A 60948-nucleotide genomic window follows, 5' to 3' on the forward strand; every position below is an offset into this window, starting at 1 on the left:
CCTTAATAATGGTAAATATAAACCAAGAAGAAGCGATAGTCTGTTGAATATTTTATGAGTATGGCAAGTATGGTATACGTGTAAAAAATCTCTCGCAGGGGTAATATGACACGCCCGTCATGAAATTATAATGTTGACTGGAGTTAAATTTTTGTTTGCTGTGCTTCTGGCATCTTGAAAAAAAGGGCAAAACCAAACGGCAGCTCTCACAACATGAACAGCGACATAAATAAGACAATGTTTCAATGTATGCATACTTTTCAAAATAGCATTTTAGGACATTTACTGTAGATCAAAAGCAGTGATGTTTTGTTTATGGGGTGCTGGTCGATGTAATGTTGAACATATACGGAAAGCATTGTATAAATGTACTCTTCATAATCAGCCATGATTTATTTATTTTAAGCAGTGAAAGTGTCCAATAACAGTGGATTTTAAAGAAAACGTATGATGATTTGTAATGTTTAATGTTCATGCTACGAATATGATTGGTTATCAACTTTTGTGGGTAAACAGTCATTTTTAAATAGTATTTCTTAATGTGTAAAGGCTTTTATTGAGGAAATGATTGAGGGTACTTTAAAGGAATTTATAATAAGATTGTATTTGATAACATTTGTGATGAGTAACATGAACTGATAGTAAGCAATAAAGCTTTTATTAATCTTTGTTAATGTAAATGAATGGCAATATTTTTGTTAGTTTATTGTGCATTAACTAATGTTAACTTTCATTTTTTATTTTACAATGTGTTAGTAAATTCTAAAATTTGCATGGACTAGAAGTTTTGTTCATTGTTAGTATTCAACCTTAATTCAAACATTTCATTGCCCCAGTAGGCCAGGCATTGTAACTACTGAGTTAAACTCAATTCAGTAACTTATGTTAGATTTCAAAATTACAGTATGATCATGGTGATCTCACCACTGATGTCCGCATGATTTAGCAGATTTTATTTCTTGTGCAAAAGTATCTAAGGACTATATCGAACTGTACTGCAGTAAGAGAGAGTAAAAGAAGAAAAGTCTTGTTTTGAAAGAGGACTCCTGCGTGTTTCACGATGCCCGGCTATCACAGTGTCACCCAGTTAATCTTGTGTTCAACACAGCATGTCACAGATCACACGAAGCTTCAAGCGCGCACACACACGCACAAAACACACACACACACAGTGTATTAAATGTGACCGCCACTCCCATCGCAGTGAAACTGCTCAGGCAATCCACACCACTGCCGCAATGTAATTTATTACTGTCTGACCGCACAGTCGCATGGCATCTGAACAGCCTTACCTGAGACAAACTCAAGCTAAACTGAAAAAACTGCCATAATTATATGAAAGAACGCAGACAGCACCTGACATATTAAATTGTTCTGTATTTTATTAAATCTAAGACCATAATAAACCATACCACCCCCGCACAATATCAAAATGCTTCGGGGAAATTATGTGGCGAAGTCGAATGACATTTAAGCTCAAGGATAATTTCACAAGAGCATTTAGATCATAGTTTTAATTTTCCTTCCGCTGAACTATCCGAGGCCAGTGTCATTTCTCACAAGCATTAACAGCCCATTAGCGCGGGTCGCTCGGGGTGAACGGCCATGTAGGAACAACGCAGATCACAGCCATTGTGTGTTGTCATGGTGGTACGGCGAGAGTGGAAACCGAGTCCCAGAGCCCTCACCTGATCTGTGCTGGTCTGATCCGTCCCCTGCTTGCTGAGGCCGTGACTGCGCTATTGAGAGAGTGCTGAACGCTGACCTTAATTGCTTGACGGACAGCTCAGATAAACTCATATCAAACATGCCCGCTGAAACCGTAGACGCGGTGTAATTAGTGAACTCCAGGGAAACAGATAAGGCCGCAAATCAAAAGGGAAGGGGCCTGTGTGCACTACTTATTCATTTATAAGGGCGTTGAAAAGAATTACTCCAAAAAGGCCTGTGTGCCAGTCAGACCCGATGTGTGAATGCCTGACTCCACGGAACATTCAGAGTGTGTTTGTTTCCTTCTTTTCTTACGCGCACACACAAACACACATCTAGAGGCGCAGGGGACATGAGAACACGCATGTATGTCACAAGCGTTTCCTGTCCAGCTATTCCGACGGTGCAACAAACCGGGGAGCGGGCCAATCCTGTCATTTAGCAGTAAGTTTATCCCGCGGCGGAATAGAGAAACTGTGGGGATAAAGGCCGTAGACCTATCCCATGACTGGCCTGGTGGAGGGGGGTGGAAAGCCACACCACAGCTGGGACAGGCCAGGTAAGGATCATTTACAAGCTGCAGGGTTGGGAGCATCAATGTGGCACAAAACTGCCCAGAGTATTTACAGCCCCCCATACACACTTCAACAGTCTCAGGTTCAGCCTGCTGTGATGGAGGAGATAATATGCCTCCAGAGGAACCATCTGGAAAACCGAGCCGCCACTCTCCTGTTGCCGCCTCAACGTAAATTCTCATCCACCTGTCTGCGCGCCATACGCGTCTCTCTTTTGCTATTTTTCTTTTCAGTGTGGATTCTGCCCTACAAAAGCTGCATGCAGTTACTAAGCCAGCGCTAAAATGGACAAAATGGCTTTTATATCACATATACTCCTATATTACATACCAAATATTTTCATAGTTATATTGTAGCTTTTTTTGAATTTACTGCAATTTTCACACTTTTTTCTCACTTGCATATATAGTGGACAAATGTGATGTCCAATTTGGACAACTGTCATCTTTGCTATTTAAGTTTAAAAAAAATATTTGAATGAATATTGCATCGAGAAGAATTCAAGCAGGCCTGGCTAAAATGACACACAACACATGTGTTAACACAAGTTCCTAGAGACAGATAGGAAAAAATATTTTAAAATATTACCGTAAAAGAGCATCCATAAATATGAACAAGAGATAAAAGTATGCTTTAAATAATTTTTTATTGTTTCAATAAATATTTTAGATATCATATTTTATTTATTTCCTGAGAGCTTTTATAATAAAAAATGTGTAGTTCCGTGGTTCTCAAACTGGGGGCCCCAATATGGATCCTGGGGGTCACAGATGTCATGGCATTAAATTTAAATATTGAAATTTATCATCAATATTATGCAATCAAACATCAGAAAAATAAGAACTTGATGTCATAGCATTGTTTAACTTTCTGAATAATTCAAATTTTAAGTTTAGGATTATAAGTCTTACACAAAGGGGCCTTACCACACAAAAGTTTGAGAACCACTGGTGTAGTTTGTCTTTTTGACAATAGTTTATCCAATAATTACCTTAAAAGTTTAATGTATATTTTGTAACACACCTCATATGTGACGCAGTCTATGAGAACCCAGCTATGTCATTTTTTGTGATAAAGGCCTACTGTTTTCTACATAAAACCATCAAACATAATGTAAAAAACATTCTCTACTAATATATCCTTGATATCTTTAATATTAACTGAGTAAGACAATGCTTAAAGATCAAAATCATATTGAATTTAATGGTTGACATTAAACTTCGATGAACATTATCTCATACTTTGATTTTGATACTTTAGCCTGGATTACACAGACTGGGTCATAGTTGAAAATTGAAAGTGCATAAAAAAAAATTTATTGTACAAATATACCCAACCGTACCTCACTTTTGGCCACTACTGTACTGCCAATCTTAAAAGACCTTATTTCAATCCTAACTTACTGTTATTTATTGCATTTCATCTTTGCATTATTAACAATGAACATAGCAACACATTTTGTTATACAACAAAAACACCACTCTGTTTTCCCTCATATAGAACCACACGGGTGAATGGACAAACACATAGACACTACAGGTGATGTACACAAATACAACAAAATGTGTGAGATATTTGCGAAACGTTTTTTTAGCAGAATTGCTACTTGGTGCGAGTAGAAATGTCAGCCTCTTATCATCATGCTATACGGACACAGCAGGTCTCAGTGATGAAAGTTGTACAGTGACAGCTCTGACTAAAGGGTCCAGAGCTTAGACATCATAATTATACACATGGAGACACACAGAGAGTTGGCCTATACCTTTCAGACTAATGTCCCAATAGAGAAATTACCTAATTATCTCATTCCTATATTGATAATATTAATAAGACACAGTGCAGAAAAAATTATACAGGCCAACAGTGACTCTCCACTCTTGGTTCTGGATTCTAAAAAAAATCCCATTTATTTTCTTTATATTAATCTAAGATCAATTACTGCGTTACAGTATTTTATTATTATTTTATTATTAAATTATAAAACCACGTTTATCATCCGAAGAACATTTCTGTTTCAGAAAAGATTGTTCATAGTGGCAAAAGTATCTTAAGATTTAAAAAAAGGAAAAACATCTTATAACAACCTGTGAGTAAATGGTTCTTCTATGCCATGGGGAATTCAATAAAGTTCAAAGAGGTCCGGTCTTTATATTTTCTTCCAATGGGAGGTCCGGACAATAAACATTTAAAAATAAATAAATATTTAATCATCCCATATATATATATATATATATAGAAGATATGATCTTTTATCAGCCATTAATTTTATATTTTGACATCCACAGTATGTGTATATGTGTATGGATGTGCATTGATGGCTCTGGGGCCAGGGGAATGCACTCTTAATGGAGATCTGTTGTAAATAAAATAAAAACTTCCAACAAAATACAAACCAAAAATGTAATGTAACAATTAAAAAGCTCTCATCATTAACAGCAAACTAATGTATACTCACTAAATTATCCTTTCCATGCCATTCATACAAGAACTAATTTCCCCGTTAGAACGTTGTTTATTACAAAATGTGACAGTGCTTGTGAAAACCCAGCAAACGTCTTTTTACAGTTTTCTACATAAAATCATCCTACATGATTTGTGTCCATTTACCTGCTCTGCGTGTCTGCATCAGGTAAACCCTAGTAATAAGTGTGTGTATACCTTGCAAAACCTTTGTGGGTGTGGGCTGTTTGTAACATAACCTGTCACTCCTCCTCATCATAAGATGTCCATCAGACAGGCTTGGAAGTGCCTCTCTTTCTCATTCTCATCAGAGGCCTGCCACACACTTTGATCCCAGATCAGATCACCACAAAGGTTTATGGGGAGGATGGATGTGGTTATCCAGGTAAAGGACATGAATGTGTTGACACAAGTCTCGCCCTATGACAATGACTCCCTGTCCTGCTACAGATACAAGTGGATCATGAGTCATGACCCAAACTTTCTCTTCTCCGGGTTTAAACCCATGCATTGGTCATTTGGGTGTGCACCTGTCGCCTCTGGTAATGTTAGGTCAATGTGTGAATGATCGAGAGGGAACATCACTTACACAACCTCTCTTAAGTGTCACATGTCTTCCTCATCACCTGCTATCCGTTAGTGATTTCCAATAACACGTATACACGTATACACACACACACACACACAGTATTGCTTGTTAAAAATGTTTGATCCTTCTGACCTACTGTATTAAGCTGTGGTTCTAAGGGTAGTCAGGGTTTGAGTCTAGTTAAAATTTGTACGATCTCATTTGTATGTTTCGGTACAATTCTTCTTCATGCCCCTGATGTTAGGTTTGGAGTTAGGGGTGGGGCTTCAGTATGGCGTTTTTCTATGATTATGATTCAAATATTTTTACGAATTAATCACCTTCTAAAATTGTTACATTTTGTTGAGATCAGGCTGGCCTGTCTCTTTCTACTTTGACTATTTGGGACCATGGACGACAAACCCAGTCTTAAGGGTCAATTTTTAGAAATTAAGTTTTTTACATCCTCTTATAGCTAAAGAAATAAGCTTTGATAAGCTTTGATTGATTTATGGTTTGTTAGTAAAGGATACTTTCTGGCGGAACAACAACTGTTTACAAAGCTGGAATCTGAGGGTGCATATAAAGAGCAAAATAAATCGCCTTTGAAGTTGTTAATCTGAGGCACTGCAGCAGGCAATCCATTCACAGAGATAAAGTTTTTCATAGAATATATAAAAAATATATTCATAGAACATCATTTTTACTTAGTATACTAATGATATTTGCATAAAAGAAAAATCAGTCATTTTTACCCATACCTTATATTTTTGACAATTACTAAAAATGTCACTGTGCTACTTAAGACTTGTTTTGTTGTCCAGGGTCACGTTTCAATAAAATGTCCATTGTATGAAAATTAGCGGCGTCTAGTGGTAACATTGAGAATTGCAACCAACCCCCACTCCTAGGAATTCTGCTTACTCCACTCTTAACCCCTCACTTTTGCAGGACTATGATGGCTAACACGGGACAAAGATGTTATCACGTTTTTGCTTTATTGCCGAAGGAGATAACGAAACACACTCTGTAGAGCAGTTTGCCAGTTGAGGGCTACTGTAGAAACAACTTCACGAGTTTGCCTATGCAGATAATAGAGTAGTTTTGAGGGTACGCGTATTTGGCGGGCTCTCGGTGAGAGGGCTCCGAGCTCGTTCATTCTTCTGAGCTCAGAGCACTCCCCCTGTCCGGGGTGAGGGCTCCGAATCCGGCATTAGCCTGAACCCGGAACACTCGCCCCAAGAGATGCAACTGGTGCAGGAAAGCAGCCGCAATATGTACAACCCCCAAAAACGAGGCTGGTATAGGCTGCTGGTGACCCGGCCTTGCTTGGTATGAAAGCCAATGTTGCAGAGTCTGGAAGAGAATCCAGATGCTACTGAAGCAGGGAATTTTGAGGTTTCTGGAGGAAGGATGCCGTCTAGAAGGTGAATGAGGTACGGAATGGAGTAGTTGTTAGAGAGAATCCAACAGATTGCCTCTGACAACATGATGAAATTTTGGGCTGCTTCTGCAACCGAAAGTGAGGCAAATGGAAAAATAGAATTGATTGTGCCAGCGAATGCCGAACAGATGCCAAAAGTCTGGGTGAATGGGCATAACTTTAAATGCGGAGGTGATGTCGACTTTAGCGAGCCAGGTGCCGCGTCCAGCGACTTTGATGAGTTTAATTGCTTGGTCGATGTCGTGGTATAGAAGGGAAAACTCTTTGAGCGGAATGAGGCTGGTAATGATCGGGAACGGAGATTTATGGGGGGGGACAGGTTGAATATGAGTAGGCTGATACGGAAGGTTTTAAAGGGGGGAGGGGCGAAGGGGCCGATCATGAATTTTGATTCGATTTCATTTTTAATTAGAAGATCGACCATTTCAGGTTCGGCAAGCGCGGACTGAAGGTTGGGGCAGACCAGGCTGACGGAAGGTAGACTCTCGATACCGGGTTTGAAGCCGTTTGAGAGACCGGACAGAGCGTAATCAGTAAAGCGCGTGTCGGGGTGAAGTGACAATTCAACAGACAAACTTAAAACATTCACGGGAGTCGATAAATACTGTTTATGACTTTTATTTGAAGCTTTAGAGACTTGACAAACAATGTGGGCGTGCGCGCCACCGCAGAAGCTGCAAACGTGCAGGAAGCGGCTTGATGCCTGACGGCGATCAGAATCGGGCAGAGGCGGGATATGATGGGAAGCGTGAGATGTAGCCTGTGGATTTGATGTGAGGTGAGTCCGGGCGGGGGGGGGGAGGATGAGTGAACCAAGGGGCAAGAAGTGGTGCTGTGGGCGACGGATCTGCAGACCACGCATGAAATATTCCTGCAACCGAGGAAACTAAGGACACTGTAAGGACACTGGTTCCACTGAGCTACTCGGATGGCACATTTGGCAGAAAATAGTCTGATAGGTGTAGAAATGGGTTCCCCCGTAAGAGAGCGCGAGCTCCGCGACTATGGCATCGCTGTTGCCGATGACAGTGAGAAGGAGGGACGAGCCTGAGGGAGAGACATGAGAGCGGGAATAGCATCCGCTGGGGCTGTTTTTGGGGCCAGTCTCAAGCTACTGTCATTGCCTGGGCCAGAGACCAGAGGGAAGGCGGGGAAGTCGTGAGCCTGAGCCTGCTATGCCAGTGGAGGCAGCCACGCACTGGAGTTCGACGGCGGGGCAGTGGGCCATTGACATGGAAAGGGATTGGAGGAGGAGATCGCGAGGATGTGTGGGTGAGCTGGGGGAGCTTGCGGAGCCATGCTCGTGCTGCTGGGGGCGGCTCGATGTGTGGCGGGCTTGAATGGTGCCTGGGGATGCTGCCTGCTGGAGCTCTGCTGAGCGGGTAAGAGACTGCAGGTGGGCGGATCTGGCGTCTGGGGCGTGGCCCTAGCTTGCAGAGGGACTGCTGCGGCGATTTTCGGACCGGAGGCCCCTTATCGTTGGAGTCTGATCCGGCCGTAGATATGGGGAATCACGGACTTGCCTCGGCTTTCCTGTTGCCCTCGTCGGAGTGACAGTTAGCGCAGTCAGGGAATCCGGCTGGAGGGAGGAGTACAAACTGTACAGTTCGGCCTTGTTCATCCGCCACGTAAAGTGGACGTCTTCTTTAATTAGCGCTTGCCGTAATCCTATAACCGTCCACATCTCGATAGGCGGGACGGAGGGGAGGATGGACGCATAGGAGGAAGCTGGGGACGTCGATGCCTGCCTGGAAGGCGGTGGTGACTGTGTGCCACTGCGTCTCGGGGTAGTAGAAGAAAATGCAGACGGCCTCTTGGAGCAGCCGCGGGTTTATCTGATGTATCCCGGCGTGCGCTGCTGTGCTGGCCGTCGCTTGGGGACGCTGAAGGACCCGGATCGTCGACGGAGTTGTCAATTGGGGTTGTTTCGTTCTCTGACATCACTGCAATTTGGATATCCCAATGCTTGAGACTGAAGAGAGAGTGAAGGTAAGACGTCTTGACTATTTATAGAGACTCTCTCTCTCTCTTTTGAACTGATAGGTTGATTGCTGTGATTCCCGACCACCCGAGTTGATTATCTGCTCCTGCTCCTCCCGAACTTAGTTAATAAAACATCATATGGCGAATTCCATGTTAGGGGACCGGTGTATGTAGAAAGTATGTAAATAGGTCATTCTAAGGAAATAAAAACACAACGATTCATTATGTAAGGTCTTTATACAACTCTGAACACATAGTTATGTATAATATATTGTATTTATTTCAATAGACCCTCCAAAAAGTTACACACAGCCCCATTAAAAAACATTATCAGCTTTACGATCATAAAGGGCACATAATTTCACGACTTTAGAAAAAGTAATTAAGTTTGCTTTACAAACCCACAAGACTCTCACAAACTGCATTGTGGCCCTACACAAACTCATTTCAGAGAACATAATCAATGCATAAAGAAAATCTTTCTTTTTCTCATTAGAAGCTGATGGTACAGTTAATTGATTTGGAAGATCCAAAAAAAGATGCGGGTTTAACGGCTTCTCTCTCGCTGATCTTGATAACAGTGTGGTCCGATACCTAATGAGGTGCAGCATTAATTGTCACCCACTGTTGACAGCGTTCATGTGCTGTTTAACTGGGAGATTGATGTATTGATTGAATGAGCGTAGCAGCCTGGGAATGAAGCTAAGCTTGTGTTCTCAGTCTCGAGTCTTACGGAGCTCGGCTATGAGAGCGTCTTCCGTGCTGACACGGAGGCTGTTGGGACTGTCAACTTGTACGAGGGAGGTCTGTTCCGAATCTGACTGCTAATAAAGCTCTCTCATTCAAGAAGTCATCAGCTGTCGCTGGAATTCTTGGCCGCTTTTCTTACGAGGAAGGCTTTGCTCCTCGCTCCTGCCAGGACTGGGAAGGAGGCGTTGGACGAGGTGGGGGAGAGTTGTAAACCGCGAGCAATAGGGGGTCGATCTCCCCAATAGATGTCACGGATTTTAACGAGCAGTTTCAGCCCATCTCAAAAGACACGGAGCACAGCGGGGTGAACAAAGATGGTCTTTGTCTGGGTGTATGGATGGGTGGGTGAGATATGTGTGTGTGCCCACTTAAGGGGAAAGTGGGGTGTGTGTGTTCCAGTACACTTGCCCTCCGGGGGTTCTTAACAGTGGGGTATTTGGGATTTTGAGAACGACAAGGGTCACACCAGCATACGGGTGCAAGGGTCGTGCAGAATTTGTCACTAAACGCTTACACTGTATGGTTATTTTACCATATCCTACCGCCAAATGGAAGGCTGGTGTGAGAAAGTAAAAAGTTACAATCGATTGCCAGCGAAAGTATGTTCCACCACATGCTGTGTCCATTTCATGACCGCTGTTTACCCACTACCTGGATTTAATAAAAATCACCTGGAGATTTTTATAATGGCACTGAAAAACAAGCAAGCAAGCAACCACATTAATGTTAAAAGAAATAAAAATAGTTTGAATGACTTTTCTGCGACGTCCATGCTGCTTGTGTCAACACAATTCAGAATTTGTTACTATTTTACGCAGGTGACGGTTAGGTTTAGGGGTGGGGTTAGTGGAGGGGCTTTAGTACTGCTTTTTTGATTCACATCGTACAAATTCACACAAATTATCCATCTTGTGCAATACTTTAGGAACGAATTCCTGTGACAATTGTTTGGTTTGTAATCAAGTTGTGAAAGAGTCCTATAAGTACAGCAAAACATCTAAGGTACAGGTCTTCACACCATCATCCAATATTTCATATAAAACAAACATTATCTATTGTGCACCCATATGTGTTCAGTTAAGGTAAGGAATGGACGTGTTTTAATGGAGATATTTTTTCACGTAGGGGTCCTTGGATCCCACTATTCAAGTCTTTAGGAAATGCACGTAGGCAAGGCTTTTTCTTCAATAGCTGTATTTTTTGTGCTTTTAAGTACACGTTTAAACAGCTCTGTAGATGCTGGAATAAAATGGACCTGTTTATTGTGTAGAAGAATTGGATGAGTGCTGAGGCTGAACAGAAGCATATGGGTATTTCATTCATTCAAGAGTCCTATCAGACCAAAGACCCAGACCTTGTGATCAATGAGTGGACACTGAACATACTGTCCTAGGTTTAGCCGATCAATGGCCATGTGTTTGTTTGCAGTAGAGGCAGGAGGACAGTCGGAGAAAGAGGGTGGCGAGCAAGCCTGCGGGAGCGCGCGCGTGGCTTTGAGACTTTCGAGGGAAAGAAATGCTTCACGCTTTCAAGTGTTCCGATTGGGCCTTGGGCGGGCAGTGAGAATCTGTCTTCTTTTGTTTTGGCAGAATGTGCAGGCTGGATTCAGCCATTCTTTATCTAGTGGCCCAGCTTGGGATAAAACGGCCTGTGCATTGAAGAGTCTGCTAATAAAATTGAAACAATGAAGGGAGACAAGCAAGGTCAGAATGCATAGAGGCAGGGGAGGTTTTATCAGTCCTTTTGACTCAGCTCTCAATGAATTATATTATTAACATCTTCAATTTTTAAGTTTCGTAGTGAGGATGAAAATCATGGATTGTTGGAATGTTTGCTGCTTTATTGAAAATGATAAAGAGCAAGATTCAGGGTTACCAGCCCTGCAAGTTTTAAGTTTGTGCAGAGGTACTGTATGGTAACGTGGCAAACTTTTCTCTGAAAAACGATGTGTGCTTTGATTGGCCATTTAACCTGTACATAGAGATTGGTCGAAATACTGCAAGCCTGTGGTGGAAATGAAATAGCCCTTACCATAATTGGAACATCAGGTTCCAAAGCAATTGTGCTGACAGGTACACCCACCTTACTTGCGTATACATTTTGGCAGTCTTAGACAAGTTATACCAAGAAACCGACGTAGATTTGTGGGGTACTACTGGTTACAAGAGGCGTTTCAGGCAGGTCTGGGTGGTAAGATGGTAAGGCAGGTTAGCCAGGTTAGGTTAGGGCTGGGCAAAAAAAATAGATTAATAGTTTTTTTAAATGCGGTAGACTCAATATCGATTCTCAAAAGTTATGAATCGATATCGTTTCTTTCATATTTCCGCAAGCACTGAACATTCATTAACGTGAATGTTATTGCTACTACTATCCGCTAGATGTCACTTTTCTTTTTACAACTGGTGGATGTTACAACAGGGAGCATTTCGTTATGATTATGGCGGATGTTGCGGTGGTCACACTTGAATTTCAATTCAATTCAATTCAAGTTTATTTATATCGCGCTTTTAACAATGTGTATTGTTTCAGAGCAGCTTTACAGGGGCAAACAGGAAAAACAGTCAAGTTAAAACACAGCACAGTGCATGGTATTTATACAACGAGTAAGTTCATTCTAATAAATAATATCTAATTTCTAATTAAATAAATAAATATATGAATGAATGCAGTCTCCCGGTGAGCAGGCCAACACTGCCCTGCTGTGGCGAGGAACCCAAACTCCAATGATTGATTAATGGAGAAAAAAACCTCGGGAGAAACCAGGCTCAACCGGGAGGGCCAGATCCCCTCTGACGTGTCATAGCTGCACTCAAACTGGTGACATGTGATTTTAGTTTAGCATTTAATACCAAATATTGTAACTTCAGCATTAATAAGACAAATAGTCCGTCTATTTGTGCATGCGAAATTCGTTCGGACTGTGCTGCGAGAATGGGAGGGACAGTCGCTACAGTTGATCAAGTACATACACGCACAATCACATAAAATTACACGTTTCACTGTTTAAACTTTACCATCCGCTCCCGTTTCTATTGCCACCGCAAACCAAGCCGCTTCTCTTTTTATTTGTTTTTTTTAATCTTTTAAAGTCGTGTTGTAAAAAACGGGAGGATGCGACACTGCTACAATGAGCGATTCCTCCATTTTGGAATTTTATGTACCGAGAGGTCACGCTATGATTTTTTTTATCTTCTATTGGTCTCACGCACTCACGTGACGAGAATTCGCAGGTCAAAGTTCACCGGTCAGAGTTCACTTGAACTTTGCTACGCAGTGTAGAATGATGCACACACTAACGGCTATTACTCACAACTCACTTCAAGTAAGCGGAGATTAATGATGCTCAGCTGCATTTATAAAACATTTAAAAAAACTTTATATTTACACAAAACAAATCATTCATGTATCCCCAACTTGAATGAATTAGATGGCTGAACATGACAAAATCATGTTGTGATCATTTTTCTAAATGTGTTAAATTAACTTTAAAATGAAAGGTTCAGTGTTTGCTGCGATGGGTTGGCACTCCATCCAGGGTGTATCCTGCCTTGATGCCCGATGACTCCTGAGATAGGCGCAGGCTCCCCGTGACCCGAGGTAGTTCGGATAAGCGGAAGAAAATGGAATGGAATGGAATGGTTCAGTGTTTGAAACCTAACAACATCTAGCGGAGTGGTTGGGAATTGCAACTAAAGGCTCACTCTACCCCTCCCACTCCCTTTTGAAGCACTACAGTGGCTGTCACAGGACTAAGACATGTTGTCATTTCTTTGTCAAAGGAGATAATGTACTTAAGAATGCCTTCTGTCGAGCAGTTAGTGTACTGTAAAGAAACAAAATGGAAAACAATTCCAGGCAAGGGGATCCGCGGTGTACTGAAATCATTCTTAGGTAATAAAAACATAATGCTTCATTATTTTAGGTATTTATACACATTCGAAGGCATATGTATATTATATTGCATTTCTGTCAATAGATTCTCCAAAAATTGACACATTTGACCTTTAAGTTAAGTGGACAAGTAGTATTTTCTTTGGGTCAAGGGATGCATTATTCATCGCAAAATCGAAAGTGATGTTTATGTTTGCTTGGTCAATTACAAACAAACACTTATTGTCAAGTGATGCCCCGCGTCAAAAGCTTATCTCACTAAATAGTGAATTCAGCATGGGTTGCATTGCACTCAGTGTTTGTCGGGTCATATTACTGTAGATATGCAGAAACTGTGAATGCAAATGAACCCCACCAACACCCCCACCTGTACCTTCCAATTACTTCCCAAGAATTGCATTAAGCCTCATGATCCAAGAATCACTGGAATAACGGAATAACAGATGAGATGGCAAAATTACTAACGTGCCCGGCAGGAAATTGGAAAATGGGAAATCTGTCTGGAGAAAGTATTCAATTACCTCGCTCCTTCTTTTCCACGCGTTCGGCCACGTTTCTGAAACATGGTAATTTCCGCTTTTCTCAACGCCTCTTGTGAAGAGAACAGAGCTACACCAATCACAGATTATTATTACACAGATATGAATACAACGCACTCAAGTTCATGGCTGTACTCTGAAAGGCTCTCCTTCAGCACTTTCCTGCCTCTGCTGTTATGCTTTAAAATCACGATGAGTTTAAGATAAAGAAAAAAGATTTGGCAGAGAGAAAATGGGACAACATCAGGCATGCCAGCACCTTTAAAGTTGTATAAGAAATCTTTTATCTAATCGCATACTTAGACTCAGAACCGGCATAAACAGAGACCCTCCGATTCCCCTTGCAAGCCAGTTTTGCTGTTCCCATCCTCAGTTCTTTTCGGCTACGAGATGCTATGTGTCTAATTCCGCGTTGTTATTGATGCTGGCTGCTTCCCTCGATAAGAGCAGGCGGAAAAATCAATCACCCCCATTAGACGCTGAGAGAGTGACAAGAGGGCAAACCCTGGCAAGGGCCCCCACACACCCCCTCATTGCCTCTCTGTGCCTCTCTTTGCTCTTTTACTGTATCTTTCATTTACGTTTTCACTTGCATATCTGTTTGTCTGCTGCTAACTTTCTGCTGTCCAGCTCTTTCAATTTCCCACTTAGACACAGGTCAGCTTTTTATGTGCTTGTGCGATCTCATCTGTGGGATGCATGTTTTTGTGTGCGCCATTTTATGATTTTATGAAAGTAATTATATTAATATTATAAATATCCTCTTCAATTTTTTGTGTGTCTCATAAAGATTTCATTAAATCTATATTATTTCATTTCAGGTGTCATTACACAATAAATCATGAATAGGGCACATACTCTATCCTGATGGAATTTCTGCACAATTTGTTCAATCAAGATAAAGGTTAATAACGTTAAAGTTCTCCATTCACCCCAAACTCCAATGCTTCTATTGGTAAGAGAGGGTCACGATCTGTGAGTGGACTTTTCATTATTTTCATTACATTACGTATACATGGTCCATAAGCCGTTTGCAGGAAACAAAGATGACTGGATCTATGATCACACTGCACTGCATGCACTATTAAGTATTTCAATGCTTTTCTAAAGTAGATAGCTGTTGATTTTGAGCATAATTATAATTTTTTAAAACAATTGATTTCAAAAAAGTTATTACAGCAGGCACAGTATTTACGGCCTGAAGTCCAATGTGCAGAATGTATCTACAGAGGAGGTAACAACATTCTAAACGTTCCACGAAATCGTGAATTGATCCGTAAAGACACACCTGAAGTCAATAATGAGCGAGAGAAACGGGACAAAAGAATAAAAGAATGAAACTGTGATTCATCAAAACAATTTTAGCAAATAAATAACGGAGCAATCTTCGAGCTAATGGAGCCCTTTCACAGCCGAATAACTCAGCACATACACTCCATTAACTAAACTCAATACCAAGATCATTATTATCTGATAGACTTACAAAAGAAGCACCCTATAGTTAAGCCTTTCAGTCCACATGGCGATTAATTACTTTAATTCACTCTAATGGTAAATAACAATATATGTGAAAGTGTGTCCTGGAGAGTTTGCATCACAACAATGCAGCTTCTCTAAATGGTCTCCATGGTCATCTCTGCTCAGATTGATTATCTTATCTGCATTCAGTTGCTGTAAATTCAATTATTTTTCTATTACTCCAACTCTACTTTAAAATTTGATTCTAAAATGGGCACCATCTTCACTAACATATTTTTTTATTAAAAGAAGACACAAAAGTGTGTCCAATTTATTTGCAAACCCACCACAGACTTCATTAAAGTTTCTGTTTGTGCATGTGTGTGTGTGTGCAGAGTGACCACATACACTTTATAGGATCAATTTGTGTCATAAACTTGACTTCAGGGCATTTCAGCACTCCCAATGACCCCAATTTTTGAGAAACACGGTGAAAGGAGTTAAAATTCCTGGCAACAATTTCTCTTCCTTATTTCATTTCCATCTTCTTTCTTCCTTATGGTTTTTTGGATCCTCAGCTCGGGGGTAAATCCTGCTTAGCATTGCCAGTCAGTGGTTTCTCATGATCTTGTATGAGCTTTTCTATTTGGCATATGCAATCCTTTTCTTGGCACTCAACTCTTAAGGCTAAATGTATTCAAACAAGCGCTGTTCTAAAAGTATAGCTTGCATCTGCTCTTATTCATATATTTAATGTCATAACATCGCACCTTCACTCTAATCACAGATAATATATAATATAATGTAAAACAAATAAAATCCTTCACACTTCAGTGTTCAAAATTTTAAAACACAAATAACAAAAAGACCACAACATGTGATATCAAATTTGTTATATACTACAATCCTTTATGAAAATAAACCATGTTTTGATAATGAAAGTGTGGTATATTCGCATATTGATTACTGTTGGCACTGCCGTGGTTTCCCTAAAGTAAAAAATGGTTTAACCATGGCTTTTGCCTTTGATGTAACCATTGTTAGTAACCATGTTTTTTGTAACTATAGTAAAACCCTATCATTTTTTGTAAGGGATGTGTTAAAGTCAGATGCTATTTATTTATCCTTTATTTGTAATTATGTATCCTTATTTGTTTTATGTCTTTACTCTATTTTAATTTTTTATGTTATGATAAACCTATTAATAAAAAGATAAGAACTTTTGACACCAGTTTTTTTGTCAAATAAGAATCGAACCGTGTCAGTTGTCTTTGCACTTTGATAAGCCATAGATCAATACTGCCCTCTATTGGAAAACATATGGAAAAGGTTTACTGTGTTGTGCACAAGCTCGTCATTTTAAATATACCTTCGGATAACTAAGATATATTTGTGGAGGTTATTTAAAGTATCATACTTTGTTATTGTTGAACTAGTATATATATTTAGCCAAATGTAAAATAGGGAGTAAAATATGTAAATAGGCCACTGGAAAAACTGTTAGCAGAACTGTTATAACAGTAACCAGACCTAAACTGACATTTAAAAAACATATTTGACAAAATAAAAACGCGATTCATTATCATCCACTTTTTAAATTTAAAGTGGTTAAAATAATTTGATACATTAAGTGACGTCACTTTGACAATTTAAGAGAGCTCAAACGATTTAAAGCCCCCATGAAGTCGATAATCTTGTCCCTTAAAACGAATTCAGGACCAACTGACTAAAAAGTTGGCATTTGATATGATATTCCATGACTTTGACAAAAAAATATATATAATTCCATGACTTTCAACTAGATTTTCACCACAGGGGGTCTTTAAAACATCATGATTTAGATCCATCTTCAATTAGCCTAATTGATTCATAGAAATAATACAAATATATTATGTTTTGTATAAACAGTATGTATGTACTGCTTGCCTTTACAGTCATCCATTATAGCCGACATACCAACTGATAAAAACCATCATGATATTTTTTACCACTTGCTGCTTCTACCCTAATGGAACTCGCCTCTCATCTGTTTATTTGACTCATTGTTGGGCAACTACACACATAAACCCCCAGCAGAAATAAATCTGTACAAACCGTCACTATTCGGTTTAACCAGCACCATATGGGTTAATGTGGTCGGATATGATTATGTAACATCGCAATATTGTTCTGATATACCGATAAACACCATCAGAAAATGTAAAAGGTAACACTTTGTCTTTGTGAGGCAGTCTCTGCGCACTACAGGTTATCTGGGGACAGTTGAGTATCAGACAGATTATATAAAGACAAAGTGTAGTTTCAGTGTAGTCTCAACATGATGTATTTCTAAGGATAATTTCTGATCATTGCGCAGAAAAAACTACACAAGAGCTTCATGTCAGCTAAATCACAGGTGCATCTTAATTGAACCCAGCTCACCTTTTCATTGCAGAAGGAATTGATGAATCCTACTACGGCGAAGGTTTGGTTCGTCCTAGCACGCTTCAGGCATTCACCAATCAAAATTCACCAAACAACATCTGCCTGACCTAATTAATATACACAAGCAATTGCATTCGCGATCGCAGACACACAAAGCGACTGTTTGATACCATGATTATTATTCACAAGCTTACCTCTGTCCTGCGTCAAGTGCAGTTTGAAAAGTAACGTTAGCCCACTAGAGGACGCTGCGAGATACGACGTAGTTCCGCTAGATGTGAAATACAGTGTAATAATTTAACTTTCCGCTAGAGGCCGCTGTATGATATAGGCAGAGGTGACGCTGTCACTGCGTGACCCCGGCAGAGAGGAGGTGGATATTCCGCGGAAAACAAGCCGAATATCTAGCAGTGGCAGAGGCGACAGTGAGCAACCGGACAGCAATGGAGAGATACGAGTGAAGGGTAAAAGGGGCGAATCGTGCAGTTACAGACGCGTTTTGGTATGAAAAGAGGCCAGCATGCACGACGTCTCTGTTTGTAATCTTTGCAAATTGACGCAAGAGGGGAGGACGCAGCGCAGGAGCGGAAACAAAGGCGCTTTGGTTTGAGCAAAATACATCTGTAAAGAAGGGGGATAATTGGTGAGCAATGTTGTCAATTTTTAAATGTTTCGTTTAAAAGAAGAAACCGCAAGCCACACGCCTCGTGGTGCTTTTGTTTTGTTGTGCAGAACCGAACTAATCGATTTGATTGGTGTTGCACTTGTACAGAGGTTGCAAAGGTTGTCCGGGATGCAGTTTGTGCACAAAATGTCACTTGCCTTGTTAGTCTCCTCCATGTCCGACTACTGCATCCATAAGCTGTCCCGCTAACTCTTTGCGGACTGAGTGTTTGTTTCCAACATAGTCGCACATTGCGAGACACAGATCAATGCACACGGCCAACATGCCCTGGCTTGCACACTCACAGCGGACGATGTGTGTACTTACTACTTAAATGGATGTGTTGAAAATAAGCGTTAGAAGTCTTATGGCTTAGTAAATCACATTTAGAAAAAGAAGATGGAGCATTTATGGTGTTATGCAACCCTTTATATCTGGTATTTCATGTTGAAAAGTTTGTCTTTCTATCTGTAAGCACATAAACGCACGATGTCACGTGGTTGCAGAGTTAAGTTGTGTAAGTCTACTCCATTGCTGTCTTCATGATCTTTTGTTTAACTGGTAACTGACATGGCAAATGTTTATCGTCAGTATTATTGGATGCTGTATCTTAGACTAGTTTATGTGTCAATGCACCATTGAATTTTGGACATGTCACCGATTTGTGGCTCCTGGAGCTCTTAACGTAAAACTTGTTTCTTAAAGGGACAGCCTAAAATAAAAATTCTGTTATGAGTTAATACAATTTGGGTGAATTATTCATTTAAATCTAAAGTGTTTATTGTTGTAATTGATTTCCATAAATATGCAAATGCTGCAGTGGCATCAAAACTCCGCCCTGTTAAACCCAGTAGCTGACCAGATAGCTGTTCTTAAACAGTCTCGACAGTCACATAGACCTCTGTTGGAAAAATGGAATGCGGAAGTAACTTGTGTCATGGAGCGAACAATAGTTCCAATCAAGGATCTGAAGCCTAATCATTTCAATGTCTCCCGGCATTGTATAACGGCATGTTTATACATTTTAAAGGAGCCTTTCTTTTGCTGTTTTTGAGGCTTTGATTATGTTTTTTGGGTGTTTAACAATGGAAGTTAATGTTTATTATTATAAAAAACACATTATATTACACATATCTCAAGTTTATTGTTTACCGTGGTCCCTCTTCTTAGGAAAAAAACTGGATATCATCCGGCTTATATAAAGTCCCTCCTTCCAAAACGCTCTGATTGGTAAGGCTTACCAAGTCTGTCGTGATTGGTTCCCTGGTTAGAGTGTCTGTGTTAAGACGTCACACTCATACCATATCATCGAGCTTCCGCTTCTCAGGCTGTTGTGATTGGTCCGTGCCCCTCTCAGTGCACGTGTATTCATAAACTTTGGCTTTTAGCAAAAAACAGTAACAATGGCGTCAACTTCACTTTATCAGTTAAAAACATGCGGATCGTTCTAAATTGTTTATGCTCTAACAGTAACATTACAAACTAACTCAAGGTTGAAAAATGAGATTGCAGGGAATGGGACCTTTAACTACTTGGTGGACATATCTTATAGTCAAAAGAACTTATATTCATGGATCTTATATTACACAATGTGCTAATATATTCAGCAAATATAGTTGCTCTTATCTGTATTGGTAAAATCCATTTAAATGGGTTAACAGCAGAGATTTGTTTGGCACTATTGAGGGCTCCATCAACGGTTCTGATCCTGACCATCCTAACACAACTAGTCAGCCAATGATGTGTGTCTTGGGGCAGCGCTATCTGTGTGTTCTGACCAATAGCACATGGCAGCACCATTTTTTCACTCTGATCACTTATCAAATACATTTCCAAGTATTGCCAACATGACACAGATTGACTTTATTCTGGCTCACCGACACTGACACTGTGCCACTGCAGATATCTCAACCGGTATGACGGGAGGAAGCCGGCTGAGATGATCAGGTTAACCTAGAGCTTCACATAGAGTTTCTGGCTGTCTCAGTGTTTTACATCCCGCTGTAGTGGGCATGTGTATGTTTGTGTTTGAGAATGAGAGAAATGGAGCGAGGAACCAAACAGAAGATGGAGACAGTCACTTTGATGTTCCATTTCAGTGGGGAGTGTGTGCGTGTCTGGAGGAAACAGATTAGAGGCATTGTGTTGGCACAGTATGCTTGCTTGCGATAGAGTGCCGGGATGAAACGTGAAGACGTGGTTGATAGAGCTTCCTGTGGAGAATAAGATTGTGTGTATGTGATTCTGTGCGATGAATTGGGAAAACACATGCTTGAAGCTTTGTTTCATACTTTCTCTGACAGAGTTGATTTAGTCTCTTTCCTTGTATTGCATGGTACTGAGATGAGCACACACACACAATCTTGTATTGTGAACTGATCTCTACAATGTACACTGAAGTAGAATTGTACATGGAGTCATTTTAGATACTGGGTATTTGACTACCTTAATCCTGTGCTCGCTCTTGACCTCCTCTTTCAGAGGGATGAAACGTGTCCTCTGATTTTCAAACAAAGATCCACTTTCTTAAATAAAGTAGATTGTCACTCAACAGCTGTTGGAAAGACTTGTGTTGGACTAAAGTGTGTAAACATATGCAAGTTTGAAGAAGAGAACATATGTGCGTGTTTTATCATGCCATCAGAATTATGTGCCTCTTTTCGCTTGATTTCAAAAGATTTGTGGATTTTTTAGTCCATTTCCTTTCATTTTTTTCTAGGTCCCTCAGTATGAGTCGAGATGGTTGGAGAAATAAAGCCAGTGAAGATGATGGATGGGGAGGAATCGTAAGAACTTCTTATTCTCAATTTTTTTTCCACCATGGATTCGAAATGACCTTTCAGCAAGCATCAAATGTGAATAGATTTTTAGTTAACTGTCAGTAAGGGTTACTAAAATTTTTATTTAATCAGCATTTCTTGTTGTATTTGTGGCCATTACAGCCCAGTGTTTGTTGAAAAATCAAACCTCAGGTGTGACAAAGTCATCAAACAGCAATGTGAACGACATACCGCATGATATAACTGATAAAAATGAAGGTTACCGCATACTGTAATTGTTTTTTTACTTTTCCTAAATACATGTAGGCCTACAAATATTACGCTTGTATTATATTTCAAAGAAAACAAGATCATATTCACTTTTCAGTATTTGAGGTCTGAAAGAATTAAGACCATCTCTTGTTATTTTGACCTGTTTCATCAATTTTCCTTTTTTGCAAATATAAACAATATTTATGTTTGAAATTTGGAACAAATACTGTTAGTAGGTCACCCAATCATTTTTTTTTTACCTAAACGCATACCTATAAATTGTAAATTCAGAAAAACTCAAAAGGGTCTTCAAATGGTCTCTACATTTTTTCCACAGCTGTATATGAAGAGCTCTTTTCCACAACGCTATAAATCCATTTTAATAGTTTTCATGAAAATTAAAAAATTTAACTAGACCCATACATTTTGTTAATATTCAATTTATCCTGTTAAAATGGTCTGTTGGCCCAGTCTGAACATGTTAAACAATGATTGTTAAATGAAACAACAATATTGTCGATTATAAATTCAAATTTTATTTTTATTTTTTTCAAAACGCTACAAATCCATCCTTTTTTGAAAACATTTTTGGTTTATTTCTTTTTAAAAACAAACAAACAAGAGAACATGAAACATATGACATCAGGGACTCATACTATAAATTAATTGAAATCAAATAAATGCAAATGCATGAAATAAATAACAGCCAAATAAAATGAATAGTAACTAACTAAATAGTTAAATAAAAAAAAGGTGGCAAGGCAACTAAGCATTTTGCCACCGAAAGGGTGAGGTTTTTATATTATTCGATTTTGATATAGCAATTAGCTTTTTATTATTTTACAACACTAATTATTTAACACTCCCCAGATCCCAAGAAAGGCTGTGAATATGAATTTTTACCAGTTCATGTCTATCAATAACTGTGTGCAGGATTTGCAGTATAATTAAACACAGAACAGTCTTTGTGTTGGCTATATTAATGATGTTCAGGGGAATCTCTTCTCAGTACAGGTGAAGCAAGTAAGTATTGTGGATTATTTGTCCTTGCGTCTGTTTATTGGTTCAGACTCGATTTCTGATTCCCAGCGTTCCATCCGTTGCCATGGAGACAGAGAGTCGCCGTGCCAGCAGGGCAGACTTGCACTTCCAGTCTCATTGAACGTCTGAGGCGTAATCAAAAGCCTGTCAGCCAGACACGGCACATTTTTCTTTGTGTGCATGTGTGTGTCTGTAATCCCGTACACTCGTTTTTTTTAGACATACTTGGTGTGTTAGGTGTGAATGTCCAGTCTGTCTGCTTTGTCTCCTGGTTTGAGCTCTCTTTGCATGTGCTGTCTTTGTTTAAATGGGTGTTTCTTTAAGTTCTCATTGCTTGGGTGTTTGTTGAATTTATGTTTAGGGTGGTTACATGGCTGCAAAAGTAGCAAAGCTTCAGGAGCAGTTTCAGAAGGACGCCCCCATCGAGAGAAAGAAGGATGGGAAGGCTTCCTGTATCTTCAGCAATGTGGCCATCTACGTCAACGGTTACACAGGTCAGGCCTCTTTCTGACATACTCTTAGAAGAGTGAGACTTTCTTCTCAAAATGAGATTATTATTATTTTATTATGTTATGTACAGTTTAGACTTAAAATATAGGACACTGTAGAAAGATTCAAAGTAGGGAAGGAAGGAGGCGAGAACGGGAAGACATTTAAATAAAGTTTAAATAACAGCCGGCGGCCCCTCACGGACGACCGCCGGCGAACAAAAGAAATCACAAACCAAAAACACGGAAATAACACATACATACAACCATAATACATGTTCGGGCCCGGTCCTCTTTCATCGACGGTCCGGTCGCTCGTTCTCTTATAGGCTCCCGATCTCCTACGTGATTCGAGACCTGTGCGTGCACAGCTGGCGCTCATTAACAATAATTCACCGGTCTCGAACCACGGTCTCGCCCCGCCTACTCCACTACAGACACGTTATTTCATTTATAATAATAAAAAAAGAAAAATCAATATTCTAAATTATTTATAAAGGGACAGTTCACCCCAAAATTTAAATTGTGTATTCATTTACTCTCCCTCAAGTTGTTCCAAATCTGTATTAATGTCTGATTAACATGGAGAAAGATAATAGGAAGACTGCTCATACCAGAAATATGGGTATTCATTCGAAAATAATATTACTGCCGACCCCAAATGATCAAAAATAGACAGAAGTAACTGTGTTTTTCTTGTTACATGACAATTATTACAGTTAATAATAAAAAAACAGTTTAATATGACATTTATTCATACTTATGTATAATTCTTCAGTAAGTAGTTGGAAAAAGTTGAACCAGGTCAATGCAATATTTTTACAAAGCATACACGAGATTTCATTAAAACATATGCAGGATTTTACTATTACCGCTGACCACAAATGACCAAGGAAAGACAGAAGTCAGTATGTCAGTATTATACAATGGTAGTCAAAAGTTACCCAAAACTAGGTCCTACATTATTCAAAATATCTTCTTTTGTGTTCAATAAGAAATTTATAAAGCATTTTTTTCTACTATGGTGGCAAAGAACTGTTTGGTTACAAGAATTCTTCCAAATATCAAAATTTTTTTAACAGTTATACAGATTTGAACAAAAGATTTGAGTAAATGACAGAATTTTAGTTTAGTTTTTTTTTTAGTTTTTTGTGAACTGTCCCTTAAAATAAGCAGTAATTGGGACATTTAATGCTAGCACTTTCATACAATATTTTTTTCATTATTTGAAGCACAAATGAAGAAACCTAAAACTGGTAAAATTTTTGACACTTGTATGCATGTTGTGTCTAGATCCCTGTGCCGATGAGCTGCGCAGGCTGATGATGCTGCACGGTGGCCAGTTCCATCTGTATTACTCTCGCTCCAAAACCACTCACATCATCGCCACCAACCTGCCCAACAACAAAATACAGGAGCTTAGAGGAGAGAAAGTAGTGCGACCAGAATGGATTACAGACAGGTGTGTGTGTGTCTCCGTACCATGTGAGTAAAAATGCATAATAAGAGCACAATATTATTAAAATATTTTTTTTTCAGTATTAAGGCAGGCCGTCAGCTTTCTTACATTCAGTATCAGCTATACACTAAGCAGAAAGGCTTGAACTTCACCAGCATGTGTAAACGAGGAGGGCAGGATTCAGTGTCCAGCCGTGACCCAGCCAAACCCAGTTTGAGCCTCATCCAATCAGACGGCGTCCAGCCATCTAAAGACGTCCTCAAATCCACTCACCTTAACCACGCAACAAACTCCACCGAGCAAATCAATCACCAGCTAGATATCAAACTGTGAGTATGCTTTATAAAAGGAATATATAGAAATCCAACTCATCTGCATGAGCACCAGTTATAAGACTGATCTCTATCTTTATAGGCTGTATTATGAGCCCATCATGCCAACAATTAAATGAATCTGCTCTGCACTATTTAGTTGATTTATTTACAGATTCACAGATTCACCACCACCCCACACTCATGGCAGTGTTGAACAATGCTGTGTTCACACCAAACGCAATATAAGCGATTTGCACTAGTAAATTACATACAAAGTCAATGCAAAGATTCTTCGTGTGGGTTAAAAATATTTGTCAGCTCGAACTTTTCCCGCGAGTAATAAAGAGCGTGGAATTTTGTGCGAAAACAGCATTATACATCCTCTGCTTTTTAGTTACTTTTTTCTTTCTAGCCGAATGTTTTGGAAAGAAACAACAATGAACAATTCCTTTAATATTACTTTTATTGCCAATACTGGTATAATGTAACACCCCAGTTGTATGTTTGGCACATGTACCCCACCTAAGTTAAATAGCACAGTGATTTCTGTTTATGTTAAACAAAAACACACTTGTGTTTTGTCTTTCAGAAATGGCTCGTATAGCATCATCTCTGATGAAGATGCAGGGAGCCATAGAATGAATGGGACACACAATGAAGACGATGACAACTTTTGTGCCCCTTTGTCAAGAGGCTCGAGAGACCCGCTGTTAACCAATGGTTACCTCCACCCTGTGAATGGTGCCTTAAAGCCTCAGGACTTGACAGAACATCTTCCTCAGGTTGTTGACGAAGAGTCCCATCGCCCTAACAACCCACAGTCAGGACACAATGAGAAAGAGCAGCTGTCTAACCTCTCTTGTACTGGCTCAAAAGCAGATCTGCATCAGAGGCCCTCAGTGTCCACACCGGCCCCTGTAGAGCAGCATGTACCTTACAATATGCAAAATGAACTTCAACCAAAACCAACATGTAATCCAGGGACTTCAGCAGAGACGAGTAATCTGCAAAACCAGACCAGCAAAGTTCGACTAAATGGAAGTTACCACACAACCTCTAACTCCGCCCATGCAGACTGTAGTAAGCAGTCGGGAAGTAAACAGGCATCTCACGGGGCAGAAGCTGGAATAATATCAGAGTTTTTTTCTCATTCGAGGCTGCATCATATTTCTACGTGGCGGAACGAGTTCTCAGAGTATGTGAACACCTTGCAGACCAGGCGGAGAGCAGCAGGTGGTGCTGTTTTCTATGGAAAAGAGAAACTGAGGAAGCTCAAAGCGAATTGCCATTCAGGTATCATGTTGTAAATGTTTGTGCATTTGTGTATTGTTTAAAATACATGTAGGTACGTGTGTTGTTTTGACTATATGCTAAAAAAACGTTTTGGCCCAGGTTCCTCGATGCCTGCTCCTCAAGTGCGTCAGTCTTGTATCCTGCATGTGGATATGGACTGCTTTTTTGTGTCAGTTGGGCTCAGGCACCGACCAGATCTCAAAGGTATATCATTCATCAACCCCTGAACTGATTTTTTTCATGTGATAGTTCACCAAGAAATGCAAATGCTGTCATTATTTACTTAGCTTCTTGTCGTTTCCAACCTGTATGACTTTCTTTCTTCTGCAGAACACAAAAGAAATATTTTGAAGAAAGTTGATTACGGGCACCCATTGACTTGCATTGGTTTTGTGTGCATACAATAGAAGTAAATGGTTGCTTGTGCTGTTTGGTTACTAACGTTTTTCAAAATATCTTCATTTGTGTTCTGAGGAAGAAAGTCGTACTGGTTTGAAATGGCAAGAGGGTGATTAAATGATGACAGAATTTTCCTTTTTGGGTGAACTATCACTTTCAACTTATCAAATCTAAATCAAATCAACATTTATTTATAAAGCACAATAAAAATAACAGTAGATGACCACTGTGCTGTAAAACATTACTAAAAGGACAAGAATAAATGACAAACAGTTTTGACCGTAATGCATTAAAAAAAGAGAGATAATCAAAAACAAACACAGATAAGAGACAAATCGTAATACTCTAAGGAGAGCTCTAAAATGTCTCATAAGCCTTGGAAAAAAGGTAAATTTTTAGCTTCGATTTAAATTCCGATTCTGAAAAGACTAATCTGAGAGAGACTGGAAGACTTTTCCAAAGTTTCGGCCCTGCAATTGAAAGGCACGATCACCTCTCAGCTTCAACCTAGATCTTGGTACCGTCAACAGTCTTTGCTCAGAAGACCTCATGAAGAACTTATGGTCAATATGTTTGTGCAGGGAAACCAGTTGCCGTCACAAGTAACCGTGGTCCAGGCCGTGTTGCACAGCGTCCTGGTGCTGACCCTCAGCTTGAGTTTCAATACTACCAGAATAAACAGAAACAGTATAGAAATGGTGAGCCCTGACAAAAAGCATTTGTTAAAATACTACATTTACTATATTGTATTACAACAATACAAAGTGCAGTTTGAATTCGGTAACCGTTAAGTCTTTTGCGCACTTAGAGAAAACAGATGGTGATTTTGAGATGACCCCATCGCCCCAGTCTGAGGAGACTATCAGTAATGGAGTGAATCTGGACCAGACGGCACTGTCTATGGCTGAAATTGCTTCCTGCAGTTATGAGGCCAGGTATATACTGTCGGTTTATACACAGCCAAACTTTTACTATCCTAACAAGTTATAGTGCATTTTCTAGCAGCAGCCGTTTTTCTTTCTAACAGGCAGGCAGGTGTGCGTAACGGCATGTTCTTTGGCCGGGCTAAGCAGCTTTGCCCTGATCTAGAGTCTGTGCCGTATGACTTCCAGGCATATAAAGAAGTTGCGTTGACCCTGTACGAGACCCTGGCCAGGTACTGATCTAACATTTGTTTTCTGTTTATTATCAAACAAAGACAATTCACTATTCGTTCATCACGGTTTCTTGTTTGAAGCTTTACTCATAACATCGAGGCATTGAGTTGCGACGAGGCGCTGGTGGATGCCACGGCTCTTCTGGCTGAGCTTGGGGTAACCCCTGATGAACTTGCTGGGGCCATCCGTGCAGACATTAAGGAGAAAACTGGCTGCTCGGCCTCGGTTGGAATGGGTGCGTGTTGTCTGCCTTTATAAATGGACTTGGGTACAGCACACATACATCTGCAGATGCTCACAGAGCGTTTTGTCATTTTTGATCAGGTTCAAACATCCTCCTTGCTCGGATGACGACTCGTAAAGCCAAGCCGAACGGACAGTACTTCCTCAGATCAGAGGAGGTGGATGATTTTATCAGAGATCAACCCGTGTCTAGTTTGCCCGGTAAGAAAAAAGCATTCTGCGTATTTAAAAGGTATTGCTTAAAATTCACCATATTTGGCATTATGATTTCTTTTTGCCTTCAGGTGTGGGTCGCTCAATGAGCTCCAAGCTGGCATCCCTGGGTGTGAGCACGTGTGGGGACCTGCAGCAGTTGTCCATATCTCGACTGCAGAAGGAGTTTGGACCACGGACAGGTCAGACCCTTTTCCGCTTTTGCAGGGGGCTGGATGACAGACCTGTGCGCAGCGAGAAGGAGAGGAAGTCTGTGTCCGCGGAGATGAACTACAACATTCGGTTCACACAGGTTTAGAAGTATACAAGTTACTACGGAAACTTCAGAATCTGTTGACTTTTCTCGTTAGCTTGCCATTTTGTCTAATACTTTTCTAGGTTGAAGAGGCCGAGTCTTTTCTTACTAACCTGTCTATGGAGGTGCAGAAGAGGTTGGAGGGGGCGGGGCTTAGAGGTCGACGTGTCACACTGAAGGTCATGATGCGGAAAGTTGGAGCTCCGGTAGAACCTGCCAAATATGGTGGTCATGGTATCTGTGACAACCTTGCAAGGTAACAGACTTGAAATTGTGATGAATTTGTTGTGATGTGAATATATGTTGAGTGGTCGTTTGTTGTCACTTTGCAGATCTGTTTTACTAGCTCATCCCACAGACAGTGGCCAGGTGATTGCCACAGAGGCCATTAAGATATTTCATGCCATGAAGTTAGATGTGAAGGACATGAGGGGCGTGGGGCTGCAGGTACAGCAGTTGGAGGGTTCGCACGCAGACCCATCTGGACATGGGTCCTCTCGTGGCCGTTCGATTAGAGACATGCTGCAGGCCAGACAACCTGTCCACAGACAGAATAAAGATTCTCTAGCACAAGGTCAAAACCCTGTATATAATATGGGAATATTCAGATCATACAGTGATCTGAGACTGGTGATCTAAAAAGTTTTTCTGCTCTGTATTATAGACGGTCTGACAAACTCTTCACCATCCAGACCTTTCTCGTCTAATCAGGAGGGAGTTCTCCCTCCCCAATCACCACATTCTACCCTCCTAGATCCATTACCTGGGACGAGTAAAGGAGAACTTTCCAACCCACGCACACCCAACCATGTCAGGACGTCCCTAAACCTTAGCATTGAGGTCCCATCGCCCTCTCAGGTTAGAGATCTCTTTGCTTTAATGTACTATCGATTGTGCGAGTAAATAACTTTTAGATTAGATTAGATTAGATTTAACTTCATTGTCATTACACATATACAAGTACAGTGTAACGAAATGTAGTTTAGGTCTAACCAGAAGTGCAATTAGCAAGTGCAGGATATACAGTGTGAATAAATACAGAATACAATATTAGGAAAATACTTTACAATGGGCATGTACTATGAAAATATGACAGTCGGTATGTACTATGAACAATATAAACGAAGGCTATATACTGTGAACATTAATGTACAGGTGTTTATGAACAGATAACAATATAGACTATACAATAGTGCAAGTGCCTTGAGTGTGCATTAGTTACAGACATTAGCTATTAAAGTTACAGTGCAGTAGATGAGTTGATGCGGTTATTAAAAGTACGGTGCAGTACATGAGTTAATGCAGTTATTGAAGTAATAGTGCAATACATGAGTAGATGCAGTTATACAGTTACAGTGCAGTAGATGAGTTAGTGCAGTTATTGAAGTTACAGTGCAGTAGATGAGTTAGTGCAGTTATTGAAGTTACAGTGCAGTAGATGCGTTAGTGCAGTTATTGAAGTTACAGTGCAGTAGATGAGTTAGTGCAGTTATTGAAGTTACAGTGCAGTAGATGCGTTAATGCGGTTATTAAGGTTACAGTGCAGTAGATGAGTTAGTGCAGTTATTGAGGTTACAGTGCAGTAGATGAGTTAGTGCAGTTATTGAAGTTACAGTGCAGTAGATGCGTTCATGCGGTTATTAAGGTTACAGTGCAGTAGATGAGTAATGCAGTTATTGAAGTTATAGTGCAATAGATGAGTAGATGTAGTTAGTTATGCAATAGATGCAGTAATGCAATAGATGAGTTGCAGTGTAGATGAGGTAATGCAGTTATGAAAGTTACAGTGCAGTAGATGAGGTAATGCAGTTATGAAAGTAGTCCATTAGTGCAAATGAGCATTCAGTGTAATATTCCTGGTGTGCAAGTGAGCAGTATAGAGTGCAAATGATGATATGTGTGTGTAAACAGTCCGTAAACTTGACAGTGTTTCACCTCTTTTTTCTTTTTAGGTGGACCAGTCCGTTTTAGAAGCGTTACCTGCAGAGTTAAGGAAACAGGTGGAGCAGTCCTGGAGCCACAGAGAGGAACGGCCCAGCACCTCATTTCATCTCTCAACGCCACCTCGAATCACATCCGCTCCATCTCCAATGCTTGGCACCCTTATTCTGCAGATTCCAAACCAGTCAGGACAACCAAGTACAACAGGCATTGTACTGGAGCTACCTGACTTCTCCCAGGTATGGTCCACGATAAGGTTTATGCAAGAAGAAATTAAAACCTTTATTTTTAGATATCAAGCAATTTGGCTTGGCTTCCAACAGGTAGACCCAGATGTGTTTGCAGCACTTCCCAAAGAGCTACAGGAGGAGCTGTGCTCTGCTTATAGGAACAAAGAAAATGCTCTAGCTCAAAGTGCTGCTGGTAAGTAACAATTATGAATGTAGTGATATCACACAGATTATTTCTCAAAGGAAGAAAACAGTGTATTTCTCTTTTTTTCCAACATTTTTGTAGTGGAACAGAAAAAACAATTTCCTCAACTAAAGCAGCCTGCAGTAGGGAAAACCAAGCGGCGCTACAAGAGGAAAAATGCGAGTCCTGCCAAAAACGGTCCCAGTCCAATAAAAAAGTTGTTACAAACTGGAAACAGTCCTGCCAAATCCAGCCCCTCGAAAATTCTTCCTCTGCCAATTAACAATCAAGGCCTCAAAGTAAGCCTTTTTTAATTATTTCACATTTATACAGCAAATACTTTATTTTGATGACAAATACTGTAGATATTTATTCATTATTCGTTCTTCTATAAAGTCTTCTATTCATTTTCTGTTTGGTAGAGTGAAAGTGTACGGTGCACGTCCTCTCCGAGCACAGATGCCCCAAAGACATTGTCGAAATTTAATCCCCGCCCGGTCCCGACCCTAGCTGGAGCTTTTGATTTTAGTGACATCAGAACTTTGCTTCATGAATGGGTCACCACCATCTCAGGTAGGGCAGAACAGGATCTGCATACTTAAAGAGTCAACCAATTTGCAAAGCGATACATATTTACACTGTATATCGGCTTTAACTTGTGTGTTTAATCTTCTAAGAACCAATGGAGGAGGACATACTCCAGGTGGTGAAGTACTGCACAGATCTTGTGGAAGATAAAGATCTGGAGAAACTCTACCTTGTCATCAAATACATGAAGAGGTATTGTTCTGACTTGATTTTGATTTAGAGAAAAGTGTTAAGCATTTATTATGTAAAGTAAAAATAATGTCCAGTTGCAGCAAATACTGTTAGAACTTCTATTGCAAAATGCTGAAATTGTTTTGCTACATTTAAATAAATATCGAACCTGCCTGTTTAATGAAAAATGTGAAGCGACATAATACTTTGAAATTAAATTCTGCACTTTTTCATGTTCATTTGCTTACCTGAAATACTTTCAAAATGTTGACATTACATTAAAGAAATATTAAATCAGGAAAATATTACCTTATAATTTGTACAGTAGCAGATAAACCATTATATAACCAATATGCATAGAGTATCTCACAGAAGTGAGTACACCCCTCAAATGTTTTAATATTTTATTATATCTTTTCATGTGACAACACTAAGGCAATGATACTTTGCTACAATGTAAAGTTGTGAGTGTACAGCTTGTATAACAGTGTAAATTAGCTGTCCCCTCAAAATAACTCCACACACAGCCATTATTGTCTAAACCGCTGGCAACAAAAGTGAGTACAATTGAAAATGTCCAAATTGGGCCCAAATAGCCATTTTCTCTCCCCGGTGTCATGTGATTTGTTAGTGTTACAAGGTCTCGTGAATGAGTATTTGAGAACAAGTTATAACATTGTTTTTAATAATTCGGCCACGGAGTAAATTTACTTACTTAAGTTAATTGAAGTAAATGTGCTACTAAAATTATTAAAAATAGTACATAAAAAATATTACTTTTATATTATTATAGTATTACTAAACTAAATTTATGTAGACCTAAAACCAGAAAGGAAAAAATAAATACGGTCTGCCAGCCAAATTGCCATAGTGATAAAGTAAATATGTTGAATTTCATTATGATGTGCTCCTATGCCTATGCTAAGTGCCGTAAGTGGTATGCTAAGGAAAAAACACACGTTTTGTTATGTGGCATTATCTGTTTGCTCAGAAGCATTTGTAAACTGCAGTTCGAAAGCTCAGCTGTAATAAAGAAACTTAAAATGTTAACATCTTTTCACATCATGTGTTTTTGCATCAAATTATAGAGCTTAGTATCGATACAAGTATTGATAAGTACCGGTATCGATGATCAGTTTCGATATCGATATCATTCAAATCGTATCGATACCCATCCCTACTGGTCACTGGAAGTTCAACATGGCAAATCTCATGGCAAAGAACTCTGAGGATCTGAATAAAAGAATTGTTGCTCTACATAAAGAAGGCCTAGGCCAGGGGTAATCAATTAAAGTTCCAAGAGGTCCGCTCTTCATATTTCCTTCCAAACAGAGGTCCGGACAATGTTTTTTGAAAATTTTGTCCAGTTGGAAATACTGTATAAAATGTATGATTTTTTTATAAGCAGAAAACAAAGTTACTTACTAAATTAGCCTTTCCATGCCATTCATACCAGAACTACTTCTATCCTAATAATTTCCCAATTAGAACGGTGTTCAACACAAAATGTGACCCTGCTTGTGAAATCCATGCAAAAGTCTTTATACAGTTTTCTACATAAAATCATCCTACAGAATATTCTGTGAAAAAGGGTCAGCATTGCTGCAGAGCCTGAAGGGGGGTCCGCCTGTCAGTGCTCAGACCATACGACGCACACTGCATCAAATTTGTCTGCATGGCTGTCGTCCCAGGCCTCTTCTAAAGATGGTGCATCAGAAAGCCGGCAAACAGTTTGCCCGCAAACAGTTTTGCAAGACAAGCGGACTAAGGACATGGATTACTGGAACCATGTCCTGTGGTCTGATGAGACCAAGATAGACTTATTTGGTTCAGATGGTGTCAAGTGTGTGGTGGCAACTAGGGGAGGAGTACAAAGACTAGTATGTCTCGCCTACATTCAAGCATGGTGGTGGGAGTGTCATGGTCTGGGGCTGCATGAGTGCTGCCGGCACTAGGGAGCTACAGTTCATTGAGAGAACCATGTATGCCAACATGTACTGTGACATACAGTACATGTTGCATGATCCCCTCCCTTCTGGGGACTGGACCACAGGGCAGTATTCCAACATGATAGCGACCCCAAACACACCTCCAAGACGACCACTGCCTTGCTAAAGAAGCTGATGTTAAGGGGGAAAACCTAAACCCTATTGAGCATCTGTGGGGCATCCTCAAACGGAAGGTGTAGGAACGCAAGGTCTTAGGGTTAAGGCAGTGATGGAAAATAATGGTGTGTTGGTGGCCACACAAAATATTGACACTTTAGGACCAATTTGGACAATTTTACTTAGGGGTGCACTCACTTTTGTTGCCCGGGCTTAGACATTAAGTGTTCAGGTAAGTTACTCTGAAAACTTAATGAATTACTAGTTACTAAATAAATATTTAACAGTTTAATTATATTACTGTACAAATTACTCTCTCTCTAAAAAGTATTTAATTACTTATTACTAATTACTTTCTAAATCCTATATCAACCTTGATTAGTGATGCAAGGAAGGACATGAAACGGCTCTTAAGTAATTCAAATACTTAGAATTCAAATCTCAGAATTATACATTAAAGCACGGATTTTAAAGTTAGACTTTGAAGTTCAATGTCAATTCCACTATTGCACAAACATATATTACACAAATGTTTTTTTTGTTAATTACATCAGTAGGAAATGTAATTAACTTAATTTTTTCAAGGGAAAAGTAGTTAAATTACAGTAACTAACTACTTAGTAACTAGTTACACCCAACACTGGACATTAATGGCTGGGTGTTGAGTTATTTTGAAGGGACAGCAAATTTATACTGTTATACAAGCTGTACACTCACTTCTTGACATTGTAGCAAAGTGTCATTTTTTCAGTCACATAAAAAGATATAATAAAATATTTTCAAAAATGTGAGGGGTGTTCACACTTCTGTGAGATACTGTATATATAAGAAATATATAAATATACATGTATTCAAAATATTAATTTCACTGGTGTATTTTGTTTTAGCTGAGATGTTTTAAGAGAAATGTGTCAAAGCCTAATATACATAATACCTTAACATAATACCCCAAAATGGATCATAGACAATTTCAGACTTTCTGTGTAAAGCTGTTAAGCATCTCTTTTTTTGATGATTTGTCATCTCAGACTTATGCAGCAATCCTCGGAGTCAGTGTGGAGCATGGCCTTTGATTTCATCCTTGACAATGTGCAGGTGGTGGTACAGCAAACCTATGGTAGTACTTTGAAGATCACATAGGAGGACCGTTCCAACCTCAACCACTGTGACATCAGCCCAGTCCTGCCACCTTGATTTGACATATGAAAGAGAGACCAAAACTTAATCTGTTAATCACTGTAGCATCGCACTTGTCCTGTAAAAGCCTCTCAGAAAACACTGAATGATCAAACCAATGATGAGTCTGTTTGAATAGAAGAGATGAGCATAAAGGCTTTATTCGACAGACATGATGTCAACATTTGAGTCTTATGTCTAGGGGGACGCTTTTGAATGTTTTGAATGCACTGACTTTCTTATACCAAGATTTTGAAAGAGATTAGTCCAAGCAAGCAAATTTGCTCTTCTGTTATTTTGATTTTTCTTTATCTTTTCAACATTTCTTCCAGTTTTATCTTAAATGTTTGGCCTCAGATATATTTAACAGACTTTGTAGCAAAGCGGATTGGATTGGCGTGTTATTTGCCCTTTACAGATCACTCAAAAAGGTTGAGAATACAATAAGGGAAAGCATTATCTTCTGACAGATTTTAGCATGTGGATACTAACAAGTTAAAAGCTAACATTTATGTTTCTCTAGGTTTTAAAAATATGTATTACCCCTTCTCATTGTTTTTCTTTGTATGTTTGTTAGTATGTGTAAGAGAGCAGAAAGAAAGATTCATATTTATGAAGAAAACGATCAAAACATTGAACAGGTTGGAGTTACTAAATTGGGTTTCAGCTTCTATTATGCCTTTTTTTACATTTTTAATGTTTGATAAGGTGCCACTATAGAAGAAATGAAAATAATTGTGAAGACAGACCAAGGTGGATACTTAAGTAATAAATTGTTGTCATATATGTTGGAAGACAATGTACTTTACTATCATTTTATACTGTCTATAAATGGTTGATAATGAGTCAAACATGTTATAATCTAACATTCTATGACACTACAAAAAGGAAAGGCCTGGAAATCCATTGATGATCAAAACTGTAGAAAATTATTACCTGTGCCTGAAGACCTGAAGCTGTGACATCATTTGTATGTTTTCTAAATTTGCTAATAAATTTGGATAAGCGATTACTCTTGTCTTTGATTGTATTGTGTATTTTAAAAAGGCATTATTCTTAAGAATTATTAAAATAGTTATTTTGTATAAAATTGATAAATATTTAATTTAGTGGTAAACAAGCAGAAATATAACGACGGTTAACGTAATTTGAGATATATTCTTAATTTTTAAATTAGAACAAGGTCAATTTAGATGCGCAACTTCTTGTTATGGCTAAATTAGACGGGAATGGGATACAGCTTCGGCCGGAAGTGATGCAAAATCTCGCTAAAAAATTACAATAAATTCCATTAGCTTTCGCCTACCCCAACCCTAGACTTAACCTTAAAATAAAAAGAAGTAATAAACTGTTTTCAGCGTGAAAAAAAAATATGCGGTATTGAAGTGCGCATGCCCAGTGGAGGTAGGTGTAACGTTATCCCGTCAAGCCCTAACCGCAACTTCTGCGTCATCGTCGCGCCGCGTTCTCGAAAGTACTGGTGGGTGCTCTCTCCTTATCTCGGTTTTGAATAAAATAGTTGATTATAAACTCACGTTTCGTGTCAGAATAATCAGTCATAGTTTGCTTATGCCTTCTGTGAAGGTAACGTGTTTAGGTTAAACTGCTGTTGATCGTGAGACTTCGTTGGTATTCAAACCCATCGTTGTCACTGTGCTCAAATGCTAGAACGCTAGCGTTAGCATAATTGGAAATAAGCATCCTAGTAACGTTACACCTTTTAAAGCCTCCTTGCTTTTCGGAGTTTATTATCATTTAAATTCAATATTTGTTTGCATCATTTTGGTGAGACTGTTGTAGGAGCCAAAGAAGTGAGGACAGTTGCTGGTCGTTGACTAGCCGCTCTATTGTTGTTAAATTACAAGCTGCCAGGATGTCCTTAAAAATATAGATTACCCAAGATTGTCGTGTGCCACTTCTTTAATACACAAGTAGTATTTGGCGCGTTGTATATAAAGCGGTATTCTTTTCAAATATGAAGGATGTCTATTAAGATCTGTTGCAATAGCAGACTGCATGCTTTGTTTCCATAGACACAGCTATGCTGACCCCTACTGTACTAACTCTTGCAAAACATAGATTACATGCTATACAATGCCATATTGTTTGAATCGAGTCAGAAAGGATTATTCCTTCATATTCTAATCAATATCTCCTAAAAATTCACTACCCAGTCATGGAATGGTGCATTTCTAGACAGTATCACTGCATTTAATAAATTGCACCCGGTTGGACCTGTTTCTCTGTGCTGAATAACTGAATGTGTAACAGGAAGTCCTCGTGTGAGACGAAATGGCCAGTCAGTCCATGGAGGTCGTTGCAAAGGCTCTGGAGCAGCAGATGCTGCAGTCGGTGCGAATAGTGGAAGAGCAGCTGGATGCTGAAATGACCAAACTGGACCGTTTGGATGAAGATGAGCTGGAGCAGCTAAAGGAGAGAAGGCTCGAATCCCTTAGGAAAGCCCAGAAACAGAAGCAGGTGGGTGTAATAGGGTTCATTTTCTTTTTAAGGACAGCTGTGAGGCGAAGTAATAGTATAGTTTGTTGGTTTAATATTAAACATGTTTATTTTGAGTTATCCACTTCAATTTATCATTAGTCTGATTAAAGGAATACTTCACCCACAAAATGAAAATTCTGTCATCATTTACTCACCTTCGAGTTGTTCCAAATCTGTTTACATTTCTTAGTTCTGATGAACACAGAGAAATATATTTGGAAGAATGCTTATAAACAGACAGATTTTGCCCCACGTTGACTACCATAGTTGGACAAATACAATGGTAGTCAAAATCTGTCTGGTTATAAGCTATCTTTCTATATGTTCATCAGAACAAAGAAGGGTATACAGATTTGGAATAACTTAAAGGTTATACTGAGTAAATGATGATAGAATTTTCATTTTTGGGTGAAGTGTCCCTTTAAGCATTTTCCCCTAAATTATAATTTATTTTAGCTACTTGGGTTTAATAGTGATATGTTTCTGTCTTCAGGAGTGGATATCTCAAGGACACGGTGAATACAGAGAAATTCCAAGTGAGAAAGATTTCTTTGCTGAGGTGAAAGACAGCAAAAATGTGATCTGCCATTTCTACAGAGACTCAACTTTCAGGTGACTCCATTAATATTTTACTCGTTACTGTTATGAGCAGATTTATAGGAATAATTCACCCCTAAACATGCTAAAATTTTCTTTAAATTTCTTTACAATTTCTTTGTTTTAAAGAAGCAAAATTTTCGACAAGCACTTGGCTATTTTGGCTAAGAAACATCTGGAAACAAAGTTCATCAAGCTCAATGTGGAGAAAGCTCCATTCCTTACTGAAAGGCTGAGGATTAAAGTACTTCCCACACTGGCTCTGGTGAAGGATGGGAAGACTAAGGATTACGTTGTGGGATTTACTGATCTGGGAAACACCGATGAATTTCCAACTGAAATGCTTGAGTGGAGACTGGGCTGCTCAGAAATCATTAACTACAGGTAGATTATAACATGAAAACAATTAAAATGTCCTATTCTTACTTTTTCATCTACCAATGTAAACTGCTTATCATACAGGTTGACACGATTTCGGTTTTATTTCTTACAAGCACAAGCATAAACACAATCGTTTTGTATCTTTTCTTAGTGGGAATATTATGGAGCCACCAGCAGTTGGGAAGAAGGCGGGGTCAAAGTTCACCAAGGTGGAGAAAAAAACCATCAGAGGCAAAGCACATGACTCAGACTCTGAATCGGATGAGGATTAGAGAACGCAGATGTCAAGCCCCATTTTTCTTAGGGCTTCCTAATACACAAGTCCTAAAACCAAGATGTGTTCCTGCCTTGTCTATTTCATTTCTTGTGATGCACCTGTTTTTCTGTTTTAGGATAACCGAATAAAGGCACCGTGTTAATTTATACTTTTCATAAACATTCCTAAAGAGTAGAAATCTGTTTAATGTGTTTTCCTTTTTGGCTTTGATTTATCAAATAAGAGTTAGTGTCTTCGAAAAATGTAAACACCGTTGCAAAAAATGGAAATATGTGTTGCCTCTGATAAACTGATGCTCAGTTTCATAAGCAAACAAGTGCCAAGGAAGCAAGGTTCTGCATTCCAGTACGAATTGCCATCTTTCTCCCGTTGATGTGAAAGGAAATGCAGGCTTTTTTCTTTTGTAGCAGTAAATGACTTATTAAAACATTTTAAACGTGTGAAGTACTTTTTATTCATAGTAGTGACAAATGCTGAGTATTTTAAACTGACGTAGAAAGAAAATGGCTTTGTTAATTTGCAACCTTTATTAAACAAATAGCAAAACAGCAAACAACAACATAAGGCCAAAACAAATTCTATGACTCTAGGGCTTTCTGTTCAAGTGGTTTGAGGAGACGTTCTACTACCAGCTCTCCTCTGCTATTCAAATATGTGTTGGCTAAATCCTCCTCGGCAGGTAGTCCATAAGGCAGCTTAAGGGGCTGAATTCTGCACACAAAATATCATTAAAGTCGTTTATAATCAACACAACTTCTGTGTCATAACAACAGTGTGATGTAATTCAAACGTAAAACTTACTTTACAAGATGCTTGATCATTTTCAGTTGACTGTTAACAGAGGGGATGTTCTTGTGGACACGGGGTTCATGTGCCTGTTAATAATGAACGATATGATTAATTATACAGTATTGTACGAACTCACCAAAGCCAAATAAGTACCACAGCCCACCTTCAGGAGGCCCAAACTCTTCACAACCTTCTTTTCCCAATAGGGTCGTCTTATAGTACTTTTAACCCGTGTCACTATATGCAATTTATGAGGATGCTCTGGATCTCCACCATACTTGTCATGTTCCTTTGCTCGCTCCTCAAACACCTAAAGGGCAAGAAGACTTTATGGATCTGAATCGATTACTATCACACATGCACATTTAACCACCAGATACCTGGGGAGGGATGCGGCTCCTCGTGAATTTAGTACGGCATGATCCATATACTGGACATGATGTTGCTTGTGTCAGAGTCTGCAATGTCGGTTTGAAAAACATAATAATTAAAGACCCACATGGACATATATCTTTGACAGTCACAGACTGTTTATTTACTGTAGAACTTATGAATAAAACACAGAGTTTGATGGCTTCATGAAAAACATACCTTTATCATGGAGGAAGTAGATGTTTTGAGGGCTCGATATAGTCCTGCCATGATCACCGAGTGCTACCTAAGGTTATTAGCTGGACAGCTAGCTTGAGTGAATAACAACACTTTTTAGGAAGGGCGTTAGGATGCCACACTAGACAAGAAATGTAGTTTTATTTACGTTGACTGCAACATGATCACGAGAAATTTCCCAGTTTACTTGATACAGTATATATTAATCTATAGGCGACCGCACGTAAGTCAAATGTTGAAACCGGAAACGGAAATTACTGCTTAAAAACATTTCATAATAACAGTCCCTTTCCGCCACTTCGTTCAGAGGCGCTGTTACATATTCAAATTCAACCTTATTTTCCATTCACAAATCCAAAAAAGTCACTAACCTTTCAAGTTCAGCCCGAAAGTTCACGTCGTTTATTTTGAAGACATGGCAAAGCGTGTCGCTGTAGTGTTGGCAGGCTGTGGTGTGTTTGATGGAAGCGAAATTCATGAGGCGTCTGCAATACTGGTTCATTTGAGCCGTCATCAAGCTACTGTAAGTTCATACTTCTGTTCTGACTGCACATTTTATCAACGTTAATATTGTCATCTTAGAAGATAATATAGCAATATAAAATAAAGAGAAAAATAGTCACCTTAGAGTACGTTACATAACAGTTTGTTCTGTTAATACAAAACCTTTTATTTAAACGTAGCACTCCAATAATGATATTCATATATTTATTTATATAGCTCTCTGTCCTTATTTATTTTATAACATTGTATTTGATGGTAACTGCTTATTTTGTAAAATAATGTTTTATATTATACATTTACATTATCTTGGATTTTTTGCAACACTCAACCTCCCTACAGGTCAAGATATTTGCACCCAACATAGATCAGATGCATGTTGTAGATCATTTAAAAGGGTCTCCTACAGAGGAAAAGAGAAATGTGCTTGTGGAAAGTGCTAGACTTGCTCGGGGGGATATCCAAGACCTCTCTGAGCTCAATGTAAAGGAGTTGGATGCCATCATCTTCCCTGGTAAGCACACCTTCCTTTTTTTTTTTTTTTGGAAGAATGTCTATGTATCTCAGCATGTCATTTGGTATGTTGTAGGTCATTTACCAGAATAATAAAGCATATTTGTTTCTGATTGCTTAATTTTTACAAGGTGGCTTTGGAGCCGCCAAGAATCTGTGTAGTTGGGCTGTCCAGGGTAAAGACTGCTCTGTCAATGAGCAGATTACAGCAGTGCTGCAGGCCTTTCATGCTGATAAAAAACCTATTGGCTTGTGCTGTATCTCACCTGTGCTGGCAGCTAAGGTCTTCCCAGGCTGTGAAGTGACTGTTGGCCATGACAAAGATCCAAGGTAAAATTATTTTTGGAAATGGTTGAAAACAGTTAGATTAAAAACAAAACTAATATTTTGAAATGGGGAGAAATGAACATAATCAGTATGTTTCTGTTCTTCTCCATTAGTACATATAATTGATTAGCAAATGAATAATATGAAAGGTTGAGATAAATCTATATGGTTTAAATCTATACTATTTATTTTGTAATATTTATTTGCCTTATTTATTACTTTATTATTATTACTTTATTATATTGTTACAATGTGCATATTGTTCACCATAGTGTTCCTGTTTATATAAAATGATGGTACTGAGACAAAAATCCTTTTCAGATATCCGGATGTTCCAGACACCGCAGAAGCGATTAGTAAGCTTGGTTGCAAGCACATCTGCAAGCATGTGAATGAGGCCCATGTTGATGAAAAGAATAAGATTGTCAGCACCTGTGCATTCATGTGCAAGGCACCATTGCATGAAATATTCGATGGAATTGGAGTGATGGTACAAGATGTGCTTAAACTTGCTTGAATATTTATTGACAAATCATAATGTGTGAGATATAAATTAATCTACGTAAATAAACCTGCAAATGCCAACCATAATTTCACTTGAGGTCTGTTTTGAGCAAAGTGTAGCACAATATGTGCAAGATTAAAAATGTCTCGGTAAACATAAATGCAAAATAGTACAGAGTCAGGCCCAAGTTAGAAGAAGTGTTAATATGTTATGTTGATATTTTATTTTGTCCTGTTTTGGCAAAAAAATGCAGAAATGTTCTCTCTTAAATACTAACCCAGCTGAAAAAATATATATATAAGTGTTAAGTGTTGTGAAACATTTGGTGAAAGAGAGGTTTTGTGTGGTGTGCATTTTCCATTCTTTCGTCATCTTTCCGTTTCGTTTCATGAACAAAGAATACATGTTTTGATGTAGTTCTATTATGAAATGCTGTGTATTTTTCTAAACAATGACTTACACCCAGGATCTAACTAAAATCAAGTTGACCAGCAATTTTATTAAGAATGACAAATCTTAGACGTGTTAAAAACCAATAGATTTGAAATTCGATGTTTTATTTTGCGGCATTAGAATAGATAAATTTAGAAATTTGGAAAGAAACTACAGAACTGATTTGAAAATTATATTACAGTTAGTGTTGAAAATTATATCTCAGAGTAATTATTAATAAATTACACAGTTAATTAAATCAAATCTTTCGATTTCATTACAATTCAGACTGAAAGTGAAAAGCAGTGCTCATGTCTGTGCGTCATGCGTTGCTTATTAAAGTGCATATATGACCACAGCATTGAACAGTCCTGGTTGCTGTCTAGATTGTCAACAGTATAAATAATTCCCTCTACAAAATCAGGGGTTAGCACCGTCGATGCATTCGCCCTAAATTTCTTCAGCAGATCCTCATGACGGAGTGGTTTCCTCCAGTGACCATAAAAAGTGTCACAGTGTGCAGTGAATGTTTCCCCCTGTGTCGTCTCCACGGAAATTTCACAATACATCTTTTCGAAGCTTGAGTGATTGTCTTGTGGATTTTCCAAGTTTACTTTAAGAAGCATCTCTTGAAGGGCACTTCTGTTCATTTGGCTTTTGCTAAAGGATTCAACAGTGACCTCACCGTCCAGCAGTGCAGTGCAGCAGTTGAACTGGAAAGAGTGTCTGGCCTGGTGCTCGGTAACTGGTAGAGGGCAGTCTACATATCTGGATAAGGGCACTCTAAGTGTAATCTTCTGAATTTGGCTAACATCAGTATTTGGGTGTTTTTCTAGAATTTTTGCCCTTGCTTCTATAGCTGCATCTGCCACCCAGTGCATGCCAAGGTGGGCGGGGAAGCGCTTCTGTGCAATGTTCTGATCTTCTAACACCCACCTGTATTGAGAAGCAGAGTTGACCTCGGCAAGTTGGCGAGGGATGTAATCTGGGTAGAAAGCACCGAAGCCCGACTCCAGATCAAGAATCTGTGTATTGCCCTCAAGGCCGAGAAGAGCAAGTTCAGTGGCTTCCAGACCACCCCTGGCAGCGTTGCCCATGTGGAGCGGCTTGGTTTGCGTAGCAGCATTTGCCATTGGGGCACCAGCAGAAGAACAGGCTATTGCTAAAGCTGCAATGCTTTGGGCTGGAGGTAGTCCCAGGAGCTTTGATGTAGCAGCTGCACTCCCCATAACCCCAACAACTGCAGGTGGGTGAAATCTGAAAGGGGCACATCATTATAATTTAATTATAATATTAATAATAACAATAATCTGTTTGTTATAAGTCTATTAAACGTGCTGTTAACATTGAGGCTTTCACACTCAAGAAAATGTTCTTGCCTCTTAGGAATGTTGTGTGCTTCTTTGGAAAACCTCAGAAGCCTCCCCTGAATCTCTATGCCGACATTGAATGCAAGCAACAGCTCGAGGCCAGTGGGTTTGACAGGCAATGTTTCAGCCAGTGCCAGGACAGCAGGCAAAACAGCGCCAGAGGGGTGAGTGGCTGGATGCCAGGTGTCATCGAAGTCCATAGAATGCACCTAAAATATCAACATGTATTACAGGATCAGACACAATGTAATGAGCCCTCTGAGATAATAAAACATGCTTCAGCAAGACTAAAAATATTAATGTATTCCAAATGAACACACCACGTAAACAGTTAGAGATATTTATATATTATTTTATTTAGTAAATCGAAATGTAAATACACAGAGGTATTTAAATAACCAACCGCAACTCCATTTACAAAGGCTGCATAATTAGGTGGAACAGATGATCCTGGTCTTGCCCAAACTTTGCTGTTTTTCACAGCTTGCTGCCTCTAGATTAAAAATTAAGTCAGACATAATGCATAATTAATGTATATATATCTTTCTTCACCAATAGTTTTGACTAATGCACTGAAAAGATTTCATACACCAGCAAAATAACATAAACCTTACCTGGCTGTATTGAAAAACTGTGTTAAAGACAGGGGTGCTGGATCCAAGTAATCCCACTCCCAGCGTGTCAAGTATCATTCTCTTACTCCTCCTAATGACTTCATCCGTCAGATGAGCTGTGCTCAGACAGGAGACTGCAGCGCCAAAACTTTCAGTAACACCCTGAAAAAAATAACATAAACAAAGTAAAACAGTTTTTTTTCAACAAAATGAATGCAAATGTAAACTGTAGCAAATTTAGTAAAATAAAATAGGTAAACAAAATTTCTGCTTAGAGAAATACTGCAAGGAATAAAGTAGTCTGTACCTTTTTGATCATTCTGTGAGGGTTGGATCCTACTTCCAGCTCAGGGTGTTAACAATGGTCTTATATACTATTGTGCTCAACCAAAAACTAGCTCACCAAATTTCCAAAATTACAACAACATGAAGAAGTGTTTCGCAATTTTGTGGTAAATCACAGCAGAATTACATTTTAATGTATAATTATATGATTTGAATTGCAGCCAAAACACTCAAAATATTAAGCAATAAGAATGATGTATTCAAACCAGGGGCTGTAATGGCAAGTGAAAAAGAAGATATAATCTGTATTGATCATTAATCTGAATATTAGGGTGGACATGCACCTTTAATGTCAACTGTGGTCTTTTCCTTTTAATAATACATTTATTTTTAATAAATTGAAAAGTTGATTTATAAGTAATAATATTAAGTAATACATTGATTTATTAAAAAAAACATGATAAAATAAAGTAGACACAATACTGAATCCAGACTGGAACGTCAATAGCAAGCCCTTAATATTATGAGTATGTTATCTTGAATGTTTGATGTAAATTTAAAAGTTTTCAATTAATGGAACATATTAAGAAAGATTATTTTATAAGATCATTTTTCTGTAAACCTTCCTTTGGGACACTTTCTTAAAACGTATTTGAAACCCTGAGGACCTAAAATTTAATTTTTTACAAGAACTTCATGTGTATTTCCAACATTTGTGAAATCTGGACTTTCTTTTGCAACAAAAGTCCAAATGAAAGTATGTCTGGTATGTCGGGCAGTGCATGGTTCCTCGTAATTTCAAGAAGTTGAAGTTGAAGTTGAATGTCGGGCTGGTTTCATGCTGTACAATTATTCTTGTTCAGTGAACTCCACATATAACTTAAATATATTTTGAATAATTTTGTGCCTGTAAAAAATATTTGTACCATTTAGCACCAATTTATACAAATTCAGTGTGCTCATGAGCATTCAACAAGTCGTCATGATATGAAGATCATGATATCAACCAGTCAGTTCATGTGAAATTCTGCATCATATCATTGCATTAACAAGGATAAATATATTTTAGGACCGTGGACAACTTTAGGACAACTTTTATTATTGTTTTTACACTTATTATAATTTTCTGATTTTTTTTGGTTACTGGTGGTTAAATTTGTTTCATTACTGGGACAAGCTTAATATTTTTAATCACCAGCATGAAGTAGGACCTAATTCTATTTATTTATCCACAATCAACGTTTTAGTCCTTTTGGGATGAAACATTTAAATTTACATTTACATTTAGTCATTTGGCAGACGCTTTTATCCAGAGCGACTTACAGTGCACTTATTACAGGGACAATCCCCCTGGAACAACATGGAGTAAAGTGTCTTGCTCAAGGACACACTGGTGGTGGCTGCTGGGATCGAACCAGCAACCTTTCGATTTACCAGTTCAGTGGTTTAACCCACTAGACCACCAAGAAACAGCACCATAATTCTGACTTTCCACTTCCATTCTCCAAGCGCTTCACTGCTTCACTGTAATTGCACGTCTGGTTAGACCTAAACTACATTTCGTTACACTGTACTTGTATATGTGTGATGACAATAAAAATTGAATCTAATCTAATCTAATCTAAGAAATATATTGTGAAAATTACTGTAATTTAACGGCAGCCATTGTAGAGTAATACACCGTATTTAAAAATACAGTGAGTTACTTGTCAATGGCTGCCAGTTAGTAACTGTGATTGTTTATTACAGTAAGTTACTTGTCAATGGCTGTCAGTTAGTAACTGTGATTGTTTATTACAGTAAGTTACTTGTCAATGGCTGTCAGTTAGTAACTGTGATTGTTTATTACAGTAAGTTACTTGTCAATGGCTGCCAGTTAGTAACTGTGATGTGATTGTTTATTACAGTAAGTTACTTGTCAATGGCTGCCAGTTAGTAACTGTGATTGTTTATTACAATAAATTACTTGTCAATGGCTGTCAGTTAGTAACTGTGATTGTTTATTACAGTAAGTTACTTGTCAATGGCTGCCAGTTAGTAACTGTGATTGTTTATTACAGTAAGTTACTTGTCAATGGCTGTCAGTTAGTAACTGTGATTGTTTAATACAGTAGTTACTTGTCAATGGCTGCCAGTTAGTAACTGTGATTGTTTATTACAATAAATTACTTGTCAATGGCTGCCAGTTAGTAACTGTGATTGTTTTTTACAGTAAGTTACTTTCAAGGGGTAATGGGCTTGTTTTACTGATTGTTAAAGTTACTTGTCAATGGCTGCCAGTTAGTAACTGTGATTGTTTATTACAATAAATTACTTGTCAATGGCTGCCAGTTAGTAACTGTGATTGTTTTTTACAGTAAGTTACTTTTCAATGGGTGCCAGTTAGTAACTGTGTTTTTTACAGATTATGTAGATGATCTTGAAACAGCCCCTGATTTAAAAATATAATTATTAATGTGGTTTTGTTTTACTTACTTTCTTAGGATGATTGCTTAAAGTGAACCTAGAGCCAAAACCGAAATGAATCACAGATCACTTATTCTGATTTGGTATCTTTACGACTTCTAGTTTCTGACTGTAAGAATAATATCATTAAGAAAAAAAACACGGTACAAATTCAATGGAGATCCAGCACTTTATTAGTAGGTGGATCACACTGTTTGACAAATAAATTATCTCTATTTTAACGTAAAACACAATTTGAAGACATCTCCTAAACAAACAACAAAATGCTGAAATATAGTTAAGAAAAATAATAATAATTCACAGCTGAACAGGTTGTTCCACATGAAGATTTCTGAAAAACAAGTAATCGATTATAATGTATACATTTAAAAATATTAAGAAGGAAATGACACGTGGGTTCATGTATGACCTCTTTCGTTGTACTGACTTTCCAGTTTTCTGGCTTCTCTGAACCTTGCACTAGACTTGCTGGACTCTGGAATAATCCTGACACGGAACCTGGCAGAATAGCAGCAGGAAATTCTGCATGCCCACACTGAAATCTGATGTTTGAAAGATTTCTGTCAATTTTAATATGGCAAATAAATGCAGAAATCGAAGCTGCATTGAACTCAGAAACTCTACACGTATAAACCACGATGACACCCTATAACGTTAAAACTTCATTGTTACGGAACAAGCTGCACTCAGATTCCTCTGTCACGGTATTTTGATGTAATTTCTGTGATCGGATTTGCACAGCGCTGCATGACGTTTAAGTCAATACTAGGGAGTTACAAACACGTGAGTTTGATCAGGGTTAAGGCTGCAGGAAGTTGACGTCGCGGGCCAAAGAGTTTAGAACCACCAGTAGCCTACATCATAAGCCTGTGTCAATGCCATGCATTTTTGCTGCTTGTAAACAAAACCTCATGACAAATCAATAAATTATAAATTAAGTCTATTTTCACCAAAATATTTAAGTATATAATCACAGAAGGTTATAAAACAGTTCAATGTTTAATGTCTAGTAAAAAAGCTATTAAAACCTTGTGCAAGACATTTGTATCCTCTAAATAATGATCATACTTTGTTTTGGATTATGTCCCATTTGAGAGGTGCCCTGAATATCACACAAAAGTTTCTCAATTCCAAGATTAACTGTAATACATGTGAACTGGGAAAATATCTATTTTTATTATTTAAACCCTTTGTAATATAGAACTATGAACATTCATGCTTGATTGTTGTGATTTTCTACTGGACAGTACTGATGACTGTGACTTTGTACAGCACTTCCTCTTTAATGTGATTTTCACAATATCTTGACCACTATCCTAATTGCTCATTGAACCTACAGTAATTCACTGTGACCCCTAATACAATTATTTCCAGTGCAAGAACACAGTGGATTCCTGTAGATTTCACATGTATTTTTTACAGTGTTGAGTCCTACAATTAGTTTCATTTACCAATTCTGGCTTTCCACCACTAGATGCCACAATTATCTCTTTTGTATTGGCATGGCAAAACAGCAATGTCGTGCTCTAAAATTGGGTCTCCTTGACGCACTTTCGGGTGAGGTTGTTATTTTCTATTTTTCTTTTGAAATGCATTCACCGAGACTATGTATGTATCTTCGACTACGAGACCATGCTCTTAGCTGTCATATAAGAATATATAGAGACACGCCACCGCTAACCTATGTCTCATTTTGCCAATAAAGTGTTAACATCTGGCGCCCGTGGTCGCACGTTCTCGCCCTCCCACACCCTATTTAAACAAGCATCGGATCTTTTCTTTGGTCTTTTGAAAACCCGTCGCACACATTTCCGAACAGCTGGCATCCCCGTTTAAAGAGACGCGATGGCTTTGGCTGATCCAGAGCGCGGCATATCAAACGGCGCAGACTCCACGTCTTTGTTTTCTGAGATTATCGAACTAAACGTCGGAGGACAAGTGTATGTGACGCGGCACACGACTTTAACATCCGTACCGGATTCTCTCCTCTGGAACATGTTTAGTAAGAAAACGCCGAAAGAACTGGCACGGGACAGCAAGGGTCGTTACTTTTTGGATAGGGACGGTTTTCTTTTCCGCTATATTCTAGACTATCTACGGGATCTGAATCTGGTTTTGCCCGACTATTTTCCAGAAAAGAGTCGATTGCAAAGAGAGGCAGTCTTTTTCCAGCTGCGGGAACTCTCAAAGCTCTTGTGTCCCAAAATGAGCAAAGACAACTCTATCACCGACGACATCTGCCAAAGTGACTCGGAGGAGCTGTCGCTGCAGAGCGCGAGCGCGAGCGCGACTCCGCTGGTCGGACTGGAATCCTCACGCGCGCTGTCCGTCATCAGCTCCGCTCATTCTCCATCCCTTGGTTCCAAGAAGTCCGGCTACATCACGGTCGGTTACCGGGGTTCGTACACCATCGGAAGAGACATACAGACAGACGCTAAATTTAGGCGCGTTGCGAGAATCACGGTGTGCGGAAAAACTTCTCTGGCTAAAGAGGTGTTTGCGGACACTTTGAACGAGAGCAGGGACCCGGATCGACCTCCGGAGAGGTACACATCACGGTACTATCTGAAGTATAATTTTCTCGAGCAAGCTTTTGACAAATTGTCAGAGTTTGGCTTTCATATGGTCGCGTGCAGCTCGACTGGCACTTGCGCTTTCTCCAGTAATGATCCAAATGAGGACAAAATCTGGACGAACTACACAGAGTACGTTTTCTGTCGAGAATAAAACCATACGGATTTACATGAAAGTGTGTTATATACATAACATATAGGCTACATCCCAACGTTAGACGCATTCACATCTATCAGTTTTCTAGTTTATGTCAAAGTTTGGTCTTTTTACTTTTAGTATTTGACACCACATTTATAATAACCAGTAATGGATGAATGCAGAATAACTATTGTGATGAATATCTATAGAGTTATTGTGGCGAGACCATAGTATATTTTCACTATAGATAAAACCAAAAACCTTTGACTATATGGTTAGTTTTTGCATATGTTTAATATGTAGTAATTAAAATTGTACATACTGTATAAAACAAAAATATACTTTATTTATCATTGTAAAGTTTTTATGAATTCTTATAGTGTTGTGTTGTCTCATATTTTGACTGATTGCACTGAGAAATGCATTCACCAAATCCTTGAGCAAAAACATTTGTTGGTCTGGTTAGACTCGATCTCAGTAACATTTTCTCTAAATCAGTCGAGTTTTGTTTTTAAGACACTTACCGTTTTTAAAACAGTATTGCATTGATTCTTTATTTTTGCACATATTTATTTAAATCATTGGGAGTGGTAACTATTTGCCTTAACTCTAAGTGTTTTATAAATATTCTTGTATAAACAAAGTGTTTATTCCCACCGTAAACATTATCTATGTGGTGTGTTCAAAGAAAATCAATCTTTCAATAAACTATAATCTATCATGAATTTTCAGCCTCACAATTTTGAATGTTTTCTTTTCATTTTAGTTTAAGTGTGTTCTCTGATACTCAAAAGCTTTACATATTGTGAAACCATCTGGTAAACTGCCCAAATTTACTCCTCTGTCATAAGTGCATTATATTTTACAAATATGGATAGCGAAATAGATTTTTTAAGACATTAACATAAAAAACGTCAAACAATCATTTTAGCATCTAGGAAAATACATCTAGGATTTACAAATCGGCCCTTCAGTTTGCAATGGATTTGGTATTATAAACTGTGCTCACAAAAGGTTGGGGGGTCAGCCAGATTATTTCACTGACCAGATCATTGCCAGTCCTAATGAATACAGAGATATATACAATAGTTACCCCTTTTTTGTGACACAAATTTTACCTATGATGGTCAAGTACACATGGCGCAGCTGTGCACAAATATTGATGGTATTATCATTTCATGTGTAAATAATAAAAAGATCCAGCTGTAAGGTTATAGGGTCATTGGATAGATCTCTATGAGGGCACGTGGCGAAAGCATGGTTCCAAGAAAAGGCCTGAAAGGTTTCTGCTCATTATATAGAGATTTATGCAAAAGAAAAATGCATTAATGTGATTACATGTATTGCTACATGCATTGTTAAATAAAGCATGTCTGATGAGATGAGGCATAGGACTAAAATAACAGCTAAGTGGATTCTGTGGTAAGGACTGTTTCCAAGATAACAGACGAATGACCAATCCCCTTATTGAAAGACAGATCAGGTTCTCTTAGTTCCCGGAATAATCCAAAACACTAAATGATTTGAGCATGCCTCAAATGTGAATGAACTCATTAGTTTGGATATCTTAAAAGATAGCAGATGTTCTTGATTATTACACACAATATTAAGATTCATGCTTAAATAGATCCTACAAAGTGCATTTACCTCTTTTTCCACACAGAACTTTCAACTTTATACTCTTTGTCTATAGAAACCCCCAAGAAAGCCAGATCAAAGCATTGCATAACAAAACTTGCACATCACAATATTGACTTGTTTATTCAAATTCAAATCCCAGTCAAAAATAGCTTTCCTGAGTATTCTGATCAGCTGGGAAATTTATATGTGCACTCAGTGCACAGCTCGGTTCATACTTGCATGTTTAATGAATAGATTTGACAAGCACAAGCTTAGTTTGGACATACAACTTAAGATACAACTACGTAGATACCCCAAATATAACTTTAGTGTATAGGATTTCATTTTACCCTCAAGGGTGTAATGCTGAATTTAATTATATTATACAAAGTTTTGAGTTTACTATACCCACCAAATAGTTGTTTTCATGAATCTTTCACCCAGTTGACAGTTCTGCATTTACCTTTAAAATATTGGACATGGGGGGTAGGTGTTATCTAATGAGGTTAACTTGTCACTCATTGGATTTTCAATTTAATGGTAAGTGCAGCATTCCCTATGATAGTGCTAATGGGCTGCTTATGAGGCATTTCTATTTTACGTGTGGAAATGCACTGCTGTCATTTCAATTATCCTAGTACTCTCTGAGCTGTGTCTTCACATGGCCTATGTTTTGATTTCCTTAAAATTATACTGAAATTCTTCCTCAGGGTTAATAAACAAATTAACGCTTACAAAATCCATATGCATCTAAACTCTTAACATCAATGGAGTTGCCAGGACATCATCATGGATGTAAAGTCCTAGTTTAAATAAAGTGTCAAGTTGTTAGTTCTTCATATTTATTTTTCATTTGAAATATTTTTACAGCCTTGAACAAGACTGCGCAACTTCACATTTTCTGAGGGGTATGCGAGATCAGTATTGGCACCTCCGTATCGGCCACCCCAATATAGAAAACAAACAACAAATAAAAAATCTGCAGACAAGTTGTATATTACCTTTGGAGAATATATTTTACATCATGTTAAGGTATAGATCAGTTTTGCATAACAAAAGCATAACGTTTTTCTTTAACATAAACTCTTTTCCAACTGCTTCAGATACCCAGTTCTGAAAAGATAAATAACAATCTGAAAACTTACGAAACAAAGGAGCAAAAAGTAGTAAAAGTATAAGTTTAAGTTCCCAGTGAATTATAAACTTTTTTTGATCTTCAATGTTCGACATTTAGATTATTCCCTTTCCTTCAACAAAAAGTATTATTAACATTATGTATTATTACCAGAATAAGACGAAAAAGACCTATCACAATATATGGTCGCGTTGTATAACACAAATAAACAAACAGTCTTTGTTTTTTCCCACTTATGCCTACTTTAAAACGAATGCTTGGTTTGTGGTTCGTTAATATTAAACAAAACACAACAATAAAATAGCCTACGTTAAACATACTTTTACTGGAACTTTATAATTAAACTTTTTTTGAAAAACCGATTGATGACAAAATAACTTGATTACAAAAAATATATATTTATTGAACTCGCTTAAAATGCTAGACTAATGTCAAACAAAAATGTCTTAAACTTTTTCGTTATATTTATTATTATTAATAACATTTTATAAGAAAAAAATGCACCACATTTACTGCATACCCCATTTTTGCATACCTCGTAGGCCATCGGTGGGACAACTGTTCTGCACTTTGACAGAATGTCCTACTGGTCATGTTCTTTTTCTGTGTTTAAATCTTCATTGGTCACACTTCAGCATAGGGGCCAATTCTCGCTGTTAACATATGATTAACTACGACTTTTCCCTAATAAACCCTTAATTTGTTGCTTACTAATAGTTAGTAAGGCAGTTGTTAGGGAGGTATTGGGTAGGATTAGGGATGTAGAGTATGGTCATATGGAATATGTGCTTTATATATACTAATTAACAGCCAATATGCCAATAATAGACATGCTAATAACAGCTAGGTAATAGTGGGAATTTCCCCCTATACTGAAGTGTTACCTATTCATGTACTATTCTTGACAAATGTGAATTTAACATAATGTTTACAATGTTTTAACCTAGACCAAAAATAAAGGGTTTTGAATAAATAAATACCATGTTTAATTTTAGCATAATACTAAAATTATTATTATTGTTATTTGTGATCAGTGTTTAAATCTACTGAATTTGTGAAATCAAACAAACAATCAACCTAAGAAGGTTTATGAAATTGAAGATCATGTAAGAATCATTAAGAAATATCAGCAAATAACAAAAAAGAAGAGATACCTGTTCTCAGATGTGAATATAGTTATGACATTGTCCAACTCTGTTAGACATCTATGGAATCGTTTCTGGTTTGTAATCATTTTAATGTGACAATTACAGAAAAGCAACATTTCCTACCACAATACATTCATAAATTGTATTATAACATAACAATTTCAAGCACATTTTTCATGTTTACTGTATTTATATCTACATTATAGTTCTGTTGCAGATGTCTGCTTTTTCCATATTATTAAAAGGGCCTCAGTATAAGCAGAATGTAGGGATGTTTTTCATATCAAAATGTTCAGCTGTTATACGCCAGCACAGTCTGTCTGTGAAGGGTGAAATATTCCACAGCAGTGACCTGGACTCTGATTTCCTGGTTGGCTGGTTCCAGAAATCCTCACTTCAAATAAAAGACCCTTTAATTGTCTAAAATAGTATAAAACAGTAACTGATGTAATTTTACTTGTAACCTTTTATTTTATTTATTTTATAACTGTTAAATTTTTTAACAATAAGTAAATAATACAATACTATTACAATACTATGTAAAGGTCTGCAGCAGATTAAGTAAAAGAAGCTAAAACTCATGTAAAGATTCTGAAATTCAATTGAAAAGCTCAGAACTGAATTTCTGATTACATGTTGGATTATCTGAGGCACAATCATTTGGTTGCCTGTTTTATCCCAGACTATAGATTTTAATTTTAATTATCTGGAAAAGCATCATTAATGTTTCTTATCTACCGTTTTTGTATTTTTACAGAAACAAATTAAAATCAATAGTATTCTTTGGATCATGTTGCGCTCCTTGAAGAATCAGCCTTTGGTGTTGATGGACATGGAGCAGTATGATCAATACAGGGCTTGAAACGCCAATAAGCAAGTAAATGGTAAAGACACAACCCAAGCACAACATCAAACAACCCTGTTATCATTTACCCACAAATCCATTTATCTTTAGCAAGCATGTTCAAAGTAGTCAATTGACTGTTGTTAAGCAGAAGGGGATTGGTTTCAAACTAGCTGCATGGGTGCCTGAGAAGAGAACATATACATGCATATTTAACTCATTCATATTAATGTTGGCTCAACCTATATGGTTTAAATTGTTCATTCAACAAAAGAGTAATAAATAGACATATCTATCACATGAAGGTCACTCATATCTGTGAGGCTCACAAACGAACCTGTGAATACATTAGAATTTGTATGTGTGTGTGCTTGCTTTGTAGACAGGCACTTGGATTGACACGTGTGTGTGTGTGTGTGTGTGTCGAAATGTGTGGGTTTTTCGCAGGACTGTGAGAGTTTATGATCTGATTGCTGTTATCCATCACCTCAACTGTCTCCCATCACAACAGCTCACTAACAAGGAAGAAAGCCACCGCTTGTATGTAGGCTATAGCAACAAGGCCTCATTTTAAATTCATATTCTTTAAGCGTGTTGACTGTTGTTTGCTTCTGTCATTCAGTTCTAACCCATTGCTCTTTTGCCTGGGTGCAGTAGTCAATAGAATTTATAAAAAAAAAATAACCGGTTGCTGTTGTGCTGTGGTGGAGCACAATCCTTCTTTATGTTGCATTAAATTTGGAATTCTATTTGAGAGAACATGTATAATTGACATTGTGATTGCATGTTATGTAGCGAATTGTGGAAAATGTTTTGTTATGATTTATAATGGCCAGTAAATTGTAAAAAAATCAGTTAGTGTCAAAGACTATGCTTATCTAAAATGAAACCTCATAAATGAACAGTTCGCCCAAAAATGAAAATTCCGTCATCATTTACTCACCCTCAGGTGTTCCAAATCTGTATAAATGTATTTGTTCTGATGAACACGGAAAAAGATATTTTGAAGAATGTAGGAAAGCAGGCAATTCTGGGGCAATTTTGGCTACCATTGTAATTTTTCCTAGTAGTCAAAGGTGGCCAACAAATGTTTGTTTACAAGTATTCTTATATCGTTCTCTGTGTTCATCAAAACAAATACATTTGTACAGATTTGGAACAACTTGAAAGTGTTTTCATTTTTGGGTGAACTGTCCCTTTAAAATATGTTATATTATAAAATTATTTATTATTTATTTCAATACCTGTGGGTTAAAAAATATGAAAATTATGAAATTAACATATTTTCTATCACACAAAACTTTAGTCATAGCTGTTCTATAATCTTGTAAAAATGGATCCTGGCAAATTATAGCGGATCTCATCACATTTATGCACAAAATATTGATTGTACTCCAAGAACAGGTGTCTCAAAATCTCTTTGGAATGCAAAGCTGGATACAAGAGACCTGGAAGTTTGGCTTAATATTAAGCCTGACTACTAGAAGCTAAGAGACGTTTATCATTTATTAATGTACCAATTTAATAATATTAAAGTTGATTAGATAAATTCTGTTTGTTAACATCATCAACCCAAACTTCAAAACATCAGTTAAAGGGATGGTGCCCCCGAGAATCCAAAATTTCACCTCTGTTCATTTTGTTTTTGGAGAACACTAAAGAAAATATTTTGAATAATGTTGGTATTCAAACAACATTGGACCCTATTGACCTATTGACACACAACAACCAAGATATTTAACAAAACAATTTTTGTGTGTGTTCCACAGAAGAGAGAGATATATACAGGGTTTGAATAATAAATGATGCCATGGGTAAACTATCCCTTTTAGCATCTAGTTTCTAGCAAGTTTCTTCTAGTTCTTAGTTTCTTCTGTTAGCATCTCAAAAGGAAGTCCAGTTTAATCATTGATCATACTCACAAGACACATCTCTTTCAGGATGGGCCCACCATGTGCCCCTTCATCCCTCATCTCATCAGCTTATCTATACAGCAGCAGGGGTCTCACCATGCTGAGGTCTGTAAATGGCAGCCTGAGTGCAGTGTTCCTGGACAGGCATGGTCTATTGATTTAGTTTGGTCAGCGGACTGGGTAGGGGGTGGTATTGTCAATAAGGTGCAACCTGTACAGCTGTGGAACCAGCTGGTAGCTGTTTAATTGAGGATTACATGCACATGACCTATCTCTCTCATTGCAAATGCATCATGGGAGATTTTTATTGATAATGCACAGTAACATCTGTCACTAACCCAGTAAAATCAAGTGAACTAAAGAAGCACTCGGTTTCGGTCTAGCATGGCTCATTTGACAATGTTTTTCATTTTTCCACAGGAAATGAACAATAAAATCCAAATTGTTGTAACAAATACAATTGACAACACACAATGTGAAATTCATGCAATTGGGAGACTTTGAGCGGTCTAATTCACCCCTCACATGTTTGCCTGCTACTGGCTTTTATCATCAAATAAAGGATGTTACTAAATAAATGCTGTTATTGGCACGGCCTCATACACGTAGCCGATCGTACGGATCCTCTAAAGATGAAGGGGCTTTAGATGCGTTTTATGAAAAATTAAGTCTTTTGAACGAGTGATTTTATTACAGTGCATCAATGAAAGGGATTTAGTGACAACGCTATAGTCAGAAGGGCAGATGAAGATACACCAATACTCGTAGTAGCATTTTAAAAAAAATGTAACACTAAGAATGCAGTCCTGCTCTATAGATGACAGATTTAATTTAAAAGTACTAACCAAATCAGAAAGATAATTCTATTATAATGGTTTTAAAATAAGCCTTTTGATCTGTAACCCTAACTTAACAAACAACAGTTTAAGAAAAACGTCTAGTGGTAAACTATTAAAGGTGGGTGCCACAGTCACGCGTTCTGACTTCTTTACACTGTTAAATGTGCTGGCTTCTCATGCTAGATATGGTCAACTTGTTGGATGTATGACATAGTATTTCTGTGCTCGAACCATTTCCCCAGCATAACATGAAATTCCCTTATGTAACAACTTTTCTTAGTCCTTTTTTCGGAAAATCTTTTTTGCCGATAAAAGAGCACGCTCATGTGTCAGCCATGGAGAGCGGGAGAAGGAGCATGCACACACATCAAACGGCTGGAGCAAGAGAGAGAGAGCACTGCGTTCGCAAAGTTCAGCTGTGTTTCTTTGTTCACTGCATTTCGGTGAGGACTGTTATATAAACGGTGGATATAAAGCTGGATTTGGAGATAGCTTGAAACTGATGGTCCCAGCGCTAAAAGAAGCCGGTCATGAACTGCATGCCGTAAAGGAAACTGAGTCATACTGTATGTCTGTGTTTTGTTGGCAATTGACGCTTACATGCATAAGGTACCCAACACAAACTTATAGTGAATCAACAGTTATACAGTGATCATAAGACGATGTATTGTGTGCTCATGCTGTACCCGCACCCACCCCCAAACACATTCAGGGCTTTCCTGTTTTCGGAAATAGTCGTTTATATCTATCTTTTATAAATGTGATCAAGCTAAAGACTCTTCAAAGATTTGAAGTATGCAATACTACTTAGGGCCCCAATATTCATATGAGATTGGCAGAAAATGTGTGTGATACGTCCGCTTTAATGACAATTAAAAATGTCTGCTTTATTTGCCCCCTTTCGATCATTAAAAATCATTTGAAGGTCCAGTATATGATTACACATTACTAACAATACAAAGGTGTTAAGAACCTTTTGACTGCCTGACTCCAAATTCATTTGTAATGAGTATTCTTACAAAACAAACAAGAAGGCAATCTAAGCACAGAATAAGCAAATCTGAATCTGAGCCAAGAGGGAGACAACAGCTGACTTATCATTTCCTGAAGAACAGCAAGGTACTCTTTAAAATCTTTTGTAAATGAATATTTGAAAAGAGGCTTTACCAAAAAGATTTAAAGAATGGTAATGGCTTGTTTCAAACACAATGACAAGGATCTTAAACAAATTAAAAGTATAACTGTGCTACAAGTAATTAAAAAGTATTTTTGAACTTGACATTTCGTCATTGCTGGGACAGACCAGGAAGTTTGGAGAGCTGAATAAAATCGAGATTCGATTAATTAGAAACAAATATATTTTAGATTCATGAGGCTCATATCTTTTAAAATTGCATGCTCTGTGTTTTTTATACACAATGTTTTAGATTGTAATGGGGAAATGTAGAAGGTTTGACTGACAAATAACACGGACAATAATACCTTTTTCTTTCAAAGAAATTAAAAACCATGTTAACATCTTAAGAAATGTAAAAAGACAGGGAATATACTTCCTACTCGTACTAGTATCTACTTGTGGTACAAAAAGTGTTTGGCACAGTTGTCTCTCAAAGCAGTGTTGAGTGATTAAAGCTTGACATATTCACAGCAGTGACGGAGGATAAAGCACCTGAGGAGCAGGATTTGTGCCGCTCTGTTGCCCATCTTGCTTGCGTGCAGCTGCTGCAATGCTCAAATGAAGGAAAATTATGTAAAAATTCATACATTTAAATCCACTGGGCAAATCAGTATTCATGGATTCCTATTCTAATCAGAGCTATAAGAACATGTGTTCCCAAGTTACTTTGTCTAGTCACACTGCACACAAATACCACTGCCTCGAATCACATTTTGCCTTCTGAATCATGATTTTAGGACATTATTGTTTCAGTAATTCCACAACAGTGGTTGTGGAAAATGGAAAGTGTCTTTCTTTAATCCAGCTCCAAACAATACCTTGGCTCACCTCTGTTCTAAGTCCATGACCACAATTTAAGACTTAAAATGTAAATAAACCTTAAAATGTTTCCTCACATACAACCTAATGGGTTAAATTAGACTATAGTGATAAACTCATTAAGTTGCCAAATCCATCATATTTACACATGACTGGCATTTAGAAGGTTTAGTCAGTCACATGATTATATAACGTGTTATAAAGCTTATGTATTTCCATATTAATGAATATACATAGATTGAATTATGCTAAAAACATTAATACAATCTTGATAGCTTTATACTAACAGAGCTCAAACTCTAAGAAACTGAACTATGATCATATCCTGTGTTTGTCCTTCTAAAAAACAGGAGCCATATGGTTTATTCCAGTAATAAAAATGCAGGTTTGGCCTTGTGTTCCAAAACCCATCTGTGCATGTTTGCCTTCCACTGTCACCTAGTGTTGTAGTTCTACAGCTATGACTTGTTAATTCATGAAATAAGGGTCCCACAAGCTTACATTTGTCCTTGCTCTGCCCTGCTATTAGATGGCATACTGGAAAAACAGCAAAATGAAGGTCACACACCACTCTTTGCCCTGTTCACACAACTCTTGAAGGGGTCATGTGGAACATCAGGTTCCAAAGCAATTATACTGACAGGTAGGCCCACCTTACTTGTGTATACAGTTCATTTGGGAGGTCTTAGTCAAATCATACCATGAACTGATGTATTTATGGGGGTTGGGTTACAATTTCAAGCAGGTCTGGGTGAGCATTCGCTTTTAGACAGAATTCATCTTTTGTTTTGACACTTTAATTTTAGCAATTTTACGTGTGTCTAATACATGCATGAGCAAGTAATAACACACCAACGACACAAAAAAACCTTTTATTCATGCCATTTGACCCCTTTAACATAACTTAGTTTGAGTTATTCTTCAGTAGTGTTAAACTCTTTTATATTCAGTTCAAAATGATCAAAACTAAACAAGTTTGATTTACTAAACTACAACTTGTATAAAAGAATAGAAATATCTTATTTATATAAAACAAAGCATTTTTATCACAATAATCCTAACAATTAACAATTAATGAACCATTTCCTCAACAAGCAACACTATATAAACTACAAATGGTTTTTGTAATTTAACCTATGCTGGGTTGTTTTAACTCATTGTTCGGTGAAAGATAAACATTTTCTGCGTTAAAGCAACACTTTGTAGTTTTTCGACCTTAAAATAATGTCTCTTAAATTATTTTACTAGTAGGACTTAAAATTAAACGGACTAATTCTACTGCCGCTGCTACTTCTCGGGTAGGTCATTTAGAGTATCTTGGAGGGGTGAGGTGTCTGAGTCCCAACATCTCGACACAGGTGTCCCACAGGGCTCAGTGCTTGGTCCGTTGCTATTCTCTGTATACATGACATCCCTTGGCTCTGTCACTGGTCCTATCACTGCTATGCGGATGATACACAACTCTACCTGTCTTTTTCGCCCAGACGATCCGACTGTTTCTGCACGCATCTCAGCCTGCCTAGCCGACATCTCGCTCTGGATGAACGGCCATCACCTACAGTTGAACCTTTCAAAAACAGAACTGCTTCTAATCCCGGCTGATACAGAGACTTATCACAACCTTTCCATTCAACTGGGCTCATCAACCATCACACCTTCCAGAAAGGCAAGAAACCTGGGAGTGGTGATCGATGATCAGCTCAACTTCACGGATCAAGTTGCCAGCACCGCCCGGTCCTGTAGATTCATCCTCTACAATATCAGGAAAATTAGACCCTTCC

The 60948-nt window shown here is 38.2% G+C and overlaps 6 protein-coding genes across 7 annotated transcripts; 4 read left to right on the top strand and 2 right to left on the bottom strand.

The window, feature by feature from the left end:
• Window positions 1-18126: 18126 nt before the first annotated feature.
• On the top strand, window positions 18127-35807 carry rev1 (REV1 DNA directed polymerase). Its single transcript, XM_056754121.1, has 22 exons — window positions 18127-18445; window positions 21186-21252; window positions 22901-23033; window positions 24321-24489; window positions 24567-24815; window positions 25390-26093; window positions 26193-26297; window positions 27074-27190; window positions 27301-27427; window positions 27520-27648; window positions 27730-27884; window positions 27974-28093; window positions 28177-28397; window positions 28484-28656; window positions 28733-28974; window positions 29065-29258; window positions 30353-30580; window positions 30665-30764; window positions 30858-31054; window positions 31178-31328; window positions 31433-31535; window positions 34648-35807. Exons 2-22 carry the CDS (start codon window positions 21196-21198, stop codon window positions 34757-34759), a joined length of 3786 nt encoding a protein of 1261 aa, XP_056610099.1. The 5' UTR covers window positions 18127-18445; window positions 21186-21195; the 3' UTR covers window positions 34760-35807.
• Window positions 35808-36122: 315 nt separating this feature from the next.
• Window positions 36123-38989, top strand: txndc9 (thioredoxin domain containing 9). Of its 2 annotated transcripts, none has more exons than XM_056754124.1 (5): window positions 36123-36275; window positions 37067-37273; window positions 37788-37906; window positions 38021-38275; window positions 38424-38989. In XM_056754124.1, exons 2-5 carry the CDS (start codon window positions 37088-37090, stop codon window positions 38542-38544), a joined length of 681 nt encoding a protein of 226 aa, XP_056610102.1. In that variant the 5' UTR covers window positions 36123-36275; window positions 37067-37087; the 3' UTR covers window positions 38545-38989. The 2 variants fall into 2 exon arrangements, with proteins under 2 accessions (XP_056610102.1, XP_056610103.1); XM_056754125.1 differs by having other exon boundaries at window positions 36176-36199.
• A 68-nt stretch (window positions 38990-39057) lies between these two features.
• On the bottom strand, window positions 39058-40196 carry mrpl30 (mitochondrial ribosomal protein L30). Its single transcript, XM_056754128.1, has 5 exons — window positions 39930-40196; window positions 39719-39796; window positions 39502-39648; window positions 39351-39424; window positions 39058-39260 (listed from the first exon to the last, which is right to left on the bottom strand). Exons 1-5 carry the CDS (start codon window positions 39978-39980, stop codon window positions 39128-39130), a joined length of 483 nt encoding a protein of 160 aa, XP_056610106.1. The 5' UTR covers window positions 39981-40196; the 3' UTR covers window positions 39058-39127.
• Window positions 40197-40239: 43 nt separating this feature from the next.
• Window positions 40240-41879, top strand: zgc:162944 (uncharacterized protein LOC569993 homolog). Its single transcript, XM_056754126.1, has 4 exons — window positions 40240-40470; window positions 40791-40962; window positions 41093-41291; window positions 41610-41879. Exons 1-4 carry the CDS (start codon window positions 40363-40365, stop codon window positions 41803-41805), a joined length of 675 nt encoding a protein of 224 aa, XP_056610104.1. The 5' UTR covers window positions 40240-40362; the 3' UTR covers window positions 41806-41879.
• A 143-nt stretch (window positions 41880-42022) lies between these two features.
• On the bottom strand, window positions 42023-44682 carry acod1 (aconitate decarboxylase 1). Its single transcript, XM_056754122.1, has 5 exons — window positions 44517-44682; window positions 44210-44371; window positions 43999-44088; window positions 43605-43804; window positions 42023-43482 (listed from the first exon to the last, which is right to left on the bottom strand). Exons 1-5 carry the CDS (start codon window positions 44526-44528, stop codon window positions 42510-42512), a joined length of 1437 nt encoding a protein of 478 aa, XP_056610100.1. The 5' UTR covers window positions 44529-44682; the 3' UTR covers window positions 42023-42509.
• Window positions 44683-48295: 3613 nt separating this feature from the next.
• kctd12.1 (potassium channel tetramerisation domain containing 12.1) lies at window positions 48296-50397 on the top strand. Its single transcript, XM_056754123.1, has one exon. The coding sequence runs from the start codon at window positions 48806-48808 to the stop codon at window positions 49685-49687; it is 882 nt and encodes a 293-aa protein (XP_056610101.1). The 5' UTR covers window positions 48296-48805; the 3' UTR covers window positions 49688-50397.
• The last annotated feature ends 10551 nt before the right edge of the window (window positions 50398-60948 follow it).

This window comes from Triplophysa dalaica, chromosome 8 (assembly GCF_015846415.1).
Source record: "Triplophysa dalaica isolate WHDGS20190420 chromosome 8, ASM1584641v1, whole genome shotgun sequence".
NCBI classification, from domain to species: Eukaryota; Metazoa; Chordata; class Actinopteri; order Cypriniformes; family Nemacheilidae; genus Triplophysa; species Triplophysa dalaica.

What these genes read in the sequence shown, in the direction of transcription:
- rev1 (XM_056754121.1), top strand. Translation starts at nt 21,196, where the DNA reads ATGAGTCGAGATGGTTGGAGAAATAAAGCCAGTGAAGATGATGGATGG. An exon ending in TCCTGCAGTTATGAGGCCAG is followed by an intron (nt 27,428 to 27,519) that starts GTATATACTGTC and finishes TCTTTCTAACAG; the next exon opens with GCAGGCAGGTGTGCGTAACG. An exon ending in GTCATCAAATACATGAAGAG is followed by an intron (nt 31,536 to 34,647) that starts GTATTGTTCTGA and finishes TTGTCATCTCAG; the next exon opens with ACTTATGCAGCAATCCTCGG.
- txndc9 (XM_056754124.1), top strand. Translation starts at nt 37,088, where the DNA reads ATGGCCAGTCAGTCCATGGAGGTCGTTGCAAAGGCTCTGGAGCAGCAG. An exon ending in AAGCCCAGAAACAGAAGCAG is followed by an intron (nt 37,274 to 37,787) that starts GTGGGTGTAATA and finishes TTCTGTCTTCAG; the next exon opens with GAGTGGATATCTCAAGGACA. An exon ending in TACAGAGACTCAACTTTCAG is followed by an intron (nt 37,907 to 38,020) that starts GTGACTCCATTA and finishes TTTGTTTTAAAG; the next exon opens with AAGCAAAATTTTCGACAAGC.
- mrpl30 (XM_056754128.1), bottom strand. Translation starts at nt 39,980, where the DNA reads ATGGCAGGACTATATCGAGCCCTCAAAACATCTACTTCCTCCATGATA. An exon ending in GGAGCCGCATCCCTCCCCAG is followed by an intron (nt 39,649 to 39,718) that starts GTATCTGGTGGT and finishes CTTGCCCTTTAG; the next exon opens with GTGTTTGAGGAGCGAGCAAA. An exon ending in AGAGTTTGGGCCTCCTGAAG is followed by an intron (nt 39,425 to 39,501) that starts GTGGGCTGTGGT and finishes CATTATTAACAG; the next exon opens with GCACATGAACCCCGTGTCCA.
- zgc:162944 (XM_056754126.1), top strand. Translation starts at nt 40,363, where the DNA reads ATGGCAAAGCGTGTCGCTGTAGTGTTGGCAGGCTGTGGTGTGTTTGAT. An exon ending in GGATGCCATCATCTTCCCTG is followed by an intron (nt 40,963 to 41,092) that starts GTAAGCACACCT and finishes AATTTTTACAAG; the next exon opens with GTGGCTTTGGAGCCGCCAAG. An exon ending in GGCCATGACAAAGATCCAAG is followed by an intron (nt 41,292 to 41,609) that starts GTAAAATTATTT and finishes AATCCTTTTCAG; the next exon opens with ATATCCGGATGTTCCAGACA.
- acod1 (XM_056754122.1), bottom strand. An exon ending in CAGTTTTTCAATACAGCCAG is followed by an intron (nt 44,089 to 44,209) that starts GTAAGGTTTATG and finishes TTTTTAATCTAG; the next exon opens with AGGCAGCAAGCTGTGAAAAA. An exon ending in GCACACAACATTCCTAAGAG is followed by an intron (nt 43,483 to 43,604) that starts GCAAGAACATTT and finishes TGCCCCTTTCAG; the next exon opens with ATTTCACCCACCTGCAGTTG.
- kctd12.1 (XM_056754123.1), top strand. Translation starts at nt 48,806, where the DNA reads ATGGCTTTGGCTGATCCAGAGCGCGGCATATCAAACGGCGCAGACTCC.